At 37.3% G+C, this 72,089-nt stretch overlaps 3 protein-coding genes and 2 long non-coding RNA genes across 12 annotated transcripts in view; 2 read left to right on the top strand and 3 right to left on the bottom strand.

The window, feature by feature from the left end:
• Nucleotides 1–6,116: 6,116 nt before the first annotated feature.
• On the bottom strand, nucleotides 6,117–8,933 carry LOC104893847 (hypothetical protein). The gene is made up of 3 exons (XM_019249379.2): nucleotides 8,700–8,933; nucleotides 8,413–8,505; nucleotides 6,117–6,889 (listed from the first exon to the last, which is right to left on the bottom strand). The coding sequence occupies exons 1-3, from the start codon at nucleotides 8,779–8,781 to the stop codon at nucleotides 6,537–6,539; spliced, it is 528 nt and encodes a 175-aa protein (XP_019104924.1). The 5' UTR covers nucleotides 8,782–8,933; the 3' UTR covers nucleotides 6,117–6,536.
• A 4,969-nt stretch (nucleotides 8,934–13,902) lies between these two features.
• On the top strand, nucleotides 13,903–21,146 carry LOC104893846 (uncharacterized). 8 transcript variants are annotated; one of them, XR_002040001.3, is made up of 8 exons: nucleotides 13,903–14,038; nucleotides 14,355–14,410; nucleotides 16,778–16,889; nucleotides 17,799–17,984; nucleotides 18,061–18,172; nucleotides 18,283–18,314; nucleotides 18,710–19,043; nucleotides 20,416–21,146. It is a non-coding gene; the product is annotated as an uncharacterized LOC104893846 (long non-coding RNA). The 8 variants fall into 8 exon arrangements; XR_008969526.1 differs by lacking the exon at nucleotides 20,416–21,146 and adding an exon at nucleotides 16,534–16,662 and having other exon boundaries at nucleotides 18,699–19,208; XR_008969529.1 differs by lacking the exon at nucleotides 20,416–21,146 and adding an exon at nucleotides 16,534–16,662 and having other exon boundaries at nucleotides 18,061–18,174; nucleotides 18,274–18,314; nucleotides 18,710–19,208.
• Nucleotides 21,147–26,646: 5,500 nt separating this feature from the next.
• On the bottom strand, nucleotides 26,647–29,012 carry LOC104893845 (uncharacterized). The gene is made up of 4 exons (XR_008969531.1): nucleotides 28,632–29,012; nucleotides 27,854–27,935; nucleotides 26,838–27,705; nucleotides 26,647–26,751 (listed from the first exon to the last, which is right to left on the bottom strand). It is a non-coding gene; the product is annotated as an uncharacterized LOC104893845 (long non-coding RNA).
• Nucleotides 29,013–38,620: 9,608 nt separating this feature from the next.
• Nucleotides 38,621–39,403, top strand: LOC104893870 (uncharacterized). Its single transcript, XM_010679999.1, has one exon. The coding sequence runs from the start codon at nucleotides 38,621–38,623 to the stop codon at nucleotides 39,401–39,403; it is 783 nt and encodes a 260-aa protein (XP_010678301.1).
• Nucleotides 39,404–53,804: 14,401 nt separating this feature from the next.
• The window catches only part of LOC104893844 (protein MICRORCHIDIA 7), a 23,102-nt gene continuing 4,817 nt past the window's right edge, over nucleotides 53,805–72,089 (bottom strand). Inside the window, exons 5-20 of the mRNA XM_010679977.4 lie at nucleotides 67,032–67,124; nucleotides 66,836–66,920; nucleotides 65,198–65,273; nucleotides 61,966–62,094; nucleotides 61,529–61,627; nucleotides 61,326–61,427; nucleotides 60,337–60,498; nucleotides 60,150–60,245; nucleotides 59,694–59,745; nucleotides 59,498–59,609; nucleotides 59,349–59,419; nucleotides 56,834–57,258; nucleotides 55,152–55,354; nucleotides 54,817–54,904; nucleotides 54,403–54,525; nucleotides 53,805–54,297 (exon numbers count right to left, since the gene is read on the bottom strand). Of these exons, the coding sequence (XP_010678279.1) occupies nucleotides 54,217–54,297; nucleotides 54,403–54,525; nucleotides 54,817–54,904; nucleotides 55,152–55,354; nucleotides 56,834–57,258; nucleotides 59,349–59,419; nucleotides 59,498–59,609; nucleotides 59,694–59,745; nucleotides 60,150–60,245; nucleotides 60,337–60,498; nucleotides 61,326–61,427; nucleotides 61,529–61,627; nucleotides 61,966–62,094; nucleotides 65,198–65,273; nucleotides 66,836–66,920; nucleotides 67,032–67,124 (1,997 nt within the window). The 3' untranslated portion in view covers nucleotides 53,805–54,216. The remainder of the gene's footprint in view (nucleotides 54,298–54,402; nucleotides 54,526–54,816; nucleotides 54,905–55,151; nucleotides 55,355–56,833; nucleotides 57,259–59,348; nucleotides 59,420–59,497; nucleotides 59,610–59,693; nucleotides 59,746–60,149; nucleotides 60,246–60,336; nucleotides 60,499–61,325; nucleotides 61,428–61,528; nucleotides 61,628–61,965; nucleotides 62,095–65,197; nucleotides 65,274–66,835; nucleotides 66,921–67,031; nucleotides 67,125–72,089) is intronic.

The following is a 72,089-nucleotide window of genomic DNA, read 5'->3' as shown; positions in this document are numbered from 1 at the left end:
AAAAATTTGGATTGTTGCGGTATCAGCTTGACTTTTTTTGTAGTTTTTATTATTTTTCTACATTTTTACCTTTTAAAATTGATGAAAAAATGCAAAAAAAAAAAAAATAATTTTTTTTGCTTTTACATAGACCTATTGCTACGGTTTTGAGTAGGAACCGCAGCAATATCTTTCATTATTTTAATTAAAAAAAAGCATATTGCTGCGGTTTTGGGCCAGAAACCGCAGCAATATTATGTGTTAAACCGGTAAAAAAATCCTAATATTGTTGCGGTTTGACCTTAGAACCGCAGCAATATTTGACGATATTGCTGCGGTTTAAAACCGCAACAATATTATTAATGCCTATTGCTGCCCACTTATTGTTGCGCGCCCAAAACTGCCGCAATAGGGCACTTGTTAACCGCAGCAAATAGCATTTATTCTACTTGTGTTATGATGTTGGTTGTTGGGTTGAATATTGGATGATGGATGTTGGAGATAATGGTGGTTGTTTGATGGAATTTTGGATTTGCTTGGATGGTGGATCTCGGAGATGTTATTGGTTGTTGTACAGGTTAATTCCCAATTATGGGTTTATCCAATTTACAAACGGAGCTTTGCCGAAATTTATGCAGAAAATTTAATAGCATATTGCTGCATAGCTTCCTCAAGGTTGCATATATAGCTTCCCAATCTATATTAAATACAAAAAAATAAAATAAAAAAAAGGTAATATTGATGCGGTTTTGGGCCAGAAACCGCAACAATATTGCTTTTATTATTTTTTAATTTACAATATTGCTACAGTTTTTAATTTAAAATATTTTTTACGTGATATATTGCTGCTTATGGGTAAAAACGCAGCAATAAATAATTATTGTACTAGTGTCTCACAACATCTTCATAATACTTGCATCCCAAATTATTGGGCCGATCATTGCAACCCAAATCTTAAGAAACTTATTATGACATAAGTCAAACAACCTTTGATAAAATCCCTTCATTTACTCCACATTATCGAAATAGAATTGTAGTTAAGATTAAAATTATAATCGTAAAACGTTTTGCAATCAAAGCTCCCGATGTTCATAAATCGGCAATCATATTGTAAACCAATTCACATAAGTCAAAACTCATATAACCAATCTCCAATCACTTTTCATATATAAGTGCTATTCATTAAACATATGAAGTAATCTTTACACTTGAATAGAGAAATGAATAGATTTACCAATAATAGAACACGGTATCCTTAGACAACTAAAGCCTCCTTCGGGCTGGTTCATACAATCATCATATAAATATAGTAGTCTTAGTGTAATTTATAATCAGAGATTCAATCAGTAAAGCATAACATATAATTAATATTCTGCTCTTGGCTTAAAACTCATATTCATGTATTCGACAAATCTTTTTAATACGCAAATTGCCACTTTTATACAATCCAATAGTTAGAATATGTAAAACTGTATTGAGTTCAATTCATGAAATACATATAATCATATAAAATACCAATCTATAGTACTAAGGTGGATAGACATGTGTATACCTTGTTTGATCCTTGAAAATGTATTTAATCATTAATCAAGCTTTAATACCTCATTATTCTTGAACTTCATCACCAGAGTGCGTCATTATAACCCATGACCAATCACCTTTTCAAAAATCAGTTTTGGGCTCTTTCGTTTCAGGAGAAATGAGCAGAATCCGGATAACAGAACACAGGTGCCGCACGCGACTGCTTTAAACTTCTGGAGGGCATCACTTCTGGCTCACAACTCTAAATTGGGTGATTTTTGGGTCTAAATTCATTAACTCGAAGAGATATACAATTTTAATGCAACAACTATTGGCAAAAACTAACTGCATGATGCCAAAAACAGACAGAAAGAGCATAAGCGAGAGGAAATATATAAGTTTTGGAGTTTCCATCATTGATAATTGGTCAAGCAAGACATGCAAATAGGTTGCCTTGATTGACATTTTGTGGCTGTAAAGATTCAATCTTTGGTTAGAACTTTAAGAGAATCGAAGAGTTGAGGAGAAGATATAAGAAAAAGATATGGGTTTGGGGTTTCAATAGCACTTCATCATTTTTGGAAGATCTCTCATTTTACTATGCCCTAAAAATTTATAAAGAACATTAGAAGAATAAAAATTTCTCTAGAAATCTCAAGAAGTCACAAGACGAAGAAGGAGAGAGGAACAATATGTTTGTCTCTTTTAAATAAAAACTCATGCTTTTTTTTTTTATTGCAGTCATTGACCAAAATCGTACTTTACTCCAAAATATTGTATAACATAGTAACATAATGTAGATTCCAAATCGTCAATTAAAAAATAATCATAATTATCTATAAATGAAAGGTGCTTAAAAACTGGGTTGCTACAAGTGCAACCATTAAAAAAATATATTTCCTTGACTCTTCTCGATTGCAATGGATCAGATGGCTTATGTTGCTTCTTAAGGAGTTTGGGAGGGTTCAATTGGCTATGGAGCTTCGCGTGGAGAAGATCCCTCCATCCACAAGATCTGATCGAAAAAGCGATACTTGATGAAATGCTTCGCCATGTCTGCCCCTTTTGATGCCATGACAAATTCATATGGGCTCACTCCAAATAAGGTAATTTCTCAACCAAATCATTTACCTTTGAACTTGAGAAACTTCACCCTCTCCTCACAATGATGTAGTTAAAGGTGTATGGAAAGAGCTTGTCCTGCATAAAATTGAGGTTTTAGTTTGGATAACACTTTTGGGCAAGATTCTACCCACAACAAGCTTGCGCATCTTGGAATAATTCCCCTAGAAAACAATGTATGCCCCTTATGCTCCATAGAGTCAGAATCAAGTGACCATCATCTTCTACACTGTCACATCACATATCAATTATGGAGTTGGTAGATTGATCAGTGGCACATCAAGTGGGTATTCCCTTTAAATTTACATGATGCCTTCAATCAATGGCACTGCTCAAAGAAGCCTCCTTTTGCACAATATGGAAGCAAAGAAATCTCTGTATTTTCGGTGATTCATCAACATTTTTAAAGCACTTCAAAGACCTAGTCTTACTAAGATTATTGGTGGATTTCGGGTTGGACGGACGACTTCCCATACTCACCATCCGACATCACTCAGCTCGAAGTCTTACTTGCTTGTTATGGAATGGAAGCGCAAAAGTAGGTGACTCTCCTCCCATGCCAAAGATTCCAATCTCATGGTGCCCACCAGATTAAAATTACATTAAGTGGAATGTTGATGCGTTAGTCAATCCCCTTAAATCATGTTCCGCAATTGGCGGTGTTCTTCGAAATCATCAAGGGAATTTCATGTGTCTCTTTTTTTTCCCCTATTCCGTATTAGATATTAATCTAGAAAAATTTAGTGTAAAAATCAAGATGAATTCTAGAGTTATCTAAACAAATATCTATTGGAATTAAGGCATATTATAGAAAAATCTAGGAATGAAAAATCTAGAATAATCTAGCATGAGATATTATTATATCATAAAGATGAGTGTAGAATATTCTTGATTAAGATGTACCACTCCTATAAATATGTGTTAGCATGGTATGTAGGAGTGTGGAGTGGAGTCATATTATATACTTCCTCCCACATTCATAAGCAAGAGTTCTCTTATGGAATCTTGCATATCACATATCATATGTATCTCCCCCAAATTTGTAAACAATTATTCCAATCAATGAAAATTCATAAATTACAAAATTGGTCCATTAACCTTCCGCATGCGCCTGTCAAAAATTTCTATCATGGTATCAGAGCCAGAAGATTCTGTCTCCTCCAAGTTTTCACCAAAAATACGGTAAGTCCTTACATGCATGCTTCCCGAATCATGAATGTTTCTTTTAACATTACTCCATGCATGTTTCATTATTCAATATGTAATTATACATTTCACATGCACATACATATGGTGGCTAAAGTGCCAACCAAATTAAGTTGTTGGCTAAACAAAGCCACAACAATACAAGCATATGGGTGGCAAATACAAGCTAGCCCTACGCATTCAAGGGTGACTAAAAAAAATGTCAACCCGATTCAAACAAGCTAAGGGGCAAAGAAAAAAACCCCAAATATGTGCCGAGCAAAGAGACTCGAGCATAAAAGGGTGTTAGACCCTAATACAACAAGCTGGGCAAGACCCAAGTACAATATGGGCAATAGACCCAACAACAGTGCATGTGATTGACAAATACCTAAAATACATATTGAGGCAAGAAGACCTCATAAGTCGGATCAACAATCAAAATGCTGAAAATAATGGAAGGAAACAAGGAGCATGGAGTTCACCAACAATAAATCAAGCAAATAAAAATACACAAAGAATACAAGGGAAGCAAAAGTGGAGGAGTAAACAAGAAGATAAAGGCAGGGGAGCATTAACAAGGTCACAAAGACATCAAGAAAACCAAATAAGTGCACAACTTTTGAGCTTTGCAAATTCAAGGAGGACAATAAAGGAGGACCAACAAGGATACAATTATGGGGAGTTGAGCAAAATTATTTACAAGTATGAAAGTCAGATTTTTCAAGATTAAGGGGAGTGTTAGAAATAGTAATCTAGAAAAATCTAGTGTAAAATCAAGATGAATTCTAGAGTTATTTAAACAAATATCTATTGAAATTAAGGCATATTATAGAAAAATCTAGGAATGAAAAATCTAGAATAATCTAGCATGAGATATTATTGATCCAGGCTATGTGTAGTTATGTAGCTTGCTTTAGCATTTGCTTGCTTTAATATCTGTATCCCAAGGCTTTGTGGCTTTGTTGCTTGTATTTTAAAGACTCTTGTGTGGATATGTTTTAATGGAGGATAGAGAGCCTCCTTTTTTTTTCATGCTCAGCCCTCATGAGTTAAGGGGTAACAAGGGGATCCCAACTCATAAGAAAACTTCAAGAGACTGAAAAGTAGGAATTTATACCCACAAGCAAATATCCACACAAACACCCCAAATTTGGGGTTAATGAGAATCGAACTCCTGACCATGAGGCTGGGAGGTGGGAGCTCCAACCACTGGGCTCCCACGTGATTCTCTCTCCTTCATATTGATTATTAAAATACAAGTAAAATTATAAAAAAAAAGTGCAACATAGAGAAATTGGAGGAATATCAAGGGATGTAGAAAGAAAAAGTTGAGACCATAATGAAATAGAGTAATACAAGTGATAAACAAAAATATTTCAAAACCCTCTTGCTTTTTGGTGACAAATTTGTAATAATTATCGAAATTATTTTTTCCATTTCGCGTTTGGTTGCACTTACTATGACTATTTCAAATAAAAAAAGTATTGCATATTGAGAAACATAAGTTGTATTAATTATTAAAAGAATGACGCCTTAAGGGTTGCTACCGGCAGGGTAGTGAAGAAAGATGATATTAACGAGAGAGGAAGAGAGAATAACATTTTGTGTTGACTCCATTATTGGTGGTTAAACCCTTTAGTGGTTTAATATTCGATTTTTGTTTGTTATATAAGATAATTTTTAGAAATAAACTTTTTAAAAGGTAGTTTTTTGAAAAAAAAAAATGATTAATAAAGGTAATTCTATCAATTCTTTCCAAAAAAAAAATGACATTTTTTTACCGAACATTTCACTCGAGGATACACTCTTTTTGTTTGTGAAAAATTAATTCCCAGCCATGATTGTGAACTCCCTCCGTCCTATAATATAAGTATCGATTCTGTTTTTACACGAGAATTAAGGTAAAGTGAAATCTTGTTTTATTTAAATAAAAATATTCATTTTCATTGGGAGACACTTACATTGTTATTTCTTTTTAGCAAAAAATAAAAATTAAACATTAATATTGCATGGTTAATTGTGTAGAGAAGTTTAATAGGGTAAAAGATTCCATTTTGTTATTAATAATTGTGCACTTAAAGCTGAAATTATGAGGACATTTTGAAAATTAAATTATTTTCATGAGAGTATTTTGAATATAATTAGTAATTGAAAATAGAAATAGTACTTATATTTTGAAACACCTTATTAAAAAAAACAAGACTTATATTATGAAAGAGTAATACATAATCTGATGAGTGAATGTGCAAATAATGAAAAAACCATACTACTACAATATCACTCATAATGCATATGTAGAACATCACTTCGATGAACATATCATATTTTTACTATATAGTATCATTAATGTGCTTGCAAAAATTTCACTACGAGTATTACTCGTATATACAACTATATACCCCCCTCAAAAATTTGCCCAAGGTCAAGACATGAAATCTAGGCTAATTACACCAAAAAATCCCCACCGATATCAGGGCCTCTTTTAAACTCTCAAGCCTTGTGTATACCAAAACCGTATGAAAATCTACCCACAATTGAAGAAGATAATCAAACACCCAACAATTATATAAAGCATAAGCTGCGAGTCACAACTATGGCTTCATTGCTCGATATAATTGTTGGGTGGTTTTTGGTTAACTTCTCCTAAAGGAAGCCTAATTTGTTAATAAAACTAGATACTTATCTACTACTCCAAGATGCAAGTAAATGACTTGAAATCTAATCAACTATAAGCAACTCATAGATGAAACATAAAGTGGGTAACTGTAGGTATTGGCATACTGAAACGTAATGGACTGCCCATTTAGTAAGGCTCTGCCAGCATTAACGAGGCAATCATTGAAATGGATTCGCTTGAAGATGAGTGGATCGACGAGGTGAGCAGAGCTGAACCACCCGCAATGGAGGTGGATCTGAGAGATGTCACAACCAGAGACACAAGCATTCAGAATCTCAACAGTGTAAGTGGGTATACCGGAGGGAAGTGGTGCACCCGGTCCTTGGTTAACTAGAATATCGGATTCACTGCACTTGTTTGTATCACCCCAAAATCGATTTGGCTTGTCAACGTTCTTTGGCGCTGCCCATAATCAAGTAGAAACAAAGGACAGAAAAAAAGGATGTAATCAGCTACAGGTTCAAAAGACAATAGACAGCATCACTTAAAGGAAACATCCAGAGGCAATAAACATCACCAATTAAAGGAAAGAGGAAACAGCACAACAAATTGACAAAATAGTATATCTTGAGACAAAATTAACTTTTTTTGAATGTAGTATGCAGGAAGGGAAAGGGACAGGATCAAGCATGAGAAAAGAGCTAGTAAAGACAAACATAAAAGAACTGAAAATTCTAAGGTGACGGTGATCCAATGATCCCGATTGATTTTCAACTTGAAATTGTGCCCACCACCGATTGATTTTCAACTTAAAACTGTAGTGAAAATTATACTCAAACCCTAAAATATTAGTACTACTAATTTACTGGCAAGAAATTAACCAGAACTACTAACTGGAGTAAGAAATCAACATTTTATTATTAAAAACCATAATTCAAGGATCAATTTCACTACATATGTCTCAGACTCAGATAAGTTGGTGGGCCACCACCATTGCTTGTCCATAAATTGATTATCAGGAAAAATAAATAAAAAGCAAACTAGACCAGATCACCAGACTAATGGCCCCATATTAGAGCCAACCATACATAGATTATAATCTATCAAAAGATACTCCCTCCGTCCCAATTAGTTACTACATTTGCTTTTCCACAGTTTATGAGATGCAACTTCAAACACCAATATCTTGAGTTACATATATGAAAAAATTATATATTTGGAAAATACAAATTGGGACGAATCAAACAAAATCCAACATGACTATGTATTTTCTTATGTATATGGAGTAAAAGATAATCAAAATTATGACGTGAATAGTACCTACGGTCAAAATGTAGCAACTAATTGGGGACGGATGGAGTATATCTTATGTAAACATTCGCATGCTTGAATTAAGTAGCCACCAAAAATGCAAAAATAATTAAATAATGACCAGAACTTTTCTAAAAAACACTAAATTACCTAATAAAGTATCTTACGAAAGTCCATTTAGCAAATTTAAAGGTGAGAATGGATTATATATCCCTTGCAGCTACACTAACATGAGCATATCCTACCAGTTTGCCATTTAGACAAAATTATCAGCAATTAATGACATTCAAAATTACCAAAAAAGACTACTTCACATGGTCCCCTACCAAAATTGTCTCCCAAATCACCCTCAAAAACCCTCAGAAATCATTGTTAAGGAATAAAAAAAAAAAACCTGAAAATTAAAAAAAGGCATATAATGATATAATCCAATCTTAAATAGGTGCATTTTAGCATGAAAGGCATAATTTGTTCCTAAACAAAAACCATTTGAATTTGACAAATATTCAACAGAGACAAAATATTGTACCCGATCTGAACACCTCTCTTTGCTAAGGCGCATTACCAATTTACCACTACCCTTCACCATTACCCCATTTTCAGTACATAAACCTCAGGGATATCACAGTAGGGTCCACTACGAAGAGAGAGAAAGTATGAGAGAGAGAATTTACAAAGGAGCTTCCGATGTGGTGAAGGAAGAACGTCGTTAATGGTGGATGAAATCAACCTCTTCACTTGAAAATCATTCAAATTCAACCGCATCACTGTAAAACCAAAAATTATTTTGAAAAAAAAAATCAGGACGCCATTTTTTTTATGGTGCAGAGAGCAATATTGTTAAGAATAATACGTAAAAATACCTAGAAAATAAATATCAAAATGAAATTTGTGATTATCAAGTGTAAAAAGCAATGATTATCAAAATATACAAAAATAAAAAAGAGGAGAGAGAAAGTACCAGAATGTGGAAGAACAGTGATGAAAAGCAAAACCGAAAACAACGCCGTAACAACCGCGATTCTCCGCCACGTCATACACATCGCTGAGATAAAAGTGAGATGATGATGATGATGATCAGCAATCGAGCGAACGTCGTAACTCGGAGCGAGTTGACTCAGCAGGAAAAAAGACCTTGAGAAATGATAGCAGAAAAGGTTGAGGAAATGTAAAGAGAGAAAAAGAATGAAACCTCGAAGAAATGAAACGAAGCAAAGGAAAGTGTGTAGGAGTATTTAAGTAATAGTATTTATTTGTACTCAAAAACGTCAGATATCACATCAACAAACAACAAAATTTACTGTAGAAGAATAGGATTTGACTTGCTCAACATCTCTAAATCGACGGCGTATTTTTGGAAATCTCTCACCAACAATACTGTCTACTACTACTGTCCTACACATTTTTTCAACATTGAAAACAGCGAAAAACAGAAGGTTCACGAAACCCTAGAAGAGAGAGAGAAAAATAAGGGATTTCATGAAGATTGTTGAGTACTTAAAACATGAAAGTGGAAACAGAAGCAATTTTTAACACAGAAATGTGATTTTGCCATGATCAAAACCAGAAATGCATATATAAAAACAAAAACCTTACAGAAGAGAGAGAAAATGAGAGAAAGAGAGGAATTACCCGACAAGATGCAGAAGCTGAGAAAGCAGAGAGAGACAAACATATACTAATACTAGTATTCGAAAATAGTTGGTGTTCTTGGCGTTTAAAAGGGGGGAGGAGAGAGAAAATTGTAGGAAGCCATTAATGCGTTTGAGAGAGAGAGAGAAAGAAAGTGGGGGAGGGGTTATGGAGGGAATGTTATCGCACGAGTGGAGGGGGAAGTGACACGCGCAAAACCCTCGAAATCAAATGATGAGGATTTGTAATTGTGGGCCTTGTGGCTTGTGATGTGGGAGAAACAGAATTATTAATCCTCTTATATTTACTGTATGTATTTTTGTTGGAGGGGTGGAATTTGTTAATTAATTAAGGGAGGCATTCATTCTATTTGGGGTTTTGTTTAATGTTGCACGTGCTATTTTGGTGTCAAATTAAGCTTTATAGTAAATTAAATTCTTATTATAATGCATCGGATCTTTGTTTAATTTAAGTTTATTGCATGTCGAAGGTCACCAAATTTATTTTGTCAATTGTCAACCATTGTATACTCCTCCTGCTATTTGTGTGCATCGGTTGTAGTGTTGTACCATAAATTTATTGTCACTTCAGAAAAAAATTTAAGCTTCTTGTATACCTTTTGGTTTTTTTTTTTTAAACGATTTTTTTTAATTGTTATATTGTTGTATATATAATAATTTATATAATATTCCTTTCAAATTTTTAAAGTATATTTTTTGACTTATTTAATATAGGTACTAATATATTAAAAGACGTTTCTAAACAAGGAACGGTGCCACGTGGCGCTCTCCTTAAGTTCATTTTACTCCATGTAATTCATTTACAACAAAAAAATTAGAAATTGCATAGTGTAGGATTTGATCCCACGACTTCAAGTTTATATACTAAAGTTTTAACCATTAGACCAAGTGATATTTTAATGTTATCATTTCAAAGTATAATATTAATAAATGAAAATTTCTCTTATCCGGAGAATAGCCCGGGCCTAATGACTAGTAAAATAATGAAAAAAAGTGAAAATACGGTACCTTTGGGTGGGAAAAAAAAGAACTAATATAAAAGTACTTCCTCCGTTTCTAAATAAGTGCAACATTTGCATAGTGTTTACTATTCACAGTTTAAACTTTAATTAGCTTTGGTGATTTACATTTTAGGAAAAAGATAGTCATGTTGGATCTTGTTAGATTCATCTGAATGTGAATTTTTTTAATATCAACTTTTTATAATTTTTACTTATTGATAATTGAAGATATTAATGGTTAAAATAATGCATTGGCAAACGTGAAAACAAGAAGTGTTGCACTTATTTAGAAACGGAGGAAGTATTACTTTATAATGGGACAAGTATCTCAAATAAGGAAAATGTGGCAATGAAAAAAAAAAACAATCATTTAAAGAAAATATAGCGATTAACAAAAACGAAAGGAGTAAGTATATTACTGTACAATCGCTTCATGTAAGAATTTGTCGTATATCATAACAATAGTAAACAAAGGTGTAAATAATGTTCAACTTATGTCAATAATTTTTATTTATTTATGTTAGAAATTAGATCAAATCATACCATACCAAAAACATTAAACAAGATCAGACCTTTTTGATTCCATATAGTAAATGTAAAGTATCTCCAATTTTATATTAGTAAAAATTAGATTTCATTTGGCTTAAAATATAGTTATCATTTCTATTTTGGGTGTCCCAAAATATACTTCCTCCGTTCCGAATTAAATGCAACAAATCAACTTTTACGCATCCGAGACACTATCTTGACCACAAATATCTATAATTACATATAAGTAAAAATTAAAAAAAATTAGGTTTTATAAAAGTACGTCACAAGACAAATCTAATAAGATCACACTTGACTATGTTGTTCATTATGTATAAGTCACAAATCTTAGTCAAAGTGAAAAGTGTGAATAATGAAAAAGTGAAATTGTTGCATTTGATTCGAAACGGATGAAGTAGTTCCCATTTCCATATTTATATTCTTTAGTTCCACATTTTTCTGTAATTTGTCTAGAAAAACTGTGTTCCATCATTTATTTGCTTCTTAAATTTTGTTTTTTCCTTTGTTTATTCAACCAAAATGTTACAATTAATGTTCTTTCACCAATTATTCTCCATTCTCTCTCCTAAAACCATCTTTTCCCATACAACGTTTATTTAAATAAACAAAAAAAATCTTTACTATCCCTCCTAGGTTCTACTTGCATAAATTATCGTGAAAAAAGAAAAAATGAAAACTATATTTTGTGATGAAAAAAGTAATAATTAGATTTTTGAAATTTACCTATTAAAATTAATTAACAAGATTGCCCGTTAAAATATTTTTCTTAATATTAGTACAGAAATGTGGTTAAAGTTTAATTAGATGATCATACTAGACCAGAGCAAAAATCAAACTAAACTAAAAATATTCAGACTTGATAATCTTATTTACCTTTAAAGGAATATAGCCTAAGTTTCACTAAAAAGAAAAACATAAATCGAATTGAATTGAAACCAACCCTAAATATGACTCAAATCAAACAATCGAAATTTAATTGACCCAAATCTGATTAAAAGTGGATAAATTCAGTTTTACCCAATAATTAAGCCTAAGTTACTCGAATTAGTTTAAGTTTTACTTTCTTAATTATGATAAAGGCTAATATTGTAATGAATCAATGTCATGTTGTAGAGGAAAAAAAATAACACAAAATCATTTAAGATTGATTAATGTTAAATGAATATTTATTGATAGTTCATTATAAATACTAGTGGTCAAATTTGTGTGTTAACAAGCGTAAACTTACATGTTAAAATTTACATGGAACAAAAGAAATATTACTCCATTTATTAACTTTCTCTTCTACATCATAATAACCAAAAGATATTAAGCTTCTCTCCTAAATCATAATACCCAAAAGTATAACTAACTAGTGACAGTCAAATTTTGGAGGAACGTGAGATATTTAAAAATTAGATAAAGAGTTAGATAATATATTTGTGTGTAAATATATAATGTTTGTATTATAAGAAAAAAAATACAAACATTATTATTTATATACAAATACTATTTATTATATATACAAAAATACTATTTACTATGTACACAAACTTTATTAAATGCATCTATGTACTCTAAGTTTAGTTACTCTATTGACCAATAGTCTCACAATTGGAAAAAGAAATACACAAGCATACCTTACCAATCACTACTTTTTGGCATCTCCTTCCGAGGGTGCATCTCTTCATCTTAAAAGATAAGTTTTAGGTCCAATCACTTTAGTGTAGATAAGTTTCAATTAGGTCCAATCAGGCCAATAAGTTCCAATCAGAGTTCAATAAGTTCCGATTAGGTCTAATTAATCAAGGCCAATAAGTTCCAATAATGTCGTCCAAACAGTTAGTGATCTATAAATTAAGATTAAAATTAAAATTTTAATTAAAGTAGCAATATAATTATATACAGTATTATATTTGTAATATTGTCTATTATTTTATTATTCATATTACTATCAGGTGATTATATTATTATTAATTTATTAAATTAAAGTACACTATAATTATATAATATTATATTTGCATTATTATCTATTATTTTATTATTTATATTACTATAATATTATAATCATGTTAACAATAATAATCATCATAATTATAATATTTTGCAATTTGTCTTCAAATAATTAGAGATAACATGTTTTCGTTACTAATAACAATGAAAGGTATAAATGTTATTAATAAATTTCCTAGCTACAAGTGCTTTATGAAATTGAAGCAAGACTATTAGATACTGCCTCCGTTTAGAAATAGTTGCACTGTTTCTACTTTTCACGCATGCCGATGCATGATTTCAACCATTAATATCTTTAATTATCAATAAGTAAAAATTATAAAAAGTTGATATTAAAAAAATTTACATCGAGACAAATCTAACAAGATCCCACATGACTATGTTTTTTCTAAAATATAAATCACCAAAGACAATATAAGTGTAAGATGTGAATAGTGCACAAAATAGAAATGGTGCAACTATTTCTAAACGGAGGAAGTATATCTTAGACCCTTAAGGGGGCGTTTGGTTCACGAAGTGGTATAGGTTTGGAATAAGGAATGAAACTGGAGTGGTATGGGGCTGGAACTTGATACTTGATTCCATGTGTTTGGATTTATCTTGGAATGAACTTTTTCCTTTTATTTTTATACTTCAAGGTTTGGTATGAGTCATACCCACCTCCCCCCTTGGATTTCTAAACCCCATACCTTATGGGTTTGAGGTATGGGTTTAGAAATTTAAAATTTTACAAACAAACACTAGATATAGGTTTTAGTCATTCTAAACCCATACCTTATACCTTATTTCTTTGAACCAAACACCCCTTAAAAAGTTGGAAGTTTGACACTAATACACTATTCCTTTGAATAGTGTTATGAGTCACAAAAGCATGAAAAACACTATTCCTAAGCCTTGCAAATCTCAGCCTTCCATCTTTCCTTCCATCTCAACCGCACATTCCTTCCTTTCTCTCCTCTTCTTCACGTCTCTCTTCACTCTCCTCTCTCCTCTCTCCTCTCTTTTGCTGTCTCTCTCTCCTCTTTCTCTGTTTTTTTTTTTGCCATTGCGATGGAGTTATGGAGCGCCATTAAAGGTGATTCTCTCCTAATAAAAAAAAATTAAAGGTGATTCTCGCTCTCTTTTTCAATCTAACGTGTATATCGTGTTTTTCTTTGGATTTTTTTCCTTGTGTTTGTCATATTTTCAGTTTGGATTCTTGATTTTCCTTTTCGATTTTTGTATTTTTTTTCTTTCAAAAGTCTTTAATCTAATTTGAAATGAAGAGTGGACTACGATTTGATAGATTTAAGTTTTTAATACAATTAATTGCCATTTCTGGGTTAGGGTTCTTCTACAAATTGCCATTTTTGAGTTAGGGTCTTGATTTCCTTTTCTTGCGTGTTTGATCTTGTAACTTTTTAATGTAATTTTTTTATACAGAAAGTTGCTAGCAATTGGAGGAGATGGCTAGGGTAATTTCTTTTGACAGAAAGTTGGTAAATTCTCTTTCCTTTCCTCTAATCGATTTTTAGAGTTTTATTTATGTTAATTTCCCTTCGATTTATTTTTCAAATTCGTGTTTTTTTTTTAGAAAATTCTATTTTAGGATTTTTTTTTCTTCCTCGGACAAGCTTGTTATATAAGGGGGTCTATTATGTTATTTATGCATATATGCAATGAGCTGATTTCTTATTGACTAAGATCCTAAATTATACAAAATTAAATGATTATAAAAAAAAATAGAAATAAATCATCACCATTTTGTCTCTTCAAGTCTTCATCAACTTATCAAATATATCAGTTCATAGCCAATGGTTGAGAGCCAAATGCCTCCATCCAAATTGCTTAATAGCCAAGCCATGGGTCAAAATTAAAATCTAACTCATGATCCATGAGGAACTGTAAGGCAAGCTAAAACAAATCTCACTTTTAAGTGTGGCGACAAGTGCGAATCCTGTAATTATTGCCAATGCTGGGAAGTAAGTGCTAATTGCTATCCACGTTGAGGACAGGGTGGACATTCCAGAAGCCAGTAATACGATAAGCAGGGATGATGGGAAAGAATAGTGTAAGTATTGCATAATTCGGTTTGACAAAAGAAACTTGAAGGGGAAGATATATAGTACAGTGGACAGGGGGAAAGAGAATAATTGTTGATATTAAGTGGAAATTAGAGAGGGAAAAAACATGCTGAATGTTGTGAGAATTCTTTTGGTTTTACTTTGTTTTCCTTGGGACAGATCCAAGCCTCTCAATGTTTGAGACTGTATTCGCAAAGTTTGAGCTTAATTAGTTTGATTAATGTGTATTATTCAAAGAAATTACAAAGGTTTAAGCTGTCTCGAAAATTATGACTTGACTAAAATGTGAAATATGCATTCCTGTAATTCCTGTAATGGAACCCAAAAAGTTAATGTTTTGAATTTTTGTTTCTGCCATTATCGTGAAGCCCGTTAATCTGCTGCCTTTATTGTTATCCTCTTTTTTCAAACCCTAACTTCTACACCTTTAGTGCTATTACGGGTTTCTATATTAAAGATTATGAGTTCATTACCTTTATTCATAGGAATTAGATTATATGGTACTTTTTCTGATTTATTTTGTGTATTAAAGATTATATGGGACAACTGTAAGATAGTAAAAACCATCTGATCATTAGAACTTTTGTGGTGCAGGTGATTTAGATTGTATTCTAAATTACTAATAAATTCGTTTAAGATTTACATTGGATTAATGTAGGTGGTCTGGGTTTGGTGTGTCTTTTTTGAAGTGTATGATTGCTCATATGCATGTAAATCCTAAATTTCATATTTTCCTGTTGTGTTAGCTCTAGCTCGAAATTAGTAAGGGTGCATTTCATCTTTCTCTATTTTATAATACTCTTACGTATTGTGGCTTGATCGATATTTTTTAAATCCTTTGTTTTTGCCGTTTTCCTTTGTTTAAGACTCTTAAAACTGAAACAGTAGGGTGGATGCCAGGTCATTTATTTTTTCCTAAAAAAGGTGAGTTTGTGCTGTAAGAAACTGCTAAAACAATACCAAAGTCCTTGTTATGAGGAAGCACAACTTGTCTATAGTGTTCCCAGTACATTAAAACCTTAATATATCCAGTTGAAAAAATGCTTTGCTTTAGTGTTGTTTTACCCAATTGCTCCTTCCATTTAATATCATTTAATTTGATGTTAGAAAGACTAAAACGACTACCTATCATTTAATTTGATTTCTACCTATTATGTGTGTTTTAAAGGATTAGATATTATCAGTTAATCCTATGTAATGGTCTTATATAATTTGTTGTTGCTTTGTGCTTATATTTACTATACATCTGGCAAAAACTTATTTAATTGAAAGCCGTGGTTATCCTTTCTTTAGTTGAAAGCCGTGGTTATCCTTTCTTTAGTTGAAAGCCATGCTCATCCTTTCTTTAGTTGAAAGACGTTTCCTGTTAAAATTCGCTTGTCTTTTTTTTTTTTTAAAAAAGTATTCTTATTTGTTCACCATGTAATTTTTCCTTGCTTTCTTTGTATTCATGTAGATCTCTCTGCTTTGATGTGTTCCCTTGGCGTGTTTTCTTTGTATTCATGTAGATCTCTTTGCTTTGTGCTTATATTCACCAGAAATGTTTGAGGATGCATTTGAGCCTCAGAGCCCTTGGAAGCTTATGCCTAATTTGACTGATGATTCTTCATTAATTAATGTGGAATTATATGAGTTTCTTCAGGCTTCCCTTCCTAATATCGTGAAAGGTTGTCAATGGGTATTGCTTTATAGTGAGCTGCTGTTATTACAAATTTTGGAGTGTTGTGTGAAAAAAAAAAACTTTTAGAGAATAACTGGCTGATTACTTGATACCCATTTCAGGTTTCGAGGTGTTGAAATCTGAAGTTTTGGTGAATCATTTAAAAATGGAGTCTGAAATTGCAGCTGATGCATTACTAGATTATGTTACATTTCAAATTTTGCCAGAAAACAGGTCAGATTTTTGCCCTCACTTCTTATGTTAATTGTTTGTTTAATTGTTTTAAAGCTTTTGCATAATTGGGTTTGTTTAATTAGTGTTTTTCATTTCAGTATTTGTTTTTTGGGGTTGTAATGATATGGTTCAAGATTCTGGGTAGTGGGTTCACTGAGTTTTAGAATAGTAATTCTTTTGGGTCTTCTTCAAGCTTTATGATCTGGACCAATTCAAACTGTCATTCAAATGTTTGTCTTTGGTTTGATCTCTAAATATGGAAAAATCTGTTGTTGCATTCAGAAGAATGCTTTATGTGCCGGCAGTTGACCCTGTTCTTTTTTCAAGTGACATCTTTCTATTCTTATGAATCTTAATCTGAATTGGGGGCAAGGGTACAAGCAAATTCTAATTGAATCTTAGCAATCTGCAAGCTAAAAGTTCTGATTCGAGGTTTCAGAACTGCGAAAGCGATCTTCAATTTGAATAGTGTATGTTGTGAGTTTGATGGTACAAAGTGTGCTCATGAGTCATGAGTTTTATTCATACATCTAGATCTTGTCATCTGCTTCAATGGTGAACAGAGAGGATATTTTCTACTGTTTCTTCAGGCCATTTCTTCACTCTTAAGTGTGATGCCATTAACTTGATATATTTTGGTGCTTTTTTTAAAATTATCTTTTTGATCCGATGTTGACTGGCACATCTGAAATTCCGGGTCAGATGATTGACTTTTTCATTATGTATTTGATATAAATTATCATAATCATGAAGTAGAATATACAATTATGTATGTCATCATCTACTTAATGTTTAGCTTTTACGGCTCGTCCAATTTAAGATGTTTGTTGCAAAGGGTTTTCCATGTTGTAAATGTAAGCTCTAAATAAAAGTATCTGAATATTAAAAAAATCATTTCTTTCATTTCAGATATGGTGCATGCATATGTAGTGAGGAGAAAGAGGAAATGGTTGGGGATGGTCCTCTTGAGCAGCTCTTGGAACATGTACCCTACATAAAGGATCAAATCGTTAAAGGATCCTATGATAACTTCAAATTAGAGTTACCCAATCCCACTGGTGACAACGGATGGTTCACAAAAGCCACGTTAACGAGGTCTTGATCTATGGAGTTGTTTTTTTTCTCTTACCCATTACTGAGGGCTTTGTGTAAATAACTTGTGCGCGTGCAGGTTTCTTCATGTGATTGGTTCCCCAGATGCACTTAATAAGTTCATTGCTGCCAGTAACGAGTTGTCCCAGCTGGAGGAAACGAGAAAATGTTATCTTTCATTACATACCTAGGTATATGATATGTCACAACTCACTCCTTCAGATTTTCCCTTTTGCTATCACTTGATTCTGATACTAACTTGCTGCAAACTGCAAAATGGATGTGTGCGGGTTGGCTACAGGGCGATAGGAGCGCATCATCAGATAACTCAAAGTAATTAGTCTCGCTCTATTCTTCAATCTGAATTGTAGCCATCTGTTTTGCTTTGGCTTTTTTATTGATGCTAATTTGGTTATTGTGTCTGTCATATCTACAGTTAGGGTTCTTGATTTTTCTTTTTGATTTTTGCATTTTTACTTTTTAAAGTCTTTAATATAATTTGAATTGAAGGAATGGACCATGTTTTTGATATATTTTAGTTTTTGATACTTTTTTTGCGAATTCTAGGCTACGACTGTTCTACAAATGCGATTTCTGAATTAGGGTACTGACTTCCTTTTCTTGTGTGTTTGATCTTGTAAGGAAATTGAGATCTGAAATGTTGTAATTTAATGTAATTTTTTTTACCATGTTTTTATTTATTTGTTCATGATTTAGCGAGTTTTCAGATATACTCGGTTGGGAGAACTTGAAACGGGTGCTTGCGGATGATGTAAGAATGTTTCATCACTGCCTTCAACCGTTGTTAATGGACCAGCTAAAGAGAATCAAACTCCTATTGAAGCCACACCACATTCATTAGATCCGTGAACACTACCTTGGAGGGTAAGGGGTAACCCATTACTTACGACTTCCACTTTCTCTATTTCATTCCTTCTCTAGCTTCCACCTTCACATGAGTTTATGATTTCGTTTCTTTTAGGAATTTTTGGATCTGAAGTGTTGTATTGATTTATGGCTAGAGTAATTTGGTTTGACAGAAAGTTAGCAATTAGAAAGTTGGTAAATTCTCTTTCCTTTCCTCTAATCGATTTCTAGAGTTTTACTTTGTTAATTTCCTTTGATTTATTTTTCAAACTCGCTTTTTTTTTTATTATTTTAATTTTCTGTTTTGGATTTTTTTTTCCCTTGGACAAGCTTGTTATATAATGGGTTATGTTATGTGTCTCTGTAATGAGCCAATTTCTTATTGATTGACATTCTAAACCATACAAAAACAGAGGATCGAAAGAATTGTGAGTACAGGTACGGATTACGTAGTAGTGATGTGATCACCGTTTATGTATTCTTTGATTCATAACATTCGGTAAACTTGAGAACGGATTTAAAATAGAGTATTAATACATATACATTGATTTGCTTGAGGTCTCAAATTGAATTATCTGATTTGTACAAAGCTAATTGAACTTTTGAGGCAGAACACAGAAAAAAGAAACATTGACTGAGCATATAATTTTATCTATCTAGAGTAACAAAAATATAGTATAAGTTAAGGAATATAGAATGACATTCTCATTTGCATTTCCAGCTTATAGGCTCATAATTAGCATATAGTATGCCTAATTTTCCAGGAATGTTGGTATTTGGGTGGCTACACAAGGGGGTGCAACCATCACATTTGCGTTCACAATTTGGAGGTCTTGAACCTAGCTCATACATTCCTCTGTTGCTTTCTGCTACTGTCGTTTCCTGTGAATCCTACAGGAAGTTTAACAATGGAGAGAGATAGATAAAAGCGAGCGTAAGTGCGAGGATGAGAGATTATACCTGTATAGAATTGTAGGGAGCTTGTAAACTTTTGGTACTTCCACCAGTGCATGAAAAAAGAGGAGTCTTAGCTTTTCTTTCCTTTCCATTTCATTTTATTTGATGAAAAAATGGAACTTATAGACGTACTTATACTGATAGCTGTGAAGAAGCATCATAATTTGGGGCCAAGGCGTGATTTGCAGATTTAATGCTATGTAAAAGAACAATCTCTTTTTTCATGGCTTCGGAAGTTCAAATGATGAATATGTTTTATAGAGAGAGCGAGAGAGAGAGAGAGAGAGAGAGAGGGGGGGGGGGGAGGGGGGGGGGGGGAAGAGGGAGGGAGGGAGAAACTCTATTACACAAGCGGGAATAAAATGGATTAAAGATATATGTATATATCTCATAACAAGAAACTTAGCTAATCAAATATGTTTTTCACCTAGAATATATGTTCTTAACATACATAAAGAATTTTACTTACAGCACGAGTATCATTATGGTACTTTTATAGCCATTGTTGTATTATAAATTCTTTGAAAAAGATGTGTTAGTACATTGCAGGTATGAGCATTTTTATTTAGTCTTTGATCACATGTTTGCTGTATTTCATTCTCTCTCTCAGGATGAGTCTAAAAGGTAGAATATCAAAAAGTCTTGAACGCCCAAATGACAACTGCCATGAGAAACTAGAGAGTAGAAAAGGAAGGGAAGATAGTGATGAGTCCTAACAAAATCTCAGGGTTCGGGTTCTTAAGAAGGAAGGGAAAGTTGAGTATATCATTGCCTTGGGTTCGGATCCTCTAGAGTTTTATGAAAACTCTACAAAATAGAGTTGAATCCTGACCATATATTATAAAATCAAGGGCTCATGATTAGTGGAAAAGGAAAAGATATGGGCAGGATATTGGGGAAAATAGGGGGATTTTTGGGAAAGAAAATACAAGCCTTTAATTTCTTAATCAACGACTGATATTTAACGAACTCTACCGTGTAGAGTTATTTTGAAACTCTAGAGGATCTCAATACCATTGCCTTGCAGTGCCTTTTCTTTGTAATTATATTTTTGGTTTCCTAGAAGAAGAAAGAGATCTTTTTGCAGAAACCTTTCTTCATCCCTTGTTTATAGTATTTGAATTTATGTTCACTCATCAGTCTACAGTGCTTCTTCAAAGCTCTTTTATGTTTGTTACTGTACTCATTTTATAAAGGCCTTTCTTTTTAAAAGTTTTCAGAGTTAATTGTTAGTTATTGGGAAGTAAACATTATAGTTACTTCTTTTTATTGTAAGTGAAAAAGATATTGTTACTTAAGTGTAAAGTATTGGTATTACGTGGGTCATCGATTTATCTTTTCTACGAATTTAATTTACATATGACCACTTCGGTTATACACTAAGGCTTTGTTCATTTGGATTGAATTAAATTGAATTGAAATGAATTGAATAGATTAGAGAAAAACTGGAATTCTGGAATTGTAGAGAGAAACTGAATTGAATTGAAAATAAGCTCAAAATAATAAGGCCTAAGTCAAATTGCTGATGTCTATGTTCGATGAGTGTTAAAGTAATTGGGCTCACTCAAGGTAATGACGAGATAGTTAACTTTATAACTGCTGGGTGGTTTAAATGTAGAGTATCTAAGGAGTTCTCTATTTAGAGAATAGTTTTAAACATCAATGTAACCTAATCGACTACGAATATCACAACATATGTCTGATTGGTTTGAGTGAAATTTAGAAGTGGGTCCCTGACGTACCTGTTCCTTCAACAAACATGTCAAAGAAACTGCAGATTTTACAACTACAATCTTACACCTCCATACATGATTTAACTAGGACGTCACATTTTTTAGAAGCCAGGATATTTGGTTTTGTTTGAGTTAGGTTTTCCTTTTCTCCCTCTGTTTTTCTGCTTCCTTCACCAAATTTTGCATATCAAGCTATTCTCCCCCTTACTCATAATATAATCGAATTATAAATTATCCCTCGACTTTAGTTTAAATTTTTTCTCTCTACAAAAAATGGAGAAGAAGGTGACATTACAACCAAATTGAGAAGAAGGTGACATGAGGTAAATTGCAGGTTTAAAATTATAATTGATTGAGTGAATCTCTACTAATTTTGGTTAAAAAAGGCTCAATTATATATCCACCCTTTCAAGGATCAAGTTAGTTACCTTCTAAAGCATTCCAACATTTACTTGAAATTGTTTGGCCTCTGAAGTTACCCTCATATTTCACTTGTAAGTTAGTTATCCTTAAGTTACCCTCATATTTCACTTACAAGTTACAAGGCATTGATCTCTTCTATAGTATTGAAAATCTGGGATATATCAAGAGAAATTCTTGACTTATCATTTGGTGTTTTAAAGGGTTAATGTAGCTTTAATTTCTTCTACTGGCTTCATAGTGCCTCCTTTCTACATGATATTTCTTCATTTTATTTAAACTTGAAGGGTGTTGATATATTAGTGCTATGCCTAAACATCACTTATAGCTCCATTTCAAAAACACTTCAAAGGCACGCGAGAAAGCTACAAGTTAACAACAAGTTCTAAATCAAAGTTGTTACCTTAGCTATTGAATAAATTACTTTTTTTTTTTTTTTTTTCTTTTTTTTTTACATCGAAGGAATTGTGCATTAATGAAAACAAAAGTAATCCTAACGCTAAAAACACCAAATGAACAGAAAAAACTAAATTGAGCTGAATCGCTCTTACACAACAACTGCATAAACATAAATAACAAACTAAAATATAGCTGCTCGATCTGGTGGAGGATGCTTCTTCTGATGGATGACAAGCGCCAGAATCCGGATAAAAAGAGTAGGAGGAGAAGCTGATTTCACGAGCGAGAGGTAACTAGGCACCCGCGAGATTATGAACTCGCAACAAGACCAATGCAGTGACCTTCTGTCACCTGGAATTCGATGGTCGAGTTTGTGGAAAGAGCCACATGCTTGTGTGACTTAATACCGTTTGAAGAGGTATTGTAGGCTTCTCGTTTTGAGAGAGAAGCTCAAATAAGTTGACGCGTGTAACCCCAATTGATAAATTGGGGGTCGCCTTCAGATTTCGATTTGTCAAGGCAATGATAAATGAAATCATTACCAAGCGAGAATGAAAATAACCAAGGTTAGATTTCAAAAGAAACGTCCGATTATTAAAATTGGATAAAACAAACCCAAACATGTAATCGCTTGCCATGCAAACCCTATCCAACTACAGAGACAGATTGATGTAACAAATACCACACCATAATAAGCAACAACACCATACTAATCTAACCAAAAAACCTCGACAACGGAAGCAGTTAACTAAAACTTAACGTGGGTAAAGAGGACGCACTCCTAAGAGCCAGAGAAACACTAGGGGAAGGGGGCTAAAGGGACCACCACCGCGAGGAAACAACCGACACACACACACTAAGGGGGGAGAGAACAACCACCGTGAGAAACACTAAGGGGGGAGGGGGAGGGAAGCCCTGCAACTAGACTCACTGCCTACACAATACTAAGGGGGGAAAGGGGGAAGGGATGCCCTACAACGAAACTAATCTTACCTAACACAACACTTGGGGGGAGGGGAAGGGGAAGCCCAAACTGTAACGGTGGGGCGGTGGAGATGGTGGTAACACAACTGGAACAGGGAAACCTTGAAGTGAAGAACACCCAGGACGAAACACTACGACCGGAAAACGAAGGGGAGCAGCGACGACTGAAAGAGCCGAAAACCGAGGACAAACGAAGGGGGCGACGAAGAGGGCCTAAAACTCGAAAGCCCGATGGAAGAAAGACTGAAAAGGCGACGAAAACGAAAAAAAAACAAAACGAACAAAACGAACTCGTCGGAGACCTGCCGGAGTCCTGCGCGGCGCCGGATCTCCGGCGAGTTCTAGGGTTAGAGGGTTTTGTTTTTTAGAGAGAAGGCAGAGGGTTTTTTTGTAGAGAGAGAAGTTGAAGAGTTCATCAGCTATTGAAATTGCACTTCAAATAAACTTAATTATGTATTCTCTTTTCAAATGAAATTAACGAGTAAATAAATCGTGTTTGCACACCATACTTCATTGGTTTGCCTGATGCAACTAATACGTGTGTACTCAGTGTCCGTTTGGAATACGTGCTAAATAAATATTTCACCATTTAAGGCTAACGGACTACAAATATCACAATTATACTATTTTGGGGCGCCGTGCGCGGAGGCGCGCGGAGCAACAACTAGTTAATGGTAAAAGTTGTGTATAGAAAAGCATATGAATAGTACTGAGAGCGCCGTTTTTGAGAGCTTTAGGGTTTCTCCTACCATGGTAAACTAAGGATTGCATATGGTGTAAGCTACTGATTCCTAGCTAATCATCGGTCGAAAGAAGAAAGTTCAGACGCCTAATCCTCCTATAACGCGCCAATCTCAACTTTTAAATGGAATGCAAGGATCTTTAATGGTAGAAAAAGTTGCTACTGAAACTCCATTAAACACTCCAATACATGGTGACACAAACAAGCACAACGGGTAGATCAAAGACAGAAGGCAATGGTTGAGAAGGTGAATGCAGCGATGGCCACATTTGTATATAGTCCGGAAAATATTGACGTTGATAGTAGGAATCTACTTCAGATAATGTGGTTATACAGGATGAGGATAAACTCGAAGAAATTGTTGATTTTATTCCTGCTAAAACTTGGTCTTCAATTGCTGCTGGAAGAAAGCTCCCAACGAAAGGTATGTCCTTGAAGTTTGTAGCTCCTAGCCTTCATAATGGTAAATCTTTTGCTAAGATTGATAAATCTGAAGTAGAGCAATTGTCTAATGTATGGGAAAATGCAATAATCTTGTATGTTGTTGGTCAAACACCATCCATAGGCGCTATTATACGGTTTATTAATGTGGAATGGGATCATGTTGGTAAACCGAAAGTGTTTCTTCATGAAGATGGATACTTCTTGATAAAATTTGATTCTATAGAAGACAAGAATGAGATTATGTATGCTGGACCCTATTCATATAATAATAGACCTGTGATAGTGAAAGCTTGGACTCCTAAGTTTAATTTCCACGAGGAAATAATGAGAGTAGTAACATTATGGGCCAGATTCCCTAACCTGCCATTGAGTTGCTGGGGGCCAGAGACACCGAGTAACACAGGAAGCATGATTGGAGTGCCTCTGTTTGCTGATGAATGTACAACTAGACAAATGAGAGTTTCTTTTGCTATACTCCTTATTGAAGTTTATGTTACCAAGGAGCTTCCTAAGGTCATTCATATTGAAGATTATTCAGGAAATATCATTGAACAACCAGTTCATTATGACTGGATTCCTCCCTTTTGTCAGAATTGCCAGAATGCAGGTCATGATTGTGCTAAGAAGCCTCCTAAACAACCTGCTAGGAATGAAACAATCAAGGTTACTCAGAAATGGCTACCTAAACAGCCTTTTGTTACTATTACTCAAGCTAAAGAAGTTACTGCTGAAGTTCCTATTATTGCAGAGCAACAGATGCTTACTCCACAACAACAGATAGTTGCTGAAGTTTCTACAATGATAGCAGAACATGTGTACACTACTACAAAAGGAGTGTTATGGCGACGCTTTTTAACCCATTTAGCGATGCCAAAAAGCGTCGCTAAATTTGCTTGCGACGTTGTCTAAAAGCGTCGTGTCAATTGAGTCGGTAATTCGCGACACGTAAAAGCGTCGCCATTCTCGACGCTTAACATAGTCCCCAATTGTCTCGTCGCGTAAAAGCGTCTCCGTTCGCGATGACTTGCAGCACCTTGTTGCCTCTAAATCTGGACGCTTTTGGGCGTCGTTAAATAACAAACTGGAAACACCCTTCTCAATCCCCTTTTTCAGTATAAACAACAATGCAAGAGTAAAGTAAATAATATAATATATATAGTAATTTAGAATATAAAGTCAACAATGGAACTTGAAGATTTCATAAAAATACTTCGAACAATGTATATATTATCATAAACATAGTTCGTACAATTAAAATTGCTACACACGTTCATTAAATCCTAATACTTCATAACTAATATGTTTTTAAAAATACCACAAAATTACAACACACTAAAAATGTAGTTGTAGCCTTACAAAGCTAACTAATACTAAAATCTAGCAAAACAAATGACGGTAGCCAATTTGAAGCCTCAGGTAGTGTCCTCCTGTTCTTGATCTGTTGGACCTTTATTATTTTCGAGTACCTTCAAAAGATGAAAAATAAGACCAAAATTATAATTAGCACATGATGCATCTTCATTATTTTCGAGTACCTTCAAAAGGAGATAAAAAAGACAAAAAAAAAATATAATCAGTAATGATAATATAAAAGTTTAGAGTTCGTCAAATCGAAAACTATATAATGAAACTCATATTCTAAACTTAATGTTTCCATATCTGCAAAACCTCAAAAGGGAAGTTCACAAGCTCACTGATAGAAGCAGAACATGATACTCCTACTTATATGCAAACCTCACCGATGGATAATACTCAGAGGAACATTACTGCTCACTTGGTTTTGTATGACACAAGTACGGATTAGAATTCAGAGATCTCTGTTGTTAACATCATTCCGTTTAACATTCACAGGTCAGTCATTTTTTGAAACTAGAAGATTTTCGGAAGAGTACCCAATCTAACAGATCAAAGGACAAACATATGAGAAGTGATAGCCAATCACGATAGAAAGTCGGAAACAATTGAAATTGTAGTACATAACAGAAACTTAATATGAAATGCATATACAACGAGAAAAGAAAAACACCAAATGAAACAGTGGTAGATACAAACAGATGCACAAAAAGAATCGGCCTCATAAATGTAAATACTGCATGAAGATCATTTTAGGCATATACCTTTTGGATGACACGACAACCATACATCTGCAGGCTCAGTGGAAGATCTCACCTGCAAGTGCCTTAGCTAGGTCCCTCCTCTGATCAGGGGTTCCATACTCAAAGAACTGCAATATATGAAGGTAAATATTATATTGACGCATACAAACAAGCAAATTATCTTAGTGCAATGAAAAAAGGTAGCAACTCCTACCTTTTGAATAACATAATTTCCAAAAACATCCGTCATCAATTTGGAAGCATGAGGGAGAACTTCTTGAAACACAGATGCCTTGTCCTCAATGCTACAGTTTTCTAGTTTTTGTTGAATAAATCGACTCCCGTGTTGATCAACACTGAAAGAGAAGTACAAAATCACTTTTATCCTAAAAAAGGTGTTAAAATAATATTGAATCGAAAGATTGCATACTGCAATAAACTTGCCTAAATTCAACCACATGACCTACAATATCAGATAACTCAAACCTTCTACCTTTACCAGATTTTAGCTCTTCAAGGAAGGAGTAAGGCTTTTGATAATTTAAGTTATCAAAACCTCTTTGACCTTGCCAACCAGTATAAAAACCTCTTTCATTCTCTAAGAACGCTGGAGCGTATCGACACCAGGTTCATAGTTTAGGACATAAGTTTAAAGTTCAGATAAGTAACCTGAGACACCTAGTCACATACAAAAAACTGTGAATCCAAAAAGGAAGGTCCCCATAGAAGGGTAATCCTGAGCCACTAGTGCTTCCTTTTAGATCCTAGGTGGCTAGATCACGGCCATTGACCAGAGAGTCTCCTTAAGTAAGCTAAATTTCCATATTCCTTCTGATAAAGAGCATCACGATTTCCAAAGACACAAAAGTATTCAACACGAATTCAAATTCCTCTTCGAATAAGAAAAATCTAAAAAGGAAACGCATACATCATAACGAAGATTCTCCATGTCAACTTTGTTTAGCTAACGATGTTTAAAACATACCCAAAAACTCCCCAAAAAATACAGGGGTGAACCTCAAAGCTCTGGCGATTTGCAAGAACAACTTTCCATTGGGCTTCCACCACTTATAGACCTTTGACTGCAAAAGAAAGAATGTAGAGAATGCATTATTATAGACCATAAACGCAAGTTAAAGAATCATCTTTCTCAAAAAGCTTCGACTAAAATTTTCAACAGAGCACACAGTTAGTGAGCCTGCTAGCATAAACAATAGAAGAGTACCTGACCAAAGCTGAACACAGGAACCAAAGGACAACCCTTCTCCAAAGCCAGGCGAACAAATCCTTTCCTATTTCTAAGAAAAATTACCTGCAACAACAAAGATTAACCAAAACTAAGCATTAAGCTGCCACAGATACATAAACCATATGTCCATACATAGAGATCAAGGGAGTACAAAAGGGAAGAGGATATATGAAGGGCTCTAAACGTGATTTCTTTAAAAATGTAAAGCATATAAAAATACAGATGAAAGAAATCTGTATGAATGCTAGACGCACAAATACACAAGGCAATTCAAACAACCAGAACAGCAAAAAATGTGACGCAAGGAAACCACAAAAAGAAAACGTCTGTCCAATCTCATGGATTGGGAAAACAATCAAATCTCAGATAGAGAAAACAAGATAGCACAAGGATTAAAAAAAAAACACTACTTTCTACTATCAAATGTTGGTAATCTTACCCACTTAAAAAAGAGTGGACAAATAGTTCAATCTCTTTCTTTTTTATTGAAAGGAAATAGTTCAATCTCTCAGATGAATTTATAATCTCCTAAAACAAGATCTTACCATTGGGACGTTCCTAAAATTTCAAGCGTAAAATGAGAAATGACATATTCCTGAATTTCCTTTATCAAGTGTTCAATTCTGTCAGCAATAATTGATGGAAGTTTGAGGATAAATAATTCAGAGACAATTGAGTGAATTCAGATTGGAATCTTACATATTCAAGAAAAAAAAAAAGAATTGTTCATAACAAATTCAGAGTGAATTCGCAACAAACCTGATTTCGGTTGATTCACAACAATCCTCAGCCTACTGAAGACGATTATTCGCAACAATCCTTGGCCTACTGAAGACGATTATTGAAATCTCATAGATTTCAGTTGCAAATTGATTGTTTTCGCGCAGTTGAGATTGATGAGAGGTAAGATATAAAGAATTCAATGGAATAAGTCGAAGATGCAGAATCAACAAAGGACAAGGATTATAGAGAGACGACGAGATTACCTGAGAATTCACACGCCGGTGAGGAATTGAGAAGAATCCGGCCAGCGTGATAGGGTTTGATGTTAGGAGTGGATCGAGTACTGGGGAGTGGGGAGTTATTAGCAGCGGTTTTTGAAGCCCATATAGGCACGTGTGTTGCACACATGATTTTTGGACGCGAAAATGCGTTGTCAAACTTCTCGATGCTTTTAAGCGTTGAGATGGGGCGGAAGTTTTGGAACCCACCCAACGCCTATACTGTGGCGTCGAGCAATAAGCGTCGTGATAACACTCCTTTTGTAGTAGTGGTAGCAGATAGTGAATGATAAAAACCCACAGCAAGTGAGAGTTGGAGATATTGAGTGGTCAGTTGTGCCTACTAAGAAAGTTAAAGTACAGCAAACTGCTATAAGTGGCCCTGGTACTGCTGTACACCCAGTTGATGAAGGAGGTTCTAATTCCTTTCACATCTCTCCAACATGATTGTAAGTGCGTGGAATGTGAGAGGGCCGAATAATCCCTTAACAATAGTAGAGGTTAAGAAGTTTTTAAGACATAATAAAGTGAATATATTTGGTTTACTGGAAACAAAGGTTAAAAATGACAATAAAGATAGAATCAGAATTTAGAGGTAGTTGGCTTTGTGAAGACAACTATGACTATTGTAGTAGAGGTAGAATTTGGGTTTGCTGGAATTCAGACTGTGTGTCTACCTGAATCGCCCCATCTATCCTCCTAAGGAGAAGTTTGGTTTCAAACAAACCCTGGTTCGAACAGGAGGAGTACGCCATGCTAATGAGCCTTGGATGATCCACATCTCAAGGTCAGGCGCTGATGGGCACAGTGAACTATCCATGTGGTTGAAAGCCCTCACATCCCAGGCACAACGACACAATTATCAGGAATAACAATGATTCGAAGCACTTCTTTTTACATTATTTCGGAAACCCAAGGACTCCATCGTATGGATATGGAAAATACGGGATTTCCAAAGCTGATCAATTCATACATGGTGAGCTAGTTAACAAGGTTACTGGTGTTGTGCTTCTTGTTACTTTTGTATACGGACTTTACTCTATGGAAACTAGGAAACCTCTCTGGGTGAATTTGCTTAGACTCAATCAAACAATCACAAGTGAGTGGTGTGTTTTAGGAGACTTTAATGCAATTCTTGATGTGCAGGATAGGTTTCAAGGTAGAGATGTCTCTACTTGTAAGACTTAGGATTTCACTCATTGCTTGGATAATAGTGACTTGACAGAGCTTAGGAGCAGTGGACATTTATTCTCTTGGACTAATAAAAGTTAGGGTGAAGCAAGGGTGATGAGTAGAATTGACAGATGGCTGGTTAATTCTTACTAGATGCTTACATATGCAAGTGTTATTGTGGATTACCTTAATCCTAGCATTTATGACCATTTCCCACTTCTCTTAAAATGCTCTTCATCTATCAATTAGAGAGGAAGGCCTATTAAGTTCGTTAATTATAGGGCAGATCATGAAGATTTCGAGAAAATTATTGTAGATTCTTGGATTGATGGTCCAAGAGGGATGACTATGTAGCAGATCTGGGAAAATCTAAAAGTCATTAAAGGGAAGCTTAAGGGCTTGCATAAGCAGGATTTTGCTAATTTTAAGGCTAGAATTAGAGAACAATTGGATCTAATTCAGACCAGAATTGCTACCAACAGAAATATTGAAGAGCTGTTTGTGCAAGAAGCTGAATGTATAAATCAATTGAAGAAGTTCTTGGCCATTGAAGAAAGTGCTTACATGCAAAAATCTAGAATTCAATGGCTAAAATTGGGAGATAGTAATAGACATTTCGTTTTTATTTCAAGCCGTGAAAGATAGATTTGTAAGAATAGTATAGATGTTCTCTATATTGATTTAGGGGTTAAACTTACTAAATCTAATGACATTCAAGCTGAAGTTATGACTTTTTATACTAGCTTATTGGGCACTGCCGCTTAGGATCTACCTGGTATTGATATTGTTATTATGAGAGCACGGGCTCAATTGCAGCTTGCTGATGTTCATCATCTTATTCAGCGTGTTACTCACTGTGAGATTGAGTTGGTATTACATAATATTGATGATCTTAAGGCCCCTGAGATTGATAGGTTTAATAACTTATTTTTCAAGAGAAGGTGGAATGTTATCAAGTAGAAGGTGTATGAGGCTATTTAGGAGTTTCTTGAAGAAGGTAAATTACCTTATACTATTAATTGCACTTTGGTAACTCTGATTCCAAAAATTTCTCATCCTAACTCTATTAAGGATTTTAGGACAATAGCTTGTTGCACTGTATTATACAAGATAATTGCTAAAATCTTAACCATGAGAATGCAAGCAATTATAGGTAATGTTATAGATTTAGCTCAAGCTGGCTTTATTCCTAATAGAACTATATCTGATAACATCTTACTTGCTACTAAGTTGATTAAGGGCTACTCCCTAAGCATGTAACGCCTAGATGCATGATAAAATTGACCTAAGAAAGGCATATGAATCAGTTGAACGACCTTTTATTAAGGTCATGCTTGCTGAATTGGGTTTCCCTCCCAAGTTTGTGAACTCGATCATGACTTGTGTTACTACTGTTACTTATTCTGTGCTCATTAATGGAGTTCCTACTTCTCCTTTCAAAGCTCAGAAGGCTCTTAGGTAGGGAGACCCTCTATTTCCCTTCCTTTTTGCCATATTTATGGAATATCTCTCCAGATGCCTGGGTCAATTGAAAGAAATACCTGATTTTAATTTTCACCCAAGATGTGAAAAGGTGGGTGTTACATACCTTATGTTTGCTGATGATCTATTGATGTTTGCCAGAGCTGATGGTAGTTCTATTCAGCTAATCTATGAGGCTTTTCAAAAGTTCTCCAAGGATTCAGGGTTGGATGCTAACCTGGACAAGATCAATGTTTATTTTGTTGGGATCCCTCCTGATGATATATACACTTTACAACAGTGCTTTCAAATGCCTACTGGTACTCTTTCTTTCAAATATTTGGGAGTTCCTTTGGCTTCCAGGAAGCTGTTCTACAATAAATGCAAGCCCTTCTGAAAAAACCCCACATGACGCGGTCAAAACTGGCCTTTCTGATGCGGTTTTGGCCCGCATCAGCTTACAAACATTTTTTGATGCGGTCCAAACCACATCAGAAAATGATTTACTAATGCGATTTTACCTTAAAATCGCACCAGTTAATCATATTAACTGATGCTGTTTTAAGGTAAAACCGCAACACTAAATCTACATACTGATGTGGTTTTACATAAGAACCGCATCAGCATGTGGAAATTAATGGTAAAAAAAGTTGCAGACCTGCAGTTGCAGGTCTGCAACTTTAACATTCCTCTCAATTGACTATTATATATATACTCAACTCATCTGGGCCCAACATTATTACCAAACATATAAATAAGAATCTGGGCGCAACATTATCACCAAACATATAAATAAGAATATTATATATATACAGAAACGAAAATTAAGAAACGAAAATATACAAAAACGTGAATTCATGATTAATATACCAACAATAAAAATTATACATTATTACCAAACATTATATACCAACAATAAAAATTATACATTATTACCAAACATTATATACCAACAATAAAAATATACAGAAACAAAAATTATACAAAATACATATAAATAAGAATTTATAAATTCATGATTAATATAAATAAAAAAAATGACTCAAATACACAAAAATAAGAATTTAACATATATACAGAAAATTATAAACCTAAAAATTGAGACTATACGAAAATTAAGAACTAAATTCCAAAATAAACGACAATAATTATCCAGTCACTAAGAACTATACCAAAATAAACGACAAAAATCAAGAACTATACCAAAATAAACGACAAAAATTAGATCTAAAAACTCATTATACGAAAATTGCAATATACGAATTAGACGAAAATCGCAATACATGAAACGAAACGAAAATTAGATCTAAAATTGCAATATATACGAAAAAAACGAAAATTAGGAAACAAAGGAAATAATTATACGAAAACGAAGGAAAATTAAGAGTTCGAACAAAAAAATCAAACGAAAATGGAAGCCTAAAAAAAAAGAAACGAAAACGGAAGTCCAATAAAACATAATAAAAACCTAAATCCAAAACCAAATCTAAAAACAAAATCTCAAAATAAACGAAAACAAAACACCTAAAACCAGATCCAAAAACTCAAACGAACTAATTTCTTGTGTACATATCTTCGATTCTTCGTTCTTCGTTCTTTGTTTCGCTCTTCATTTTGTTCTTCATTTTCGATCTTCAATTTTCGCTCTTCATTTTGTTCTTCGTTTTCGCTCTTCTTTTTCGATCTTTTTCGATATTGTTTTTCGCTCGACGAGAGAGAGAGAGAGAGAGAGAGAGAGAGAGAGAGAGAGAGAGAGAGAGAGAGGTGAGTGAGAATTTGGGCTTGAGTGAGAGAGAGGAGGGAGTTAGGATTTGAGGAGAGAGGGGAGCGCATGTGAGGAAAGAGGAGGGAGTTAGGTTATAGTAGAGAGGGGGGGCCGCGTGTGAGGAGAGAGAGGAGTTAGGGTTAGGAGGGTTATAAATGAGGTAAGGTTGGGCTGAATATGGGATTTGGGCTGTTAATGTTTCATGGGACGCACATTAATATGGATTTGGGCCGCGCAGATTTTCTGATGCGGTCAACGAACCGCATCTGATTTCGAAAAACCGCAGCGTTTTTTTTAAAATCTGATGCGATTTTTTGAGAATCGCATCAGATTTTTTTGCCAACTTTCCCTCCCATTTTTTGGTTGCTTTTCGGAAAACCGCATATGTTAAGAAGTGACATATAAGGTTTTTTTTCCACTAGTGCTTGTTAACTAAAGTCACTGCTCGAATTAAAAGTTGGACTGCCAAATGCTCTTTATGCAGTGAGAGCTTAATTAGTGGCTACTGTGCTCCAGAGTATCCAACTATACTGGTGTCAAATTTTCATCCTTCCTAAGAAGCTTTAAAGAGAGCTTCAGGCTGCTTGCAGACACTACCTATGGACTGGTCTTGGAACCATTTCTAGGAAAAATCCTATTGCTTGGGATACACTTTGCAGGAAAAAAATCTAGTATAGGTCTTAATTTCAAGGATCTCACCATGTGGAACAAAGCTGCAATTACTAAACACTTTTGGGCTTTAGCTAACAAGTAAGACAAAATGTGGATCAGGTAGTGACATGCTTACTATGTTAAGCATCATGATGTGTGGCACCTGCCTATACCTCAAAGGCTCTCTTGGGCGATAAAGAAGAATTTATCAGCCAGAGATCTAGTCACTGATGCTAACACTCTCTAGCAATATGTTCATAATCATATATTCTCAATTAAAAAACTCTACTGGTACTTGAAAGGTGACTCTCCAGTAATGCCTTAGAGAAGAATTATCTGCAAAAGCAAAGCTAGTCCAAAAGCCTTGTTCATCACATGGCTTATGCTACATGGAAGGCTTACTACAAAAGCTAGACTAGCCCAATGGGAGATTGGAGATAACCAAGATTGTGTTATGTGTAATGGCGATAGAGAAACTCAAGAGCATATGTTTTCAACTGCAATTACAGTATAGAGGTTTGGGCTCTATGTCTACAGCATATTGGAATAAACAGATCAAGACACTAGGCTACAGAGGTGGAGTTAGCTGCAAAGTTCAGCAAGAGAGTTAGTGGCACTGGACAACTGTATAATATGATGTTTGTGGAATGTGTGTATCGCATTTGGATCTAGAGAAATAAGAAGATCTTTGATGACAAAATCTTGCCTGCTCATCAACTATTTAAAAATATTGTATTTACTGTAGCTTGTTGTTGTAATCAATCCTTGTATGGGAGACTGATCCTTAGATAACATTGTTGATTGTAGTAGTATGTTGTTTATTTGTGTTTGATGCCTTTGAGCCTGTTCAGAGTAGTTGTTTGGTTTCTTGACTTGGTAGTCTTCTCCTCAAACCCTTCCTAGAACGTGGGGGGAGTTGACATTACTAAGCTCGATTCCTTTATTGGGTTAGGATGTAATTTTAAACCTTTTTTTGGTTTTCAGTAACAATTTTGAATTGCAAAAAATAAATCACATAAGTAGTATTTTTTGTTAAAATATTAATCATAAGAGATAATCAATAATTACTATTTTTTCGAAGGATAAATTTTAATAATTATTTATGTCATAATAAATTGTGAGCAATAGTATTTATGTTAGGGGTAATATATATGTTATCACTCATCAATTTTTTTTTATCAAACAAGGTCAAATAAGTTCCAATCAGGTCCAACAAGATCTAAGAAGTATCAACCAGATTCAATTAAGTCTAAATCTAATAAGTTTCAATCAGGTCAATAAGTTTCAATCAAGTCCACTAAGTTGAGTTAGGTCCAATCAGGTCCAGTAAGTTTGATTCATGCCAGTTCAATTCAGTTTTGGGTTTTTCTGGTGAAAAGAACGCACCCTCACTTATATATTAATTCTTATTATATTATACTTCCTCCATTTTTTATTACTTGCATCGTTTCCCTTTTTGCAATTATCTATTATTTGCATAGCTTTTATTTTAGACAATATATTTTCTCTTTCACTCTCCTAGGCCTAAGCACATGAAGTTCCTTTTACTATCTCTCTATATCGGAGTAAGTATTCAAAAGATATAAAAAATGTACTCCCTCTATCTTTTTCTAATTTCTGCATTGTACAATATTCGTTTCTTTTTAATCTACATACTTTTCTTTTTGTTTTGTTTCTTTTTAATCTACATATTGTTGCTTTTTTTTTTCACCTATATCGGCTATGTTTAGTTAGCCTTATTTTTACTGATTTGAACTTATCTTATCTGATCTGAACTTATTTTTCTGATCTGATATGAACTTATCTTTCATAAAACATATTATTACTAATATTATTATTACTTTGTATTTCATTAATAGTATTACTATTACTATCATTTTATTACATGCACAACGTTTAATAATAATGATGATGATGATGATTATGATGATGATGATGATGATGATGATGATGATGATAATAATAATAATAATAATAATAATAATAATAATAATAATAATAATAATAATAATAATAACAACAGACGATTATATGTATATAAAATATCATATTTTAACCAACTTTCTACTTTCTTTCTCTCACTTTTTGGTTTCTCTTTCATACTTTTTTACTTTCTCCTTGGTTCTCCTCCAAAGTACAGCTCGGTTTGGTGTGATGTTGGCTCATAGGTTGGGGTTCCAAAATGTGTGGTTGGAGGGTGATGATTTGGCTATTGCTTCGGCTGTGCACCGCAAGGAGGTTGGCTACACTCCCATATTTTCTTTGATCTCTAATGTAATTTCTATAAGTGATCGAAGGTTTTGAGAATTTTCATTGTAGTCATGTGAGGAGAGCGGATTGCTCATCTAGTGGCAAGATGGAATGTGAATTTTAATGATGAACGCCTATGTATGGACTATTTTCCCCAAAGTATCATAACTTTGGTGGAGCTTGATCTAGTATAATAACATAGTTTCTCGCTTTTCCTCAAAAAAAAGTAAACACTGTTTACATGACGACTTTAACCTTCTCTAATGTTTACATGTAAAGAAAAATATAGTCAAGCAGGATTCAATTTGATTTATCTCAATGTATATTTTTCAAATATATAATTTCGTAATTTGCTTATACATAACTCAAGATATAAATGTTTGAACTTGCGTCTCAAAACCTTTGAAAAACATAATGTAGCAATTCAAAAGAAACAGAGGGAGTATTATTCTGATTGCTTGTATTTTTTTTTGTGTCATGTTTATTCTTGATATACATGCATCTAAAGCTATGTTTTGTTCAACTTATTTCAGAAAAAATGAGATAATATAAGGTAAGATAAACCTACCTAATTAAAATATAGTTGATATGGCTCGTTATATATCATATGATTTTACAAATTTAGTTCTGAGCTATCATACACGTAGAAAAGAAATAAATTTACAAAGACTAACGAGCATAGACACATTATCTCTTTTTCCCTTTAATGTAACTTATAAAAATAATGAGATATATTTTGCCACTGTAATATGGAGTATATCTTTAAGGATAACATGTAATAGAATATGAGCCAGATAAACATGTAAGATAATATGGCTGACATGTAGCTTAGAGTTGCCTAGCTACCACTCAAAAATAGTGTTGTTTTATAAATATAAACATATCAACATTGAAACGATGAAAAAATAAGATTGTATGTATATGAAAATATCATATTTACATAATATATCAATTCATAGTACCTTATATGTTAGGCTCAATCTTAAATATAATGCAAATTCATAAAATAATAAGTTAAACACGCATATTAAATATTATAATTGTATTTTTTATAATATATACTTTTTTTTTAAATTATCTGTTATAATAATTTTCATCAAGTTCTAATAAGAAAAATAAATTGAAACAAACGAATCCTAAATTATATATCCATATTTATCTTATTAAGCATGAATGCACTTTTGTAGGTCTACTATACAAAGATTTATACAAATGGTGAAAGCAATAAAAAGACAAAGAAAATCATACAAGAAATATGTGCAAACACAAGTTAAATTAAAGGACTTCAACTTGAAAAAAAATAATTAATATAATCACACAAAAAAATCAGCAATGATGATGACGACGACGACGACAACAATAATAATAATAATAATAATAATAATAATAATAATAATAATAATAATAATAATAATAATAATAATAATAATAATAACAATAATAATAATAATAAATAAATAAATAAATAAATAAAAGAAGAATGAAATAAAGAAAAGAGTTTAGATTTTAAAATAGTTAATTGAATTGATGGTCTTCGGGACTTACTTATGTGTACACTTAAGAATCGTTTTAAGTGTCACTTGGAGATGGTAATCGAATGCTGAATTTGAATTGAATGTATTATTATGTTTGATGTTATTTTGTTGGTTTAATGGAGGTTTTGAGATTGTCTTTTTTAATCCATTGAGTCACGAAGGTACTATAAAGTATAAAAAAGGGGAGGGGAGATTCGAACTTGTGACCTATCGTTCACATCATCTCAATTTTAATGGTAACCGATGATGTTTTCTGTTTGGGCCCATTAAATCCAGCTAAGAGTCCTACACCAGCTGGCATCGCCACGCAAGCATTGTGGGTCCCACCTACCATGAAATGGCCAGCAGCCAGTGGGGGACTTAAGGGGCCCACAAAGATCCTCCTAAAAAAGGTAACCCCACCAATCCCTAGGGGAACAGTCCCATCAAAAAGGTCTTTTTCTAGGGGTCTCACCACTATAGATACCCCTTGTCCCATCAAGGTAAAGGTATTGAATTCTCACCTAACTAACCAGAGCTTTCTCACTCTAGACTCTCTCTCTACCTCAATCGTCAACTGACTTGAGCGTCGGAGGGGCGATCCCGGAACAACCCCCGGGGCAGTCTAACTCATTATGCAGGTCACCGGTGAACAGATAACCAGTTCATAACTCACATCAAAGACCTGCTCAGCACAGATCATTAACCTTAATTTCTAGACATAAATAGTCAAAGACCTGCTCAGCACAGATCATTAACCTTAATTTCTAGACATAAATAGTCAAAGACCTGCTCAGCACAGATCATTAACCTTAATTTCTAGACATAAACAGTTTGGCGCCGTCTGTGGGGAAAGTACAAAAAGTTACTTCGCCACTACTCAGCAAATTTCAATCGCTACTCAGCAGAACTTAATTCCAGCGCCGTTCAGCAATGGCACCATCAAAAAATACTCGTAACAAACAGTCTGCCCAACCCCAAAGGTCCGAGAGGGAACCCTCACCTTACTACCATAGGAAGTCAGCTCGAACACGGTCTCCTACGGTTCAGACAATGGATCCTAACCTGGAATTGTCCCAAGAAAACCGGTCATCCCCCTCTCGGGAAATACAGCATGTTGACCCCCAACCACTGTTCACAACTGACATAGCCCACATAGCAGCTCAGTTGCAGCAGACCCTACAGCAAAGCCTCATGCAAATGCTCACCACTCTCAAACAGGGGAAAGGCCAAAACCAGCTCGGCAATGCTCCTCAGCCTCGGGACCATGGTCGGGGGCGTTCCCAGAGGAAAGACCACGACCCCCGCGCCGCCCGTGGCAAGCCTAACCGGCAAAGGTCAGCCACCAAGGAGCCCGGTCGGTCTCAAATAGAACCATCAAGGCAGGATGAGCGCCCCCCACCTAGGGAGAGGTCAGCTCGTCGCAAATCCGCTCTCAGACAAGAAGAAACCCATGTCTCTAAGTCGCCGAGGGGGGACCCTCGTCGCAAGCCAGAGGATGCTGGGCACTTCCTCAATGAGAAGCGCCGCAGTCAGGGGTATGATGCCCGCCAACTCCTAGATAAAAAAGTAGCTCAGCGGGAGGGGCAAGGTGACTCGGCACACTCCAAACCCCTGAGGTTGGGCAATGGGAGTCAGAAATTTATGACCCTGTTTAGCCGGGAGATCGTAGATACCCCTACCCAAGGAAAGATCAAAACTCCCCAGATCGAGTAGTTCGCGGGCCTAACCGACCGGGAAGATCATATGGCCACTTACAAGGCTTAAATGAGTGTGCAGACCAGCTGCGAGGCCACATGGTGCCGATTCTTCCCCACCACGCTGAAAGGGCTCGCGCTAAACTGGTTTCACGAGTTACCCGCCGGAATCATCACCGACTTCGCGGTGCTCGAAGATATGTTCACCCATCAGTTCGTGGCCGGGAATAGGCAAAAGAAAACAAGCCTTCCCCTCATGGGGGTCAAACAAGAAAAGAACGAAAGCCTAGCCGACTACATAAAAAGATTTAATGAAGAATCCCTTAAGGTGTCTGACCTGCAGGACGCAGTAGCATTTGCTGCCCTCATGTCCGGGCAACAGCCTGGTCGGCTCAGGTGGACACTGGCTAAAAGTGAAGTCAAAACCTTTTCCGAGGCCATGACGAAAGCCCAAAGGTTTATCCAAGCACCAGACATTTGCCGCCACTCGGAAGGTGGGGGCAAGAAAAGAAAAGAAGAGGGCATCCATAGCCCCATAGGGATCAGCCCAAGCAACTAGAAAACAGGTGATAGGTCGGACCCCTTTTCGGACCATGGAAACGATCCCCGGTTCAATAGGAATCGCCGAGAAATTTACTTGGATATCAAGAACAAGTCCATGCTTCCTCATCCTCCCCCTATCCGGACTTCTGCCTATCGGCGGGACAAGAGCCAGTGGTGCGAATACCACCGAGAATGTGGTCATACCACAAAGGATTGTAGGGAATTGAAGAAAGGGTTGGATAACTTGGCTGACCAGGGTAAGCTAAACCGCTACCTTAAGCACTCCAGCAAAGAAAAGGGGAAGCATAAGGTCGGTCATTCCAACAGTGGGGATACTGAAGGATTCATAGGAGTCATTGCAGGCGGCTTCGCCTCAGGAGGCCTAACCGGCCGAGCCAGAAAAGCTCACCTCCAAAACCTCAAACACCAAGTGCTGGACGTTCAACAAAGCCGGCCGGACTGCCCCATCATGACTTTTGGGGAGTCCAGTCGGTCGATAAGCATTCCCCACGATGACCCCTGGTCATCGAACACAAAGTGGCCAACTCCAGGGTGAAGCGCGTATTGGTCGATAGCGGGTCGTCAGCCGACAATATCACGCTGGAATGTCTGAAAAAGCTCAAGTACAGTGAAAAGGATGTCAGCCAGTTGAGGAAAAGAGAAGAGGGTTCACCAAAAAGCCTTGGGGTATGCATCACTAAGAACCCCAAACAATACGAGCGACCTCAGCCAGTTGAGGAAGATGAAGAGGTAGTGATCGGGGGAGAACCCGGTCGGACTGTGAAGGTAGGCAAAGCCCTAGATCCTGAAACAAGAGCACAAGTTGTAGAGGTGCTCAGAGAGTATCAAGACGTGTTCGCCTATGAAGCTTCAGAAATGCCTGGCTTTGATCCTAAAATTATGTGCCACGAGCTTAACATCAAAGAAGTATACAAGCCGGTCAAGCAAAAGCCAAGGCACTAAGGTTCAGAAAGGTGCAAGGCGACATCGCTCGAAGTTAAGAATCTCCTTGAAGCTGGGTTCATAGAGGAGTGCCAGTATTCGGAATGGTTGGCCAACGTGGTGCTGGTCAAGAAGTCGAGCGGGGCCTGGCGCATGTGTGTCGATTTTACAGACCTGAACAAGGCATGTCCAAAAGACAACCACGCTCTCCCCAAAATTGACAGGTTGGTCGACTCCACAGCCGGGCACGCCCTCTTAAGCTTCATGGACGCCAATGCAGGATACCATCAGATACCGATGGTAGAACATGACCGAGTGCATACCGCTTTCACCACCCCTCAAGGGGTTTATTGTTACAAGACGATGCCATTCGGCTTGAAAAATGCAGGGGCCACCTACCAGCGAACAGTTAACAAAATCTTCAGTGATCAGTTGGGTCGGAACATAGGCTATGCTCGAAATGAAGTCTCCTCGGAACGTTCGAGAAGTGCAGCGCCTCCCCGGCTGCTTAGCTGCACTCGGACGTTTCCTGTCCCGGTCAGATGATAAGAGCTTGTTCTTCTTCAATGCTCTTAAAAAAAAAGATTCACATGGGACGAAGAAGCCGAGCAGGCCTTCACCTCCCTCAAACAACACCTCTCAACTCTCCCGAAACTCATGTCCCCCTTGCCGGGGGAAACATTGTTTATATACTTGGCAGTATTAGAGTATGCGCTCAACGCAGTACTGGTGGCTGAAGAGGAGGAGCGCAACACCCAATCTATTTCATTAGCCATGCCTTCCGAGGAGCAGAAGCAAAATACAGCAAAGTGGTGAAGATGGTCTTCGCCCTCGTCATGGCTAGTCGAAAACTCAAGCCCTACTTTCAAGCACATCAGATTAAAGTCCTCACCGGACAACCCCTCCAAAAAGTCATTGAAAGGAGAAACCACTCCAGTCAGATGACAGATTGGGCCGACCAACTAGCTGACTTCGGTTTGGGAATATGAGCCCAGAAGAGCAATAAAAGCCCAAGCCTTAGCTGATTTCATAACATAATGCACAACTCGGCCCCCTGTCGGTCAAAAGGAGGAGTGGGAATTGTTTGTGGATGGTTCCTCCACTAAGTCAGGGTACGGAGCAGGGCTGGTGCTCAAACCCCCGGTTGGAGAGAAGATGGAGTACGCTATCAAATTTGAATTCCTTGGGTCTAATAAGTAATAACGAAGCGGAGTATGAGGCTCTTATATTGGGGCTCCAGCTCTGCATTTTAGCTGGGGCCACGGCAGTCGAAGCCCGGTCCGACTCGCAACTCATAGTAGGTCAGGTCTCCGGAGAGTACGAAGCAAATGAAGATAATATGCGGATGTACTTGGCCAAAATCCAGGAGTTCGTCAAAAAGCTCTCTCACTTTCACATCAGCCATATACCCCGGTCGGAAAACCAACAAGCTAAAACCTTAGCCCGCATGGCTAGCTCAGCAGAGGGGTCTGCTCCTCGGACAATCATGTGGGAGGTGCTCCACCGGCCCAGCATAAACGGTAAAGAACCGTTGTCCCTGAATCGAACATCCAAATGGTAGGACGAGGTGGTCAGATATTTGAGGGATGGGGCACTCCCTGAAGACACCAAGGAAGCCAAGAGAATCAAGCACCGAGCAGGGTGGTCCCTATGGCATGATGAGCATCTATACAAGAAATCATACACTCATCCACTCTTGAAATGTGTAACTCCTGAAGAGGGAAATTACATCCTAAGGGAGATACACCAAGGGGCGTGTGGTAGCCATCAAGGTGGAAGGACCATAGCCGGAAAAGCTCTACGGGCAGGATACTACTGGCCCACCCTCAAAGCAGATGCCCAGGAGTTAGTGAAGTAGTGTCCCTCCTGCCAGATCCATTCGGACATCCCTAGAGCTCCAACCACCCCCCTCACTTCAATACAAGCAGTCCTCCCATTCGATAAATGGGGCATGGACCTACTCGGTCCCTTTCCCCCAGCCTCAGGTTAGCGCAAGTTCTTAATAGTAGCAATAGACTATTTTACTAAGTGGACAGAAGCCGAGCCACTTGCAACCATCACTGATCGACAGGTACAAGCATTCATCTGGAAGAACATCATCACCAGATTTGGGGTGCCTAAAGCCCTAGTGTCGGATAATGGCAGGCAATTCAACAGCGGACCTACTCGAGAATACTACGCCTGCTTCGGCATACAGAATAGGTTCTCAGCAGTCTCCCAACCGCAAACCAATGGTCAAGCTGAATCCGCCAACAAGATAGTGCTCAAAGGGATCAAGAAATCCTTAGAAGTAGCAAAGGGATCTTGGGTGGATGATTTTCCTGGGGTACTATGGTCAGTCCGGACAACCACTAAAGAAGCCACCGGGTATTCCTCGTTCGGTCTTGTATACGGTAGTGAAGCAGTTCTCCCTGTAGAGGTCGACATCCCCTTACCTCGGATAACCTTCTATGACTTTGATAAAAATGAAGAAGAGAAGGCTATCAACCTGGAACTACTACCAGAAACAAGGGGTAATGCCTTATTAAGATCAATTCGTTACAAGCAAAGAGTGACTCGGCAGTTCAACCGTCGAGTAAAAACAAGGCCCATCCAGCTCGGCGACTGGGTTGTAAGGAGGGTCGAGGCAACAGGACTCTCGCACCTCAAAGGAAAGTTGGGGGCTAACTGGGATGGTCCTTACAGAGTCACCAAAGTCATCAAACCCGGCACATTCCGACTGGAGAATCCTGAAGGAGTTCCACTTGCTCGGCCATGGAACGCAGACAACCTCAAACAATTCTATGTCTAATGTTAGTCAATTGCAATCGGGGGATATATGTAAGATGTAAACTGGCCAAGTATATGGCATGTAATTGCTCGGACCATTTCAGGTCAGATATATGAATGACTTAACCAGTCAGCCAAGACTTACCAGTCAACTTGCTTGTCAAGATTCAATTTCAATTTATGTGTATATTAAATCAAAGCATGACTTAACCAGTCCTGCAAAATAAATATATTTAGCAAAAATAGCGAAAAAGTAGATTGCAAATGACAAACAACTCCGAGGTGGTCGCACGAAAAAAAAACACGAATGAATCCAAATCAAGAATATATATTTCATTCCATGAAAAGTTGGTTACAAGCTAAGGCTTGGTACTACCAAAAGCCAACTAATGCAAAATATAAGCTAAAGTACAGAAGCCAAGTCTAAGCTGCTGGAGAGTCGGTCTGGTTGTTAGTACTCCCAGTAAGTTGCTCAGACCAACCAACAATCGACAAGAGGATTTTCCTCAACATCATCAGATTCCTCCTCAGACAAGCCTATGTTCAGCTCCGCGAGGAGGGCAGCATCCTCAGCCTTGGCCAACGCTTGGTAGCTGGAAGCGACAGAATCCTAGGGGAGGTCGGGGTGAGAGCTAGCTAGGGCCTTCTTCATTCTTTTGAGGGCGTCGTCCTCCCCCATCTTCTGGGCCTCGGCGCCAACCTCGTTAGCAAAGGTTTCGCATGCTTTGGAGGCCCTCTAGGAGTTGAACCACTCCTCCTCGGTCCGAGCCAACTTCTCCACCTCAGCCAACCGGGCCATCAGGTCGGCAACTTGGCTTAGCGCTTCAGTCGTCTATTGTTCAGCTGTCAGCTTGGCCACCTCGGCGTCCTCCTTGGCCTTAATTAGCTTGGCCTTGTCAAGAGCCCATTGGTCCCGCTCCTTCTGGAAGTCCTCCTGATCTCGTTTAATGCACCTCTCGATGTTGGCAAGGTTGGCCTCAGCTATCCTCTTGCCCTCCCTTGCATCATGCACTTCTTTGAAGTGCTTTTGCCTTTCAGCTTCAGCTCCTCCACCTCGTCGGCAAGGTGAACCTTGTTCTTAGCCACATTGGCCACCCGAGCAGAGAACTGCAAAAGTAAAAAATTAATAAGTAGAGAAGCAAGGGGCAGGAAGGCAACTCGGAAAGATAGGGATATTACCTCGACCCAGCAGCGGAACAAGTCATCGGTCTCCCGTCTACCGCTCGTACCGTTGATATACCGCATTAGTCCAGCGAGTGTCTAACCCGTGGGTATCCAGTTCAGAGAAAGGCTTTGCCAAAGCCAGATTGATCTCTTCTGGATCTTCGGTCGGCTTTCGACGAGGAGTGGCCGGTGTGTATTGCGGACTCCCAACAAGATGGAAGTCGTTAGAATGAAGGGCTATGACATCCTCTTCAACCTGCTCAGCTTGACCCTCAGGCCGCGGGCTATTCACCTCCACCGACCTCGTTTTCTTGGCCCGCTCGACTTGGGCCTTAGCAAGAGCCTTCTCTGTCTGGGCTACCTTCTCGGGGGCCCTCTTCTTCCTCTTTTTTGAAGCCTTGGGCTTCGAAGGATCCCGCAAATCGGGGGAGGAGTCAGTCGGATATAGAAAGGACATGTAAAGCCGCCAGAGAGAAGGAAACCAACCTTAGGGGCAGGAGGAACACCGAGCTTCTTCTCTTTCAATTCGGCCTAAGCCGAGCCGCCCTCATCGCAGCATTGTTTAGCTTGTCGGCCATCTCCTGATCTGTCTCGAGTAAGTACGCTAAGGAAGAGGCTACAAAAAGAAACATAAGTGTTAGTGTCACAAAAAATCACAAAAATACAAGCAGATAACCACCTCGGCCAATTACCCTTGGGGAATGTCCGACTCAGTCCCACGGCTGATAGAAGATGCTTGTTTTTAAATAAACGGCAACTCGGCAACCAGTTGCTGGCCACATAGACCTCTCCCCCTTGGAACAATTTAGATTATGTCTGCATGTAGCAAGCAGCAACCAACCGCTTCCTCCTCAGACAGTTCAGGGACCCAGAAATTGAGTTCGAAATTAGGCTCTACATCCGGTCGGACAATGGGCACCCCCCAGTCACCTCCAAAGTATACGAAGGCAAACTCTCTCCTGAACCCTTTTTGAGAAGTAGGCAGATCGAGTACTGCCTTGTACCCCTGTCGGATCTGGAAATACCACCATCCTGGGCCATTTTCTCCAGCCATCATCTCGACCAATTTAAACATATGCCTCCACAACGTAAGGGTCGGTCGGATGCTCAGCATAGCGCAGATAGTCTGAACTGCTATGATACCCCCTCAAGAGTTCGGGGAAATTTGACTTATAGTTAGATTGTAAGCGTTGAGGAGATCTTTCACGAACTGAGTTAAAGGGAAACGGAACCCCATCTCCATCGATTTGTAATACACAATAGTGCAGCCCGGGGGAGGAGTCAGGATGGTATGAATTGCCTCCGGTCGGACCAGCATGTAAGGGTCCCTTATCTGGAAACGTGTCGCCTGCCTCCTCGGGTCATCATGAAAGGCCTTCATCAGCGACGATAGAGGGAACTTTGACCCGGGACCTCCCTTCGGATCTAGTTACCGGTACTCCGGTCGGCCCGAGGTGGATGTCTCCTCATCACCACCCGACATAGTAGCCCTCACTACACCATCAGCAATGTATTTGTCTAAGTAACTAGTTGAGGAAGGGAAGGCCAGGGACACTTCCAAAGGGAAGGAAACAGCGCCATCGACCTCTTCCTCCACTGACGATGAGGGGCTCGGGAGCAGGAACCGCGCGGGAATGACCGAGGGGTCGGGGCAACTTATTAGGGTCGACACGAACGTTACTCCCATCCCCCTCACCTCCTCGGACAATTTATATGGAGGTGAGGTCGGAGGTGTCACCGACTCGGACGAATCTCCCATTATTTATAGACAAGGGAGTCGGCCGAGGTTATTAAATGAAAAAACGAAAAAGTTAAAGGAGCAAGGGCGTACCTGGTCGGACGATTGAAACCAGAGAAATGGCTGAAAAGCTAGAGAGAGATGAGAGCTTTTTAGAGAGAGAAAGAGAATATAGAATTGAGAAGTGAGCAAATGATTCTTCTCTCTCCTCTCCGTACAAATATATAGACACACCTCGGGGCGCGTCTCTACATGGGCATGCCAAACGACCCAAATAGTGTCGTTTCTACCTTGAAAAGGCGGCCCAAGGAAGTTGAAACGTCAAAAACTCTTGGAAACTCCATCCAGCTCAACCACCCAGCTGACAAACGCCGTGTGGCAAGTTCAATTGAGGTATCCAGCTCAACGTTACCCGCTCGGTCGAAATAACAGCTCTACAAGAGCGCAACATTAAGGACCCCGATCGGATATAAAAACAACCCCGTTTATCCTTCACTTAGCGAAATAAGCTAAATGCTAGGAGACACCTGGTCGGCCTCTCCAGGGCTTGTTAGGACCTGTCCGAGCAGCGCCCAACAATAAGGAACCTGGTCGAACGATATGGGGCTCCCAAGCTCCGTGTCCGAGCAGGTCTCCTCAAGCTTCCTTCACTTAGCCAAATAAGCTAAGTGCTAGGAAACACCTGGTCGGCCTCTCCAAGGCTTGTTAGCCCCTGTCCGAGTAGCTCCCCGCAATAAGGAACCTGGTCGGACGATATGGGGCTCTCAGCTCCTTGTCCGAGCAGGTCTCCTCAAGCTTCCTTCACTTAGCCAGATAAGCTAAATGCTAGGAGACACCTGGTCGGCCTCTCCAGGGCTTGTTAGCCCCTGTCCGAGTAGCGCCCGACAATAAGGAACCTGGTCGGACAATATGGGGCTCCCAAGCTCCTTGTCCGAGCAGGTCTCCTCAAGCTTCCTTCACTTAACCAAATAAGCTGTGCTATGAAACGTATGGTCGGCCTTTCCAGGGCTTGTTAGCCCCTGTCCGAGTAGAGTCCGGCAAAAGGGAACCCGATCGTCAACATGGGGCTCCCTAGCTCCCTGTCCAACTAGATCTCCTCAAGCCGAGCCGGTCCCCTCCCTTGATATACCCGGTCGGTCAACCTGGGGCTCCCTAGCTCCCTGTCCGACCAGGTCTCCTCAAGCCGAGCCGGTCCTTCGCTTGATATACCCGGTCGGTCACTTTGGGTCTCTCTATTCCTTACCGACCAGGTGCCCCAAGAAGGTATCCGCTCGACCTCTCATACAGCCAAGAGTGGGTCGATTATCTCAAGACCCGGTCGGCGCATGGCCGACCAGGTCCCTCTTCTTCTTCTTCGGACAAGAAGAGCCCCCTAGCAATTCAGACGGTCAGAAGATCAAGAGTAAGGATGGGTACACCGCAAATGGGCATCACCTGGTCGGACGTCCCTTCCGCCCCTTCCCGGCGTGGGGCTAAATGTTTGGGCCCATTAAATCCAGCTAAGAAACCTGCACCAGCTGGCATCGCCACGCATGCATTGTGGGTCCCACCTACCATGACATGGCCAGCAGCTAGTGGGGGACTTAAGGGGCCCACAAAGATCCTCCTAAAATAGGTAACCCCACCAATCCCTAGGGGAACAGTCCCATCAAAAAGGTCTTTTCCTAGGGGTTCTCACCACTATAAATACCCCTTGTCCCATCAAGGTAAAGATATTGAATTCTCACCTAACTAACCAGAGCATTCTCACTCTAGACTCTCTCTACCTCAATCATCAACGGACTTGAGCGTCGGAGGTGATCCCGGAATAATCCCCGGGGCAGTCTAACTCATTTTGCATGTCACTGGTGAACAGATAAGCACCTCAAACCACACATGTTTCAGACCCCTTTAATTTCATATAACTTAACCCTAATTATCGCATCGCATATTAGAGAATTACCCAAATTTTAAAAAAATAATGTAGGCAAACTCACCAAGTTGAAGTTCAGATTTTAATTGGCGCGTAGATGTTCAATTGATCTTCGTCTTCCTTGTCTTAAATGACGAATAACAGAAGTTGAAAGGTGTAGAAAATAGCTTGGAGAAGAAGAAGAGAATAAAGAGAAACAAAAAAATGGAAAGGAGGGAAAAAAAAAGGAGGCACATGACTTACTAAAAAAGAGAGGAGGGAATTAACAAAAATATTAAAATAATGGAGATTCCCTAGCTCCGGTGGGATCTCCGTTGTCCGACGTCATTTATGCTATTTTCAGCACCCCACCTTTAAGTTGGTGCTACGCTTTGCACCCGTTTAAAGTTGTGTTGTTTCTTGCACTTAGGCCAAAGATGGTGTTGTTCTAGCCAATTAACCCTAGATATTAAAGAAAAATAAAATACAATTAAACAAGATTAAATCAAATTCGTATTCGAAGAAATTATAATAAACCATATCGAGCAATACAACGTAATCTCATTGTATTTGCTAAATCAATGGGCTATTGATGAGGAAGTCTATCATTCGGACATAGTTTAGGAAGAGCATTCTTGATCGAGCCATGTTAACCACATCCGAGATTCCAATACACTAGGGGAAAAAACAGAAAGGGCTGCGCAGGAAGGGCTGCGCTTTTTAAAAAAAGTGCAGCCCTTCCTAAAAAAATTTGAAATAAAAAAGTTCGCGGGCTTCAAATATTAAGCGGGATTCGTCAAATATATCCCTCATTCTTCTCTCTCCTCTCTCATTATTCCTTTTCCTCCTTCTCTCACGTCCCTCCTTCCTCTCCTCCTCTCTCATCCTCTCAAAAAATCCTAGAAACGTTGCGACAAAAATGCTGAAATGATTTGCACGAATCATGGCGACGGAGTCCGATTGCCTATTGTGATACCTTTTCGGAAGCGGAACGAGTCAACGAGCCAAACTCACTGCTATGCTGTGATGTTTAGGCTTTTTAAGCCATCCGAGTTCGTTTAAGCCTCCAAATAACCATTTTAAGTTTTTTCGAATTTTTTTTTCCTTAATTATGTATTAGGGTTTTGTTTTATGTATTTAAACATTATTAGGTTATTGTTTGGAGGTAGTTCTTGTATTTTCAGATCTATAGGTCTTGTATACTTCTCTTTGTTTTGATTAATGTTCTTGTATACTTCTCTTTGTTTTGATTTAATGTTCTTGTATACTTCTCTTTGTTTTGATTTAATGTTCTTGTATACTTCTCTTTGTTTTGATTTAATGTTCTTGTATACTTCTTTTTGTTTTGATTAATGTTCTTGTATTTTCATATTTGTTTTGGGTTTATTTTCGTTTCGTTTCTCTTCTGTATAATTTCAGAAAATGTGAGATTATGAGTAAAAAAATGTAAAAAAAAAAAAATTTTATTTTTTTTTGGTAGGAAGGGCTACGCTTTTTAGGTAAAAGCGCAGCCCTTCTAGCCATGAAGGGATGCGCTTTTACCTAAAAAGCGCAGCCCTTCATGGCTAGAGGGGATGCTCTTTTACCTAAAAAGTGCAGCCCTTCACTGTGAAGGGTTGCGCTTTTCTAGCGCAGCCCTACTTAAAATGTGAAGGGCTGCTATTGAAAGGGCTGCTGTCAAAAAGCGCAGCCCTACAGGCCTTTTTCAGCGCAGCCCTTCTTCATTTTTCCACTAGTGATAGCTTCATGTTGAGTCTCGAACTTCAACTAACTCATACCTAAAAACACAAAAATCACACTCACAACTCCCATAGGGGAGAAGGAGATCTCCACAACATAGACCAAAAACCCCATAACAGGGTTTGAAGAAATCTCATAAAGAGATACTAATTTATTCAACAAAACAAGAAAATGAACTAAAAACTAGAAATAAAAGGGAAAAAGGGGCTTACCATGAATGAAATCATCAATAGCAACCTCCAATAAATAAAGAAAAGGTATGGGAGGTTAGGATTTAGAAAAAAAGAGAGAGAGGGGGGAGGCCTAAATCTTACAAGATTGTGATTTGTGAAGATTTATTTCCATATGCTTACTTATATTTGTTGCTTTGCCAAATTTTCATGCCTAATTGCCATATTTCCATAATTCTTGACATAATTGCCACAATAATTGGGATGAGTATTATAATAGAAATTTGTTTCTACTTTAGAAATTTTTTTATACTTTATTTATTGACAATATATGGCCTCATATAAGTATAAAAGGACCACACGTCTTTTTTGATTAACTTCCTAGAAATATTGAAGAGTGATGGACCAAATGAGCAATTAGTAGATGGTGGTATGAGGTGTAGGATGAGCATCCTACACCAACTCCAAAACTCAAGGCAAGAAGAATGAAACACATCATTCAACATGCAAAAAGTAATTGATTTGACAGCCAATGTACATTCCCATTACATCTAGCGTACATGTCGAAAATTCAAAAAGTAACTGATTTGACAAGTACTATTCAACATCTAATAACTTATTTGATGTCAACCGTCATCATTTCCCCCCATATACTGTTCACCACTTCTCTGTTTTCCACACTCAACCTCCTTGTACATTCTTGGCTTCATGGTTGTTCATTAACAAAATCAAAATGTACAATGACAGCTAGGGGTGAGCAGAAATTTCGGGTACCCAGACCCGGACCCGATATGGACCCACAGGGTCCGAACCCGGTCCAACTGGGTCCGGGTCTGGGTCCAAAAAATTGGACCCAATTGCACCTGGTTCCAATTCTGGATAGAATTTTATCAGACCCGGTACCTGGTGGGTACCTAGTTTGACCGGTTCCAGCTCTGGGTACTCGGTTGGAGCGGGTCTAGGTCCGGGTACCCGGTACTTAAAATTGATTTTTTTCATATACTCATATAGAATTGGTAATAAGATAATAGTTGTTAAGTAAAAAGTTAGTACTTAGTAGGCCTTTAGGCCCATTTAATTTTTTTAAAAAATTTTATAGCTCAATTGGCCCATCTTAGTATGTTGTTAAACTTACAACTGGGTACCCAGTTCTGGACCTGGTACCCACCGGGTCCGGGTCCGGGTCTGGTCCAAAATTTTAGGACCCGGTTTGACCAATTTCAATTCCAATTCCAGATTTTCAATACCCACTGGGTCCGGGTCTGTGTCCAGGTCTATGAAATTCTACCGAGTACCCGGTTGTGCTCACCCCTAATGACAGCCCCCGGCTGAAAGTAACCCAATTCCTGAAACTGATGTCAAGTGAGTAATGTGCAATCTTTGTACACTGGGTATGTTGATGTTTGTTCACTAATGAAATTCAATATGTACAATTACAGTCCCATACCGAAATATGTCAAGTGAGTAATTTCCAATCTTTGTACACTGGTGTGTTGATGTTTGTTCACTAATGAAATTCAATATGTACAATTACAGTCCCATACCGAAATTCAATAAATCACAATGTATACTGATGGTCATTACTTTAATCACTGAAAATCCCCAAATGTACACTCGTATATTACTGTACACCAAACCATATGCATTTGTACATTAAAAAAATTGTTTTAGCAAATAAATGAGAGAGAAAGAGAGTGAATGAGTGAGTGATGAGAGAGAAAGAGTTGTCCCACTTTCAAAAATACTGCCAAAAGCTAGCCACATGGGCAAGGTGTAGGATCTAATTTGCGCCAAATGAGTCTATTAAGTGAAACCATGTGTAGTCCTCAATAGGGTCCAACTTGAGGATTAAACATTTAGGTGCCTGCAAATATTTACAAGACACAAATATATTAAACATCTACATCATGCCGAGCAAACAATTACTATATAATTGAGTAAAAATTAATTGGATATAAAAAACATTTAGAGAACATTTTTTTTCATGTAGTAGAGTAATCCTCAACAATTATAGCATTCCGCCTGCATTTAATGATTGAATGCATCTTGGACTGAACTAGAAAATGTCTTTAAATTGAACATATTGATTGGATTGGAAAGTGTATTGGGTTGAGAAGTTGGAGAGAGTTGTTCATAATTATGTTTTTTTTGTAATAAGTTATTGAAAATTTCTAAAAAATATCTCATATTTATATGAAAAATTAGAAACTAGGGAAAAATGCGAGCCACGAAGATACCATTGCAGTATAGCACACCAAGAGACATGTACTCCACACAACAATGTCACGTGGCACGCAACATTATCGCACAACATGTACATCTCGCAAAGGATAACATTCTTGTAACTACTAGAGATGATCACTTGATGGGCGCTACACAAGGATTGCTCTACATCATGTAAATAGGACATGCACAAGATGTAGTGTGTCGGACCGTGTGATTTGCAATCTTTTGTAATTTTATCCTAAAATCCCTAACGTTCTATTTTATTCTATTTACTCGATGCATAGAAATCATTCTCATTATTCACTCTTTTAATGCTTTATAGTTGAAATCTTTAAAGTTTATGACAGGGTAGAATATATATTATTACACAAATGATGTTGAAATTGGATTTGGCTAGCCATTGGGTTGTTATAAAATGCATGTAGTCCCTTTATTACTCTTTAGTAATAGATGTTTCAGTTAAAGGCATGGTTAACCTCCCAAGGGGGCATTCAACATGGAGATCCATTGTCTCCTTATCTCTTCCTATTATGTATTAAAGATTGATGTCTCATATATCTAATGCGGTTGACACATGTAATTTGCACAAATGCTTCGAAAATGAGTTATTAAGGGTTTATTTTTTTTGACTTATTTTCAATTCAATTTAGTTCAATTTTTCTCTACAATTTAATTTCTCTCAATTCAATTCAGTCAATTTAAGTTCAATTTAGTTAATCTCAACTCAGTTCAATCTCAAAGAACAAGACCTAATTTATTTACAAGCAGTACTCCTATTTTTTTGTGAAGGCGAAAGCCATCCTAAGCGAATCATGAGAAGTTACTAGCCAACCTATCAATTCCACTCCAAAGTCTAGTCATCTTGATTTCACAAAATAATAAAAGTACCCCTTTGAATGAGACTATATTTCACTCCAAATCTAGATAACATACTTTTTTATTTCAAGATTCAAAATCTGTATTCATTTTCCCTCATATGATAGAGAAAAAAGGGGACTAAACCAGCACCTTTCACAAATCAGTAATCATATCCAGTCCAGCTTAGCAATCAAGTCCTTTAAAATTAGGAGAGGATAAGGTAATGATTTAAACCCCACAACTTCAAGAGCATAAGGAGCATCTTCTACCTATCTCCTTGTATGCATAGCTAGAGAAGCACATTTTGAGGTGGAGACTTGTCCTTCTAGGTATCATAGCATGGCTTTCAAGTTTCAACCACGGTGCAGAGGGTTATGGGTAATTAAATAAGATTATCTCCTTCATATGCCTCTCCAATCCCCCGAAATAAAACGGCACAAGCATCGTACTAGTTCACTCATCTTGGCTTAAAGCTCGATACTTGTGTACAGATTTTATTTTACATGCCATAGGCAATCTTCCCCACTACTGTGAACCAAACTACTTCACTAATATGGGCTCAAAGCTTGATTATAGAATCTATATTACACGCATAAGCAACCTTCCCCACTACCATTGTCTGCTAAACCAGAAATTGGTTCGCAGAAAACTCTACAAAAGAATAGCGCTAATCCTATTCTTATTTTACATCCCAGACCACCATGTACATTTGCGATTGCTAAATAAAGCCCGCAAGAGAGAAATATGTACAGCTAGCTTCTTCACACTATTGTGAGACTGCAGCCTAAATGCTATCGCCTGCCATTAGAAGAATTCATACTGTCGAGTTTCATCACTTTCTTGCGCAACTCTTCGATAGTGCTGGAAGCATCCTGCCAAGAACAAAAAGAGATAATCAAACATATAAACAAATGCAGATAACAGATATGCACTGTAAAAGTTCCATGAAGGTCAAATCTATAACTTAGAGAACAAACCCTTAGTTTCTTTCTCAAATTTTCCTCTTCACGATCTCGTCTCTCTCTCTCCTCTGAGAAAATGTCAATTAGACTCTCCTGCTCCTTGTTGAGGTCATTAAGTTTACTAACAGCGTCATGGAGCTGTTCACAGAAATTATAGAATAATTATAGCAACACTTTGTTAAAAAAAAAACAAAATCTCCATAGTAGCATTCATGCATCTCCAAGAACGAAAGTGAAGCAAAACATAGCTTCATGCAAGGCTAGCTGAAACCATCAGATTTGTGTCAAGTACGAAAACAAGTGAGGAAAGCATGCAAGATCCACCTAGAGAAAGGAGCATTCATAAAAGGGGGTTCACTGAAGGCAGGGATAAAACAAGGGAAAGAAACAAAAGGCAGTGAGCCAGTGACTAGTAGACGTTACATCTACCTTTATCTCAATGGATTTGCACTTGTCTCTTTCACCTTGCAAGTCGTGTTCCAAAGCACGCAATTTCTCCTCTTTCTCTCCTTTCAACCTAGCAAAAACAAAAAAGGCATCATTAAGAATAAGATTATAAAGTATCTGGATAGCACACAGCATAACAGAATAGTAAAGATCCTCCATTCCATTCGGTTGTCTCATCTTTTATGTCCCAATCTTTTCTTCATTTGTCACATCACCAACATGATATGTGTGATGTGGGAAGACAGAAGATATGACATTAACAAGACATAAATAATACAAAAGGTCCAGAAGTATAAACAAAGTCTTGACGTTCCAACCTTTCTTTGAGAATATGGTTCTCCTCTTTCAACTGATCCAAAACTTGCATTTTCTCTTTCAATGTACGATTCTCCTCCTTCAACTCCTCCAGCAATTGCAACCTTTCATTCAATATACGATTCTCCTCTCTCAACCGATCCAATACTTGTGGATTGGACGGGGACGAGGACGGGGGATCCATACCACCATTGAGACTCTTTTCCTGTCAAAAGCGATACAAAAAGAAACAAAGGAAACTTGTTAGATACTCTAGTGAATTTAGCCAAACAGACGAGAAACCTCTTTCAATTAATTTAAGCTAGCAGGTGTAACATTTCCCACGACGAGATTAATGAGAAGGAAACCCAATCCTCATGCTCATACAGCCACCTAACTTCCCCCAACCTAGCAGGCATACACTAGGCCTGCATATGATGACGGATAGATGTCGATATGCCAACAGTGAAAAAATGAGAAACAGTGAATTTTACTAATTCAGTATTTGAAATGCATAAAAAACCTACCCACAAAGCTATCGACAAATCTTACATTCTTTTCCAAATGGATAGTTTGTAGTCACTAATTTAAACTACCATAAAATGAAAACCGTAAATCTGAGGAATCCTCTTATGCTGATAAAGATGAGTTCATAGCACATATTTTAATGTCCATGCAGTAGAAAAACAGTGTCAAACATAGACATGCATACCATAAGAACTTTCTGATTGTAGGACTGAACAAATCACTAATGACTAAATGAGTAGACCACTTGAACAGCATCATTTGCCTTGTGTCGACCATCACGTTCACCAAATAACAGAGCTAGAAGAGTGCAACTATGACTTATACCAACCATGTAAAGACCTTTCCTATCATCAGGTTTAGCAACATATACCACCAGAGACCAGTACACCAATCAGACCTTTCACTCCATCAGGTGAAAGGAACACAAATACTTCTCTTCCACAATCGAACTCTCCAATTACCTTGCAGTACTCATGTCCGATTATGTACAAAACACCTCAGACAGAAGTGGATACTTGAAATGACCCATGACATATATAAATAAATAAACTAAACAAAGTAATTCGTATTTGTTCGAGTAAAATAGCACCTCAGTGCTCATGTCAGTATGAATTAAAAAATTCTTCACTCAGCACTCAACAAACATAGGACCCAACGGAGAACTCATCTTCTTTGAAGGCACATATAAGACAGACTAACATTCCCACTCTTGTTTAGGCATCTCAGATAATAGCTTCAAAAAAGTCTCCCCTCTTAAGTCTTAACCAAGCATTTAAAAACATGAACAATTACAAAAAAGAAGCAAAAAAAACTATGTTGCTCAGACACGGATTGAGTGTCTACTCGGATATGGGTGTCCAAGTGTCCGACTCGGCTATTTTGTAGAAAGACAAGTTTTTAGTTTAAAATGAAGTATCCAAGTGAAGTGTCGTGTCGGACATGACATGACACCCGATTTTTGAGGTAGATGAAGGTGTCGTTGTAACATAGAAAAAAAAAGTAAAATGAAAGGTTCACTCTACACCCTGAAATCGAGTGTTCGATATAGCCACATCATACTCTTGATCTATCACTATCTGCTCATGCGATAACTAATCCTTCAAAATGGAGCACGCATTTAATAGGGATATACTGCAGAGATCCGCAAATTACAAGCTAATAGAGATGCGAAGAATACCTGTTGTGTAACATCACTTGTTTTTTCAGGAGGAAGAGCTTTCCCCGACTGGTTTTTACCAGGGGTCTTCAATGCTGATTGACTAGTTCCATTCACTCCCCTCCTAGGCAACCTATAAGCCTCATCACCATCAGAAGTTTCTTCTACAGATGGCGATGATGGCTCTTCGGAACTTTCTCTACCTCTAGCATTGTATGTACGGCCATTCTCATTCACTGAGACAGTTCTCCCCACTGTTTTTGCTCCATGTTTGTCCGACGGACGAGAGTAAGTCGTTTTTGCTCCAGGCTGGTCAGGTGGACGAGAATAACCTACTGTTTTCCCTCCATGCTTATCAGATGAACGAGAACTGAGCTTCTCATAATCCATGGCCTTTCCTTTGCTTTTAGCACGTGATGATGATGGAGTATAATCAGGTGAAGATTCTGCAAACGCCAGTTCAGAAAGTGGGGGATTTAACAAGCACGAAAAATCAACAAAGGCACAAAAAAACACTCAGGCTAACTGTTCAAAGGCATTTAACAAGCACGAAAAATCAACAACATAGGTGTTCATTTGATTGTACACAGGAAATCATATTTCCTAGAAAGTTATTATTCCTGTTTAGCAGCATGCCAGCATCTTTTAGGATGTGCAAAACTGTTCATATTTAATTAAGCGAAGTTCTATTTCCTCCATTTTGTGCAAATGATGATTTCATATATTATTTGTCAACCAAATTACCAAATAACTCCACATTCTTTCACTTCCTAAGAAATTCTACTTCTCATCTCTATTATATAAGGCAACTATGGGAGGGGGACACCAAAAAAAGAAAAAGGAAAAAAAAGAAAATCAAAAGAGAGGGGTAACTAATTACTATGATTGTTTTGTTGTTTATTTTTCAAATAGTGAAAACAAAACCTGTTCGATAAAACCGTTTTAAACAACTAATTCTGAGTACGTTTTATAAACTGGAAACGGAAAAAGTAGAAACTGTTTTAGAAATTTGGTTATGGTTTTGGAAAACCCATCCTCTTTGTTTTCTTCTATCTTTCCTTTCTCAATTCATCTCTTTTCTCTCATTGGCTATCTACAAATATATTTGTACACTCTTCAATATGCAACTACACCTCTTTATCTAAGACTTTTAGAGAACTAAACTGATATAGATTCATTATAGACATTCCAAATTGGGGGATTGCATTTTTAATTACTAGATGTAATTAAAAGCACAATAAATTTAAGAGTCGATGTGGTTTCGCACGCATAGCGTGCTGCGTGCATATAAACTAGTGCTTTTTAATGTTAACAAAACAAGCACTAAGAATGTTTGGCCTGTTTGTCAAAATAATCCCAAACAATATGCAGTGGTAAAATAAGATAAATTTTTTGAGGTGCTTATTAAAAGTTATCATTCAAGAATGTTTGGCCTATTTTCTCAAAATAATCCCAACCAATATGTAGTGGTAAAACAATTTTTTTTTGAAGTGCTTACTAAAAGTTATCATCCGTTTACTTAACTTGATAATCTCCAATTATCCATTGCAATTAAACTCTAATGTTCTCTTATTCTAAGCTCTATATACCTAATTTTATCTCTCAAAAAAATATTAATTTAAAATAAAAATTAAAACAGTTATTACATAACATATTTAGTTGGTGCACTCTATGCTCCGAAAATGTTCCCCTTTTATAGAGATATATCAATAACTATGTTTAATATTGTTTAAAGCATAAGTTAGAACAACTCCATCACCACCTAAATGATTTTAGTTGACACAATAATCTACATAATTTTAAAATATATTCGTAAAACCAAAAACAATACATAGTCAACTTTAAATTATTTTAAGAAGCCTACCTTCCCACTAGAAGGTCGGAACATTTTGAGAGAGAGGAGATAGTTAGGGGAGGGGTCCACATCACATGAGTTGGTTAGGGTAAAATGTCCATTAAAAATAACGGGAACTTTTTTTGTGTACTACAACAAAAGAATAGATTAAGTTTATTTAAGGACGGAGGACAGGGATGAAGCTACAAGGAGGGTCGGCAGGGGCCCGGCCCCCGTGGCCTACTTTTACCATCTATATATTTTTATAGTGGCCCCTGTAGTTTGAGATAAATTTCATAAAATTGGCTATTATATCATATGAGTACTCTCATTTGAGTGGTAGAGTGGGAATGATAAATATAATTTTTTTTGTATAAATTTGTCAAAAACGTTCTTGGCCCCATTAACTTTTGATTCTTGGCTTCACCCCTAACGAAGGGGATATAACTTAAATAAGGATGAGAAACAAAACAAAAATAGAAGAAAATAAATAATTATGACAGTGAAAAGGCATAAAATATGCAAGGAAACACCTACGATAAAACAGCTAATCATACACCCCAGACGCACCGAATGGAAGTTTTTGATACCTTTAAATTTATTAACATTTTACTCTTAGTCTAAGCTCAAGAATAACAGAAGCACATCGAACCATAACCAGAAACAAGTAAACTTGCATTCACGTTGTCTTATATAGAATACCTCTGTCCCAAGATTCTACTTGTTTCTTGTTGATTCTAGGTGCATAGCCAATCTTATGACAGTAGGTGCGCCTGAAAAAAAAATGACAATAGAGCTATTAGAGTATGACAGAGATAAAGGATAAAAACGCATTAGGCAAGATAACGAACCAATATTGTTTCTGCATCTGCACCAATTTATTTTCCAGTCTGGCAAGAACTGTAGTGCGCTCAAATCCCTGCTTATCATGAGCTGGCTCTACAAAGTTTGCTTCTAGCACACCTGTAATGCATAACAAGCCTCAACAGTCTGAGCTAGATCAAAATAAAACGAAAGAGATGATGATAACCAACAAATATACAGCACCTATGACACCTCGGCCATCACTTCCAGCAGCACTCCAGACCCTCCAGAAAGGCTGATGCAGCAAAAGTCGCCAAAGAAAAGCTCAGATCAGATGCAAAAACCGTCTTCATTTGTAAAGTATGAATACTCAAAAACAAGCAAAATCTTGACTTAATGGACAAGGAACAAGATCATAAGCTACTAATATATAAGGTGTAGATCCAGAGACTTGCTGAAAGAAAAAGAAATTGCGTGCCAGACTTGACCCTACTCGTTCGATAATACATGGGAAATTGATCGAAGATATATAAACATATCTACATCACTTGTAACAATCTGAATCATGAGAGTGAGATCGCAGATAATGACCAACATCGGAGAGGGGATGTTGCTACGTCTAATGGCTCCACAGTCGAAAGGAAGAGCATAGTAAATAAGAAAACGTAGGAAGCCAACAAGTAAAGACATGCCACTAACCTTGATAAGACGATTCTTGTGATATACATTAAATCCTTGAACATCAATATGAGCTGTAGCGTCTTTCACAAATCCAATAGTAACAATAGCAACCATCTATACTTAAACAGGCACAAAGTGTAATGAATATTAGCTAGCAGTAAAAGTTCAAAAGGAAAAAGACAATCTCATTTCATTCAATTATTACATCTGCATTCCTGGGAACACCGTCAGCACCAGGCTGGGGTCGGTACGTGACCTCCTCACTCATCATCATGTCATTTACTACATTGTGGTGCTCAACATCCTTTCCTCGAAGGATAATGCGGAAGTTAGGTGAAAGTCTGAGATAAAGAATTGATGCATAGCTCTGAAGATTAGAAAGCAGGAATATAGTCAGGAAGGCGTTCGGTAACTTAAACTACAACACTCAGACACCACAATTCGCAGAACTACTATCTAATCAAATAGAAGGGAAAGAGACAAAGAAAATATAGAGGGCCAATAACACAGTTGATTTAAACACCCACACAAAAGAGCTGCAGATAAGAAGGAAGCAACCCCGCCCCCCACCCCCACCACCACCCCACCACCACCCCAACACACACACACAAGCACCATGACGGAAAAAGATGCATGAATGAAGATTGCTACTTAGCACAACACAGATAAAAAAAATGGTGAAAGTGGAGAAAGGGGAAGCAGAATATCACTGATCAAAGCACCCAGTAAAACACTGTATCACAAAACATTACACATGGAGAAATTTTGCAAAAATAAAGAGTTCAATTTAGTGAGATTGTGAAACTACGACATCGAAAAAAATTCCTTCAGTACATTCTGTCTCTTGTGGCCTTTATAGAGATGGAAAGGCTCAAACCATTCTCCACCAGCCAATTGAACAGATATAAGAGAAGGAAGACCATTAAAAGCAAGCTTCAATGGTACTAGAGACGATCGATGAAATATATATCATCGCTTAAAGACTATCTGACATTCAACTTCCAAGTTCCAGGCCTTCACTCAAAATGATAAAAGCATGTTCAAAATCCAAAAGTTTTAAATGTCTACAGTAATCACTAAGATCAGAAAGCTAATCTAGTTGAAGAATTGCATGGAGTACTGTCACCAACTTTTGCCAGGTGAACGAAATCTTAAGGGACTACACAAACAAATATTAAAAGCAGTATCGAATACCCTTAATGAGTGCCTGTATGTCAGGAAATGTTTAGAGTTAGGGTACTCCTTCGCCATTTCTATGCTCTTCTCATCTCTGTTGACACCTCTAATTTGAATATCCTGTCATTTTACATCATCAATATTAATTTATAACTGGAGAAGGAAAGTCGATTGGAAAATATTGCTGGGACATAAAGAGCTTGATAAAAGAAGAAACATACATGTCGGTCAGAGGTGAAATCAAGTTCCAACAGTCCTTGATCATCTTCCCAGAGGTTGTATATAATTATACGTGTACCACGATCTTTCATCAAATTAAACTGCAGAATCACAAGGTATAAGGGATCAGGAAAGCTGTGATACCAAAGAAAAGCCATGAAAACCTAAAGAAAATGTGAAAATAGAATATTTTGATTGATGATTGGGGAAGGAAGTTGGTCTATGAAACTTTCTAGAGGGTAGAAAACAAATGCTCTATATTTCAACTTTATGCTCGGAATGCATCCATCATGTTCAACCATGAGAGCGTATTGCTATGTGGCTTTGTCTATGACTTTGTTACCTCAAGTTCATTCAAAATAAGCATGAGAGCTTCAAAAGCAAAGCCAAAGTTTTGGCCACGTAAACATTGCAAAACAACCAAAAAATGTGTTATTACCTGCTGTAGGAGTTCAGTTTCACTTGAATATGGTGACCAATTTATGATTGTATCAACATTTCTTCTCCAATCATCTGCAGAGGACCGCATCATCTTATGCCATTCCCTCTCTTTCATTTCATAGTCAAGCTTTAGAACCACAACGAAGTAGTGAGCACCAAAAAGAGGAATTCTATACTCGGTAAAAATTTCAAATAGAAAACTGAACAGATAAATATTAATTCGGTTAGCTAGGGCACTAGGCAATATCAAGAGCAGATTCAAGCAATTCAGAACTAGCTATGAAATTATGACCAGCATTCGCAATATAGGCAGATCAATGAATTCTAAGAAACAAAGTGTCAAAGCAAGACGATTGATACATCAGATTTTTGGTTCCACAATGGGGTCCACAGGTTCCAAGTAGATACTAAAAAAGTCCTAATACCATGAATCAATTGCCTATATTCTTAATTTTTTAAGTGGATGAGTCCTAGAGGCAATGAAACGTAGAAGTGTGCTCCTTTTACTCATTACAATTTGTTTTTAGCATAAGAGCAAGTGAGTAGCAGTGTAGCACTAATGCTATATTTATCCGAAAACAAAGGGTGGCAATTTGCCAAAAGAACACGAACTCCCTGAGACTAGGATCAGGGTTGTTTGAAGGCAAAGACGATCCCATAATGTCAATGAATCTAAGAAAGACATGAAACAAGCTTGAATTCATAAAGTCATCCTAAATGTGCCAAAAAATTGGCAATACAAATAATTTAGTAAATCTGATTTTTCTTTGTGACACATAATCACACGACATAAGATAACAACTACTACTTGCAGAGGTGGACAACTGGACATTACATAATAGCAGAGCTCAGACTATCCTGTGACAAAACGAATGGGATTTTTAATCTAAAAATCAAGTTTTGATCTTTCATTACTGATCTCCTCACAAGCAAAATAGTCCAAAAGATAAATGTAGAATATAATTGAAAACAACTGAAGACAATTAACTTCATTCTCTGCATATTTAATATCATAATAGCGCATCTTGACTTTGTTCTTGTGCTTCTTGATGATATAGTTACTCTAAACCAACAACCTCGCATCCCACTATCCTGTGACAAAACCTCAAGTCCTTAACCGCCCACAACCATGTGTTGAGCTACAGCATCTACATGCTCTTTCCTAAATCCAGTGACATCAGAATAGGAGTAATAGGAAGAGTTGAAGAGCACCAATACAATACTCTAACCATTCTTTTTTTTTTTGTTTTATATGGTAATTAAATATTACCTTGAACGTTCACCTATACTTTTACACATGTTTATCTCAATTTCATATTAGTATTGATTTCAAATTTAAGTATTAAAATATTATGAATAATCTTTAATTTGTTTTTCCTAATTAATTTTAATAATAGAATAATCGAGCCTGTTCACAAGCTTTTCGAGCCGAGCTTGGCCTTGTTCGGCTCGACTCGTAGAGTTCTCGAACCGATCCCAACTCTTAGCCGAACTTTGACCGAGCAGAGCCCAAACTGTTCACGAACAGGTCGAGCTCATTATCACCCCTAGCCATATCAATGGCGGAGACACTATGGTCCTACTGCTACAAAAGGCAAATCCCCATAAAACACCGGTCATATAACAACTAATTAGAACAGTGAGCCCTACCCAATCGAAAAGGACAATATCCAAATGAATTTCAAGTTTACTATGTTTGTGGTAGAAATCTTGTTCATTAGCTCTTCTTACATATTCATTCAACAACTTTTCATCTTGAAACATCCATCTCTCGCAAGAGCATCCTAACCTAAGACTTCTGCTTGTCCTAGATATACAGTGGCCAAAATTGAACACTAGTGTTCCTATGAAGTGCCTGAAGCTAAGAAGTCAGTCTACTTTGAGTCTTTGACAGATCACCTGACCTACATAGCCTTCGCTTATTGAGGCTGATTTTCAATCGAAACAGCTGAACAATATTGTATAAAGTTCCTGCTGATGTAGATGTATCATGTATCTAAGTCCTGATAAGTATTGTTGCTCTCCTTTTCTTAACGTTCTCTAAGTTATTGAACTTTGGTCAAAGGAACCTTTTTCCTAACTCTGGACGCAGGATTCCCACGAAAAAAGGGCTACGGTTCCATCCAGTCCCATTCTCAGCTCACCCCAGCCATCGGCCATCTGCTAATGTAAGTTCCAAGGGCAGGCACGAGCAGTCTATTGTCTGAGCCGATTACATTAGCTTATCAAATTCTCTATCGAGCCTTTGCATGTCCACTCAAACAAGCCTGTCCCAAGCCGGCCACCAATTTGTGTGGACAAACATACTTTTCTTACAAATACTGATAGCAGGCAAGTTCTCTAGCAAACAACAAAAACCGAACACCCACAAACTATTTTTTGTTAGTAGAAAATCAGGAAAGCAGTCAACAAACACTTGCACATGGAAGTTCCTGATCTTAAGAAATTTATAGCAAGCCAAAGCCAGAACCCAACAAGAGTATCTAGCAGAAGACTCCATAATTACCATTTCAAACCCTTGCAAAAAATGTCCTCTTTCTTTTAATGTTGGCTACCGAGCACAACCATTCCTAAAAGAATTGGAATCACAAGTCACAAATGAAGGACACCCATTCTTATTCATGTTGACCTTTTCAAAATGAGACCAAAAGTAAAAAAAAATATAGGTTGAATTTTATTACCTAGATTTACCACATCAGATATGAATTACAGCTTCTTCACACTAAATCTAAACTTTTGCTGATTTCGGAATACAAACCATATATTAATTTCCCAAGCATACATTGAAAACTTTCAAAAACAAACACGGAAATAAAACGTCTTTTTTCATTCTTCACTAGCTTAAATGATATGAAAATCAAAGATTGCTCTTTCCAATAGGGTGTTTTCTTTTCACTTGAAATTAACTTATTTCAGGTTATCTTAGCTTAGCTCAGTTTATCCAAACTTATCTTAACTTGCTGGGGTTGTGTATTAAACATGGATAGGCCTTACTGCCCTATTTAAACAAAACTGAGCTATACGAAGCAAGTCAGAACTTACATAAACCTAGCAGAATTTATTTTTTCTGAAATATGTTTTAAAGGTAAAAAGAATAGAGCTTAAGTTTTAGTCAGCACATCATCCATCACAAGATTTTGTTCATCAAGAAAACAACAATTATCAAGGAAGAAAAGGATAAGCATTATGGTAATAGTCAACAATAACATGCAAAAGGATGTTGACATTACAATTGGAACTACAATGTCTTCCTTCCCTGTGCTCCGCAAAAATGTGTATGAAAGCAATCCAATGCTTTGAGTAAAACTGAAATGCATGAGAGTAAAATCAGTAGCCATTAATTTTGACATACAAATGATAGAAACCATAATTAATCAAATTCCAAAGAAAAAGAGAGATAATTTTGAAATTTTGAGAGACAAACAACCAACAGAAAAAGCATTTGTAACCCAAATATAGCGATGGGTGAATTTGCTACATGGATCCCTAATGTCCTCTATGGTTCACCAGATAAGGGACTGCTCAAAATATTCGAAGTCTAAATAACCCAATCAAGACAAACGTGAAGCACACAATAAATATCTGATGTAACACCATAGTCAATCCCTAGTCAGTTTGCACCAAATTTGGGCACAAGTGTGGAATACAGATTTATCATTGAGTACAAATATTTTAGACAAGGTTTCCAAGAAGCAAGAAACTGAAGTAAGATGTTCACTTCAATGGCATTACTTCTAACTGCCATTTTTTTTCTTCAAAGAGGTTTCATCTTTCTCTTTCTTTTTTTTTTCCACTTATCCAGCATATTAGTCCGACAGCAATAATATGCAACTACATTATTTACGAAATTATCCAAGTGTCATGATTAGGGGCTTCTGTCCTGGATGAATTAATTGAATTTCACATGGTTTTCCCTGTTTGCAAAGGGGTTTGCTCTTTAAACCTCATCTGGTTTTCCCTTGCTTATGTTATCTCTCGCCTTACTTAACTCATTTTCACTCTCTCAATTGTGTATTCACTCTCTTTAACTTATTACTAGTCGTGTATTTTGTTTCATTTATCAGGTAAACAATTTTAACCAACTCGTTATCACTTTGGGACTAAGGCTTCTTGTTGTTTTTTGTCGTTCTTCCCAGTTTGCAAGGTTAAAGAACATCTGTATAGGGATTCCTCATTTTAACCTCAACCAAAACCTTGCACGTGTGGCACACAGGCAATGACTAGTTGATAACTCTATGCTGTCATAGAATGAGATGTTAAGCAAGTGCAATAATGTATATACTTAATCTCAAGTCACCTTGTCATAAGTCATGACAGAGACCTATTAGGGACAACACAGAGTGTGATGCATTCAGCCTTCACCATTCACTTGGAAGCACTTTTCAGTGTATTGACGCACCTTATCACACGACGCCATGACGGATACCTTACTAGGGAAAACAGGTATGTAGACATCTGGTTTTCTAGAAGTGGTAAATATTAAACATAAAATTTAAGTACCATATGATGCATGAAGCAAACTGAGTATTGATAAATAATTGAAACTAAAAGAATGGAAATCTTTGTAAAAATTTAATGGAAAAAATCTTTGTACTTTAAGACATCCAACCTCTGCATTTATTTTTGTAAGTGCCTCTGAATCAGATGTTTGATTCATAACAACAACAATCTTATCTAAAACAAAAGTTTGTCCAATGTAGCAGATGTTACCGCCTTGGCAAATCTTAAAGGATTATGAACACCTTTCTACCTTGAAAAGCTCTCTGGCCAAATGTATCTCTCTTAGGAACTTATAAGGGGTATATGAGATGTCACAGGGAAAGCAAAGATTACTAAAAGGAAAGGTTCAAAATTCGGAAACAACAAACCTTTTGCCATCTTTTCCGCAGCTGCGTGAGAAGACAATAACATCAGCTCCAAGCCTCATAGTACTTGTCTTGAAACCATTGCCGTCTTGAAACATAACAGATAAGAATTTGTGAGCAGTTGAATATATTAGTTCCCACGGCAGGAGAGCAAGACACCAAATGGCAAACAAATATAAAGACAGTGACATTCACTTACATTGCCCGATTGTATTTGCTAATTTACTCTTTAAAGAGTACCCCAATGACATGCATTGACGCACCTTATCAGGGTCCATCCCACCGCCATTATCTATAAGAAGCAATACCAACAAACTCAGAAGAAATTTGAGATAGTTAAATCTCATACAATCCAACTATTATTTCCCAGTTATTGTAATGTCGATATCGCAGCACAAAACTTGACTACATAAACTAAAACTCATTTTTCATCAATTAAAGAATAAAGCAGTGAAGGTCCATCACACCTTCAGATGATATTTGATGCATAGGAAGTTATAGATTGATATCATTGTAAGAGAGCCTATGAGGGCCAAAGAATCCCTTTCTCAATTTAGGTTTCTCAAATTTGCTCTTTAAGGTAGAAACCAAAATATTACTACTATATACTACGGGCCTGTTCTCTTTGGCATAAAACAACTTAACAAAACTGATTGCAACTGAACGGAACTGATTGCAACTGAACTTATTGCAACTGAACTGAATTATAATTAATACTTCCTCCGTTTCTTTTTACTCGCTACACTTCTCATTTCACGGACTCCTAGGCAATTTTTGGAGAAGAGAGAGGTAGAGAGTAAAAAGAAAAGGGACCCATGTGGGAGGAGAGAGATAGAGAGAGTTTATTGCCCAAAAAAGAAGTGTAGCGAGTAATGTGAAACTTCCCATAATGGAAAGTGTTGCGAGTAAAAAGAAACGGAGGAAGTAGTAGTGATAATAATACAATATAATATTATATTATTTAATTAATAATAAATTCATAATAATGATTTATTAATAATAATTAACCGATTATAAAAACTAGTTAATGTTCGATAGTACAATTATTTTGCCTAGTAATTCAACTATCAAAACGTGTATTTTTTTTCATTTCAACAATGACAAGTATTATTGTTGTTATTATTAATAGTATTATTGTTGTCATCTATTAAAAAGTTTGTAATTTGAACAATGACAAATATTATTGCAATGTGGACTTCTTAGGCTTAAATTATCATTAATTTAATATAATTAGCCGAATCATATAGAAAAAAAGTATTAGCAAAATAATAATTAACAATATTAAAATAATAATAATAATAAAATTAAACGCAATAGTAATAGGAGTAATAATAACAATAATAATAATAATTGTAATCATGATATTAATATTTATAATAGTAACAATAGTAATAATAATTATCATTGTTTTTATTATCAGAGAATTAAATGACTGAACTGAACTGATTGCAACCGAACTGAACTGAAAATAAGCTGGGAAAACAGGCCCTACCTCCATTTTTTTTTACTCACCTATATTCCCTTTAGAAATGTTCCGTTTCAGTTGACTCGTTTCATTATTTGGTAACTTTTTTCACTCACATTGCTTCTTTTATACTTATTCAATTAATGCTTTATAGTCACATGACTCATCTCCTTAATATGTGTGCCAAAAAGAACAAGTCAACTAAATATAACGGGAGGAAGTATACAATAAACTTGATATTTGTTTATGAGTGATGCATTTATTGTAGAGTGAAATTCAAAGGAAATAAATATAAGAAGATGAGAACAGACAACACTGCCTTCGTGAAACATTAAATAAGTATGCCACATTGCAGCCTCTTAGGTACACACTCAATTTGCACATAAACAGCATAACCATCCCACTCTGATATTGTTAAAATAAAAAGGGAAGACAAGTATACTATAAATATTTGTTGTTGCTTGATACCTTTGTTAAGCACTTCATATGAAGTTGCACTGTCATGCACCCTCCTAAGTCACCTACTGTGCTCTTTACTTATTCAAGGCGGAAGAAGAAGGGTAACACGGTAAATGGCCATATTACTTAATGAAGAAGAATAGAATGATGAGCTGGACGAATCAAGAGGAAGGACATAAGAATGACCTAGGGCTATAAATAGGGGTAATGATGAGGTATGTGGCATTCAAAAAAAGAAGTGAGAAATAGTATTGTATTGTAATATTAGGTGGCAGTCAGTGGTGTAATATTCAGTCATAATCAATACAATCTCCAACCTTCCCTATTTCTGGGATTCTCTTTATTACCGTTAAAATATCAAAGTTCGTATCTTTTATTGTTAGTTAGTTCTCTTGTTGGCTGAGCCATAACAGCTTGGTATCAGAGCCACTGTCGCCGTAGCGACCATGCCACCCACTCAAGGGTAACGTATGGACACGCTAGAAATGGAGATGAGCGAGTTAAGCGAAACCCTCCAAACTAAGACGGAGAAGTTTGAGCGACTCAGAGATAACATGGAGGAGTCGAGTAAGCAAATCCAGGAGGATTTTTTGAAAGTGGCGACGCATCTCACCGGAGAGCAAGGAAAGCTTCGCGAAGAGTTCATTCGATGTTCGCGACTTATACAAGGCTTATACAAGGAGTCCTGAGGGACCACCACCTGGATTTGGGCGTTACAATGGTCTCGGGAATGACCTCGACAACCACGGAGGTGGTGGCCATTCGAACTGGAAATATAGGAAGTTGGATCTTCCTTTCTTTGATGGACAAAACCTAGATGGCTGGATACTCCGAGCTAAGTGCTACTTTGGTTTCTACCGACTTGTCGGAGGAGGAGAAGCTCGAGGCAGCTGTGGTGGCGTTTGATGGTGAAGCTCTGTCGTGGTAACAGTGGGAGAATGGGAGAAGGCCCATAAGGCAGTGGGGAGAAATGAGAGTCTTGCTGTTACGACAGTTTCGCACTGCTAACGCCGGGTCACTACACACCCTGGTATCAGACTGCAACAGGGTTGCCCCCGCGGTGAGGTAGGGAACATGCTATCATATTGAAGCAAGGAAGTGACCCGGTAAGTGTGCGACCTTTCCGTTATCCCAAGTCCAAAAGGACGAGATCGAGAAGCTAATTAGGGAAATGCTCGCTGCTGAGATAATTCAACCTTCCACTAGCCCGTTTTCGAGCCTAGTGTTGTTGGTAAGAAAGAAAGATGGAGGCTGGCGATTCTGTGTGGATTACCGGGCCTTAAACCGGGAAATTTTTGGTTGATAAGTACCCCATTCTTGTGAACGACGAACTGTTAGATGAACTCCAAGGGGTCGCGGTGTATAGTAAGCTGGATCTCAAGTCAGGATACCACCAAATTCGGGTGCGAGCAGTGGATGTCCCCAAAACAGCCTTCCAAACTCACGAAGGCCATTACGAGTTCCTCGTAATGCCGTTTGGTCTAACAAACGCTCCGGCCATATTTCAGTCGCTGATGAATGACATCTTCCGCCCTTATCTCCGTAAGTTTGTCCTTGCGTTTTTTGATGACATTTTAATTGACAGCCGGGATGAGGTTTCTCATTTGCAACACTTAGCCACGGTGTTGGGCATACTGGCTCAACACCAGCTCTATGCCAATCAAACAAAATGCAAGTTTGGTAAGCGGAAGGTGGCCTATCTAGGTCACGCCATTTCGGCAGAATGGGTGATCAAGAGAAAGGTCGGGCCATGGTAGAATGGCCGGTTCCCATGAATATACGGGAGTTGAGGGGATTTTTAGGTTTGACCGAATATTACCGGACAGTGAAACAAGGGACGCGGGACGGAGCCACGTTTCCCGATCTGGGTCGTTCGTTCCCGATCGCGGAACAAACGCGACCCAGATCGCCTCCGTTCGCGAATCCGATCGCCTAAGGCGACGTCCCTGATTTCAAGCTTTGGAGTTTGGGAGTTGAAGGTTTGATAATGGAGGTTATGTTGATGAAGGGAAGAAGTTCTGAAGAAGGAAGAGGAGAGAGAAAGAGACATAGAAGAAAGTGGTATAAGTGGCAGACCACTGCCTATTTGCATCTGGTGGAGTGTAATTTTAATGATATAGTTGTATACCACATTACCACTCTTTCTTTTTTTACACGGGGAGTACTTTTTTACTGCCTCTTCTATTTTTTGACTTTTCAACTTCTTTTTACTGTCTCCTTTTATTACTTTTTTGACTTTACTTTTTTTTACCAATGATACAGCTGTACACATTACCAATAATGAGCAATTTTTTTACTTTTCAACTTCCAATATTTTTTTTTCTTTTTCAAATCAAAGACCAAGTAACACATTTAATCATTTATATTATTATTTTTCAATTATATTTTGATAGGATTACTAAGAGTTCTAATATTTTAAATTTATTAAATAAATCAGTAAAAAAATGACCCAACGTTCCCGATTCACTCAAGGTAGCGTTTCCTGTTTCCGTTTCCGTCCCGCGTTTCGTATCGAATTTCGTTCCTTGTATCATTGTTACCGGAAGTTTGTGGTGGGATATGGAAAGATTGCTGCCCCCTTGACTGATAAGTTACGCAAGGATAGTTTTGCTTTGCTCTTGATAAACTAAAGCGAGCCATGACCACCGTTCTAGGCCCTACTAGATTTCACCAAGGAGTTCTGCATCGAGGCTGATGCCTCTAGATTTGGGTTGGGCATAATATTAATGCACGGCAGCTGCCGAATTGCCTTCTACAGCCACACCTTGGGCCCACGAAGCCGCCTTAAGTCCATCTACGAGAATGAGCTTATGGCAATTGTCCTCGCGATACTCCCGTGGCAGCCATATCTGTTGGGGCGACGATTCGTGGTGAGAACCAATCAACAGAGCCTCCTTCAGCAGAGGGAGATAGGAGCTGAATATCAACGATAGGTGTCTAAATTGATGGGCTTCGATTATGTAATCCAACACAAACTCCGGGCTTCGAATCGGGTCGCAAACGCTTTGTCTCGAAAGGATCCTCCTATGGTGGAATTACAAGTTTTGGTGTCTCATGAAGGGGTTGATTGGGCTCGCATACAAGCCGAATTGCAAAATGATCCTTACATTAAAAACTAACCCAAGAATGTTTGGAGGGGTAATGTGGGCTTTACGGTGGAGGGGCGCCTTTTTTACAAGGGTCGGGTAGTGTTGCCCCCTTCTAGCTCCTTTATCTAGGATAAAAGAGGGCTTATCATGATGGGCCGGTTGGCAGGGGAGCTAAAAACTTATCTGCGAGTGGCTCAAGAATTCTATTGGCAAGGTATGAGGAAAGCCATCACACACTATGTAA

Source organism: Beta vulgaris, chromosome 5, assembly GCF_026745355.1.
Source record: "Beta vulgaris subsp. vulgaris cultivar EL10 chromosome 5, EL10.2, whole genome shotgun sequence".
In the NCBI taxonomy this organism is placed as follows: Eukaryota; Viridiplantae; Streptophyta; class Magnoliopsida; order Caryophyllales; family Amaranthaceae; genus Beta; species Beta vulgaris.
Note: the sequence above shows the minus strand (reverse complement) of the source record. Positions and strands in the feature narration are given on the sequence as shown.

Excerpts from the sequence above, each read along its gene's own strand:
- LOC104893847 (XM_019249379.2), bottom strand. The coding sequence starts at position 8,781 with ATGTGTATGACGTGGCGGAGAATCGCGGTTGTTACGGCGTTGTTTTCG. Across the intron at positions 8,506-8,699 it reads CACTGTTCTTCCACATTCTG|TGATGCGGTTGAATTTGAAT; the intron begins GTACTTTCTCTC and ends TTGGTTTTACAG. Across the intron at positions 6,890-8,412 it reads ACCACATCGGAAGCTCCTTT|CGCCAAAGAACGTTGACAAG; the intron begins GTAAATTCTCTC and ends GATTATGGGCAG.
- LOC104893870 (XM_010679999.1), top strand. The coding sequence starts at position 38,621 with ATGGCACCATCAAAAAATACTCGTAACAAACAGTCTGCCCAACCCCAA.